We start from the raw sequence: 72,089 nt of genomic DNA, 5'->3' as shown, positions 1-72,089 counted from the left end.
GATAGTAGTCCGTTTCATTCTTTTGCATGTGGTTGTTCAATTTTTTCGATCATCATTTATTTAAGAGATTGTCCTTTCCACATTATATATGCTTGGCTACTTTGTTGTAAATTAATTGGCCATCTATGCATGGATTTACTTCTGGGTTCTCTGTTCTGTTCTGTTAATCTATGTGTCTTTTTTATGCAATATCACGTTGTTTTAATTACTATAGCTTAGTAATACAATTTGAAATCAGGAATCATGATGCCTCCAGCTTTGTTCTTCTTTCTTAAGATTGCTTTGGCTATTGGGGTTTTTTAATGGTTCCATACAAATTTTAGGACTATTTGTTCCATTTCTGTGAAAAATGTAATTGGAATTTTGATAGGTTTTGCATTGAATCTGTTTACTGCTTTGTGAAGTATGGAAATTTTAACAGTATTAATTCTCCCTTTCCCATGAACATGGATTATCTTTCCATTTGTTTGTGTCTTCATCAGTTTCCTTCAAATTAATGTCTTATAGTTTTCAACATACAAGTCTTCACTTCTTGGTTAAATTTATTCTTAGGTATTTTATTCTTTTCAATGCAATTGTAAATGGGATTATTTTTTAAATTTCTCTTTCTCGTAGTTCATTAATAGCATATAGAAATGCAACAGATTTTGTGTGTTGATTTTATATCATGCAAATTTATTGAATGTATTAGCTCTAACAGTTTTCTGATGAAGTCTTTAGGGTTTTCTGTATATAATATCATGTCATGTGCAAATAGTGACCATTTTACTTCTTCCTTTCCAATTTCAATGTGTCTTATCTTTTTCTTGCCTAATTGCTCTGGCTAGGACTACCAATACTATGTCATACAACAATTTAAATCTTCAGTGTGGCCTTTATAATGCATGAGAAATTGCTTCTCTAGAGATTTTTTAGAGACACTTCCATTTGTACCTCAGATTTATGTCTGTAAAGGGTTTGGAAAGATATTAACATTAGGTTAAGTGTTCCACCTACTTGCCAAATCAAGTCTAGCATGTCTTCTCAGGATTCTTGGAAATAACTAAAAGATTAAAGGAGGTTGGCAGAAGCTACCACCATTTCTCTAAAAAAAAGAAGTGTATATAGCGAGTAAGCCAACCTAAGGTAGTTATTCATTCAGACAGACTTTTTATTCCAATGCTGAGGTCACTACTGATCTTGAATGTTCATTTATACTTACTTTGGGGAAAAGGGGCTTTAGATTGATTTCTGTAATTCCTCACATGTGCACATTTGCTTTTAAAGGTGTACATAAAGCTTCAAATGTTAATAAATATTTATTTTGATACATTCCGCTTGTCATATTTTTTCCCATCCTATAAAGATGATTTTCATAAACAAGAACTAATTATTTTACAACTAGAATATTTAGTCAATGATGCTTATATAGTAAGAGTAAATTTCAGCTAACTTAGTATACTAATACACAGTATACTTTTTATGTTATTTGTAATACTTTACTTTCACATGCCTACTAAAAGTACTACAAAGCCTATTTGAAATGCTAATTTAGAAAAAAATTTTACCGTGCAACAAAACCTTTATTAACATTTTGAGCAGGTTCTGCTATTACTGAAATTAGTAATTTTTAAATTGGAGCAAATGGATAGAGTGCCGAGTAATGCCATCACTGGGCACTATGACAGCAAGACTGATGGATCAACAGCCACCCCCTCAGATGGAGGACCAGGTGCAGGGTTGACTTTCTGGATGTCGTAATTAGAAAGTATGAGGCCATCTTCTAGCTGTTTGACTGCAAAGATGAGCCTCTGCTGGCTGGTGGGGGATGCCGTCCTTATCCTGGATCTTTGCCTTCACATTCTCGATGATGTCAGTGGGCTCCACCTTTGAATCCAGGCTCTGCTATTTACTAGCTGCATGACCTTAGTCAAGTTAAGTAACACTTGGAAACCAAGACGCTTGAGTTCTGGACCCAACTCTGATACTGGAACTATATATAATCCCACGGAAGTTCTGCCAGGCTGTACCAGGCAATGAAAGTTTCTACAGATGGTGTCTAGGCTACTGTCTAAATCAATCTATGACCCTAGGTCTAAAATTGGTAATTTGGGATATGACCATGAAAGTGTTAGCTTTATGAGTGTGAGAGGTGGGGAGAGCTGAGAGGGTGGAACAGCTGAGTACATCTAACTGAAACCAGTGACAATTACGGCAGAAACCACATCGTCTCATTAAAATGGAAGACTTCCATTTCCTCTTTGGAGAGTTTCATGTGGGAGCAGCAAACACGAAAAGGCGGTCAAGATGCAGCCATTTGGACCCCGTAGATGAAGTGCTGCCTTTTTCCTGACCGAAAGATGACGACCTGGCTTCTCAGGGGAATGCAGCTTGCCAAGAAGACTTCTTCCCTTTCCCGCCAGAGGGCTGGGTTAACTACTGCAGACCAGGGGACATGGGCGAGCATGCCCTCCAGATAGGGCATTTCTTCCCTCCCCTTTAAGCCTTAGTACCGTGGGAAGCATCAAATAAACGTAAGCCTCTGTGTTTAACCTAAATAACATGCACATATTTTATGTACCTTCACAGACTCAAAGGCACAGTGCCTGAAATGAATCTGTAACCAAATCTGCGAGCTGAGTCACTTCCATCACCCACTATCATTTAGTGGCAAAGCCCCACACGCTTTAGGCTCTGTGGGAAACTGAGAGGCATTGTAGTCAAAGAATGCTGGTCACAGCAAAATACACACATTTGACTGCAAACCTTCCTGTATTATCTATTTTAAAAACAGAGGGTACTAGGCGATCCCTCAGTTCCTTCCAACTCTCAACTTCTCCTTGCATGGGGGTGTGTTGGAGCTGGCCCCACTACCTCTCAAATGCCAATTATTAAATATTTAGAAATTTTACAAGCCAGTGGTAAAACCATGGATAACATGAAATTGCTGTGTTTGGAATATTTACAGCCCAGTAACTGGCAAAGGACACAAAGGATTTTTTTTTTGAGGGCTAGCTTACCAGCATGCCACTGACTATGAGCCATTTAACCAAATACCGTCCATGAACAGGGCACAGTTTTAGATGCTGTAGGACAGTATTTCTCACCCTGACAAATGGCCACCTTCCCAGGTGGCGCTTGAAATGCAAGGATACATTTTTGTTTATCAAAATAACAGATGGGCACGACAGGCATTTAATGAGCACATGCTTGTTGTGATACTGTCATATGAGTTTCTCCAAAATGAAGAAGCATGGTGTCTAGAATGTCGAGAGCAACCCCATTGAGAAGCAGTACAAGCAGCACAAATCTAGTGGTTGCCTTCTTTGAGTCTCTACAGGAAATAACATTTACATGGAAATTATCATCCACAGAACTAGCAAACAGAAGCAGATGAGGCATTACCCCAGGTAGAAACCTGCTGATAATTTGTTCCTCAATTTCCTAAACTTGGTCTCCAGGTGTCATTCACCTTTTCTCCTTGAATCTTTCTTTGTCTTATTGCTGTCTCAGCTCTAAATCACTTATGAAAAATTTCTTTTAGTCTGGGTCTCCTGAGACACTGTATAAGGAAAGGGTTGTGTTAAGCTGCAAGTAATGGAAAACCCAACTAATAGTTAAAATTTAAGCATGTGATGATTTTTTTTCTCTTATACTGATGTCATGAGGTAGACAGTTGCTGGCTTTTTTTTTTTCAGCAGCTCAAATAGTGGCCTCTTCCTAGTCGTTTCAAGTTGCATAGGAAGCTTCACTGATCAAGACCATTTCCCCAGGAGGACGACGAGGAGCCGAATCAGAAAAGGGAATCATCTGTATCCAAAAGCAAAAGGCTTTTCAGAAGTCCCTAGTAGACTTCTGCGTATCCCTCAGGAACCAGGCTGTATCACGCAGCCACCCTAGTTGCAAGAGAGTGCAAAGTTGGATTTTCGCTTCCTGTACTCTATAATAAGAGGAAAGCAAGGGAAAGTGGGTTGGAATGAGTGATAAGGAAGCCAAGCACAGTATGGGTCACATGCAGAAACTTCCCTGCCAAACTTCAGAGAAGACAGATAAAATGCAGGAGTATTAAAAATGTGGAAATAGGCTTGCTTAGAATGGATTCTTATTGTAAAACAAATACAACATAGTCACAGGTTAGTTGGCACACTTCTGGGCACTCATCCAGAACTGCTTTCTTCCACTCTGACCCATTATGATGATCTCTGTCAATAATCACCCTTTGGACTCCATAAACAGTATATAAGTATATCAAATCATCACGCTGTACACTTTAAATATTTCGGGGTTTTTTGTCAATTATAAATCAATTTTTGAAAGCCATGGCACCATTAATAAAAGAAGAGATATAGAAGCAAATATTGACAATGTGCCCCCAAGTACTCACCAGGAACATTCTTTCCAACGGGTTCTACACAATGTTTCCTCTGGCATTCTGTTTCTACTGTGCAAAGATGAACCAAGCCATGTCAACCATTAATCATGTTTTAAGTCCCCCTGAGTCACACCAAACATCCTGGGGAAATGATTTCATTTCTCTAGAAGGTCTGCCTTTAAATGTTAGAGCCTTAGGCCTTAGAGCAGTGATTCTCGAACTGTGGCATTCAGCAGAGGGGCCTGGTAAATCTGAGTTTATTGGGCCCTACCCGGAAAATCTGAGTCAGTAGGTCTGTGGCGAGGCCCCAGAATTTACATTTTTAACAGCTCCCAGGTGATTCTGGTCTGGTGATGCGCTTTTGTTAGAAGGATGTAGAAATCAATTTAAAGGTGGTAGGATGCTGAGAAAAATTACACCTGATATTTGACCTGTGAAGAAAAAGGCAGGTGATCAGAATAAAAAGGGGATGGAAGTGGAGAGAGGAAGCCATGAGGGGAGCGTAAAACATGTGAAACAGCCACCACAGGGAATTACGAGCATGTTACCGAATCCACACTCCTCCTGCTGGCCGCACGACAGAGAGATGGGTCGTTGGGGCAAATACTGACTTTATTTGGAAAGCAGCAGATGGAGAAGATGGTAGATGAATATCCCAAAGAACCATCTTGCCTGAGTTAGGATTCATGCTTCTTTTACATCAAAGGGGCTGGAGTAAAGTCAAACATTTCCTGGTTCTGGTCAGCCTCCAGAGGAGGGGATGTGTTAATATCGTCCTTCCTGCAGTCACTCACAGGTGGGCCTGGTCAGGATGCTTCCTGTGAGCTAAACAAAGGTATTTTAGCCTAACACTCGTTGCCTGGGAGGGAGGGTTCACAGTGATGGACCATTATGTATAATTCAAGCTTACAGGCAACCTCCCTTTAGTGATTAAAAAGCAACTGAATACAAAAGTTAAAGAAAAAGAAACAGATCTAATATAAAGCCAGATTTGTTCTTCCCTATTACAAACACTTGCTCAGGGTTAACACCCTAACCGAAGTAACTCTGGTGACAGTTTTCATTGAGCAGTGACTATGTGCTAGGGATTGTGCTAAGAATTTTATGTACGTTCATCCCTCCTAAAACCCTGTGTATTAGGAATTTTATAAACCTCCCATTTTACAGAGAGTCAACAAGCTCACAGGTCTAGTAAGTGGAAAATCTAGGATTTAAAACCACAAAGTTTAACTGCAGAGTTCACAGTATCAGCAACTATTCTATTCTGAGTTTAAAGCATTAAACTTCTTTATGTTGAAATGAGTCTCATCCGAAAGAAGCCACCTGACTTCTCTCTATGATCAATACTGAGAATTTCTCGTGAAAGATCCTTTAGATTTTCTTGGTCTCTGCAGATAGAAACGAAGTAAAAGAGAGAGACATGAGAGCAGGACAGGAGAGGGTGAGCTGCTTTCTCTGGAAGGGCCTCACAGCTTGGAGAGTTTGCTATAATACAGCTGACCTTCAGCCTTGCAGATCAGCTACTAACCTCTCATGTCACCGATGGATTGAATGCCAATTCACTCGTTTACAGTGAAGGGGGAATACATCCTTTCATTGGTAACCAGAATACTTATACTTAACCCTCAGAGCAAGTTCTTCCAACAGTCAAAGTATCTGTGGTCCAAATTAGTAATCAGAACGCCACTTGGTGAGCAGTCAGACTAGAGGAAGTAGACTGAGACGCAGATATTCAGCCAGTAGACCATGGTATGGTTAGACAGGTCCTTTCAGCCAGCATGCATTCTGATATCCAGATCCATGCTGTACTGGTTGTTAAATATTTTTTGTGTGTGTGTTTAGATTACCAAGATGATGAAACACACAAAACCATGAATCACAGCTCCTCTATAGGAATATTCATTTAGAAACAAGCAGCAACAAGAAGATGACTAACGCTATAAAGTAGGGCATCTCATCAAAGAATGATATTATTAAATATTTAGTAGACTCTGAAAGTAGGAGGATATCCAAGATATTTTCAAGTGATACAGGCTTTTTTAATGTTTATGTTTTGGGCTAAGAAATAAATTTCAGTTTGCTGGAAACTTCAGCTATACTGAAGTGAATTTCCATGTGATTTAGATGAGAATATATACTAAGAAACAAACAACTAACTGTAAACCCCCTGGTGATGGCTCACCTGCCTCCATCTTCCTTTGGCAAACTAAATAAACAGGGTAATAACATGGTACTTATCTAAAAATAAGTAAAGAATAACTACTTATAAATATTCTAATAGATGTTAAAAGGGTCAAAAGTCAGCCAATTGGCCACATATAAAGGCAGAATAGGTTTTTATTTTGGTTATTTTGTCTTTCCCCCAAATGTGAATATATCCTTAGTGTGTATAATTAACAATTACACTCACAATATAAAGTCACACATTTTTAAAGATGCTCAAAATATCACTTTCCAAAGACATTCATACCAAACCCAAACACTGTTTTAAAAAACTGGAAACCAGCAGGAAGACAGCATCATCCACACTGACATACTGAACTGTTAACTTGGTGCAGTTGCTAGATCGGTTCCATTCAATTGCCAAAGCATGGCGTTCACTTAGGAACTCCCTGTTCAGAGTTACTGCTACAAAAAGGAACTGTCACCTATGAAGTAAGCTATTATCTCGTTGTTCCATCTGCACAAGACGCATAAGCATTGCCACAGAGATCACTGAACTCAGAGTTCATGGGAATAGTATTAAAAGATGAAAACTGTTTTTTATTGAAGTACAGTTGGTTTACAATGTTGTGTTAATTTCTAGTGCACAGCAAAATGTTTCAGTTATACAGATATATATTCCTTTTCACGTTCTTTTTCATTATAGGCTATTGCTCTACAGCAGGATTTTGTTGCTTATCTGTTTTATATAAGTAGTTAGTATTTGCAAATCCTGAACTCCCAATTTATCCCTCCACACATCACCCACCCCCCTTACCTCCTTGGTTGAAAACTTTTTAAATGCTAAAAATATCAACCTCATCCGCTAAAAAAAAAAAAAAAAAAATCACAATTTTTTTTACTGCTATAATTCAGAAAGGATTTCAAAACTCTAAAAAATGCATACATTTTTCCTTTAACACATAAGTACCTCTAAGAGTACTTTTACTTACAGATTTTCTACAAGTATCAAGAACCTTTAAAAAAAACTTCCCTCAAAAATGAATATCACTTTTCAGCGTGTGGAATTTTAAAAAGTGAAGTTTGGACTATATGCAAGTTGAGCAAAAATAAACAAGTAAATAAGTAAACTGAGGCAATTTGCTACTCCTCAAAGAAATAAGTAAGATGCTGCCAAACTTATGAAATCCGTTCACCAATTTTAAAAATAGACCTTAGAGGGGGCTGATTGGTAAGCTGGGAGCTGGTGCCATCTACTGGACAGCCACGGTTACTTGTCCCTACGTGTTTCTTCACCTAAATATTGTATAAATTATTATTTAATTCACATAAGAAATACATACACCTGTGAAAATGCCTGAGCGGTAATCTGAGAGTGTAAAACTAATGACTGTGTTTAGAGTGGAGCTTTGTTCTTTTTGAACAGCCATATATATTTTTTAAGAAAATAGATTGTTGCAAATACTTACAAAACACAAGAAATATAGAAACTTGAAAGACTTGGGCAAAATGGAAAAATGGATAGCACTAGCATGGGGAACGGAACTCTGGAGGTCACTTACCACAAGGAGGCGGGCATTGGTGATTGTCAGGGATCTGGCGGAGATTGTCACGGATCTGGTGCTGGCGACCAAAAGTCATCTGACCAGTCAAAATTAAAGACCTGCTTTTTCTGTTACTGTTTCCAATGACAGCTGGTTATCTAGCATAACATAAATCAAGATCTCCTATGAATTAGCACTAGGAGAAATTTACTCTCGTGGATTTACCACTTGGTGGCAATGCAAAGAAACTGGACCACAACGGAATTGACGGAGTCCAGCTCTTCCAGTATTAACAATGGGCTTTGTTTTCACGTAAAATCTCTCTTGGGCTGAAGGGGAGGATTTATGTATTCTGTCTACTGAGGAATTGTTCGCTGAAAACTGAAAAACTGAGCAGGTCAAAGAGTCCTAGAAAATGTAAAAACCGCACCAAGAACGAGAGCTATCGTTCAGCACAAAACAATTACGTGCAAAGGGGCTTTGATGGGCCACTCATCATGGCCAAGTAGAAAGACAGTATATGCTGGCGTTTTCATCCTAATATCAGTTCACCACTGAGCCAGGAGCCCGCTTGTTTGAGTTACAACAAGGGGCAACCCTCAGCCGGCATATTTAAGGTCACGGCTACCTCTTCCATCTTTCTATTTTTTATTACACTGCACGAAAATTTTTCACCAAAGGAGGAAGAAGCTGACAGTGAGAAAAAGAGAAGGTAAGAGAATAAAAGGTCGGAACCCACAGAAAATTAGATACTTTCCTCCGACTCTGGCCGGTTAGAATGACTTTTATCAGAGACCAAAAGAAAAGCCAGTGCATTTGTATTTCACACATATAAATACGGAAGGAACGTCTGCTCTCAAAAGCTTCTTCAGTGTTCTGGATCCAAAAGGGCATAAAACTTTCACTTCTTCTTTACTCAGACATTCATTAAGACCGCCCCAGAATCGAGGACAAAATGAGTCATCACAACTAACCTAAAGAGGAAACCCAGAACATGATTTTCACAAAATGTGGATTTTCGACTTCTGAGTGCAAAATATTCATCATCTTAAAGTGTGTCACAGTCATCTGCTATGTCCAGCTTGGTACAAATGTGATTTCATTCTGGGAAAAAAAAAGAGACTTTTTCATCTTCCTTAAAAAAAAAAAAAAAACTTATTTAAAATCATCACAACAGAAAATGACATACTGTACTTTAAAAGCATGATTTGAAATAGCTTGAAGCGATGTGCTGGCATTCATAAGCAAGCTGTAAATGGATCTCAAATGGTTAAAGCTAAAGGAAGAGCGTCCAAATAGTTTGTGATTTTTTAAGTTAAAAGATTAAAAAGTGTTCCAAAAAGTTGAAATGAATCCTCATAAAGATGAGGAAGTGTTTTCATAAATTTTATTTTTATTTTATTTCAAAATGCCTTTTGCCCATGATGGCAGGAAGGAAGAGGCAATGCTTTCAAAATATTAAAACGTCATAGGACATCTTTCCTGCGGTGTCATTTAAAACGGGAACAATGTTATCTCCTTACGCTCTACTGTTCTTTCAGGAACATCCAAAACCAGGCAAACTCTGAGTGCGGTGGCCATTTTAACTTGTATGTTGTGTATATGATGGAGGTGGGGATCTTTATGAACGTTGATAACGTAATTAAATAAATATTTGTTGAGCATAGATATGAGGTATTGTTCTAAGCACAACTTTTTTTTTCTTTTTTCTTTTTTTTTTTTTTGCTTCTTTCTCTGGGGGAAAAATAAATGCCATTAATCTTCAAAAAAAATAATAATAAGGTAGAGAGAAAACTGTTCTCTCAAGGGTACTGGCTTTCACTAGCTCACGAACCAAGCTGAACACCTTATGTTTTGTTCACAGCATTTTTACATCACGCTTTGGCCTTCCCGTTCAGAGTGTTGTATCCTGAGTTTCTGCCGTTAAGATTGCCCTTGAGTTTTTTGCTTCATCTGAGAATCCCCTTCGGAGCCTCACCTCCACTCTGTCACACCCCACACAAGCCCTCTGAATCCCACATTTCTTGTTCGGGGACATTCAGTATGAGCTGTGTCAACAGAGGCTTCTCCCTCATCTTACATCTGAATGGAGGTCCACTCGGTGTGGATCCCTGAGCAGATGGGAAATGAGTAAAGGGATATGCAATGACTTCTTCAGGCTTTTATACTCCAGCAGCTGCATTAGAAGTGAAGGACATAAAAATTTAAAATTAAAAATAGTCTACTCAGCTCAAAATATTTCCCAGGAATAAACCACCAATCAGAGACTGATTTATGTTGACAGCTCCATTTAATAATTGCAAACACACATTAGAAGGATTAATCCTAGTAGTCACTCACACTTAAGGTCACTGTCCAGTTAAGCTTAAAACAAAGCTTTGTTTGGAAAGAGAAAACAAGATCCATCAGGAGGGCTAGGCAGGTCTGCGTGAACTTCCACACAGTGGGATTCAGGGCGGCTGACGAGACTGGCACACAGGAGACACTTGATAAATATTTCTGAGCGAATGAATGAACAAATGCTTCAGAAAGGAAAACAGAAAGAACTAAGAGGTAAATAGCCTTATTTGACAATTCATCTCCAGTTGGAAGCAGGGACAAAAATTAAGGAAGCTGCCAGTCAGACAGGCCATGTTCACGGCTGGGAATACTCACTGTAATAAAGATGTCAGTTCTCTCCAAATACATCTAGGAACTCAATAAAATGCATTTCAAATTTTATTAAGGTTTTGTGTGGAACTTGACAAGCTAATGTTAAATTTCCCTTGGAAAGGCAGAGGGCCAAGAAATCGAACATCTTTTATTAAAAAGATAGGGGATGTCCTTGCTCTAAGAAATATCATTATAAAGTCTCATGATTAAGACACTGAGATTTTGACACAGTAAAGACAAAAGGGTAGTTAAAACATTTTAGAAAGTAAATACAGAAACCAATATATCCTTGAACTAACACTGCAGATCAGTGGGAGAGAATGAACTAGCCAATAAATGCTTTGGGGTCAACTGATTATCCACATAAAAAGAGATAATTTAGATGCCTAAGTTCACACCATACGTAAAAGTCTATTTTAGGGACATTTAAAACCTAAATGTGGAAAAAAAATGTTTTACATTCCAGAAGAAAATGGAGGGGAATAACTTTTTTGAATTGTGTTAAGGAAAGAAATCTTGCATCAAGATACAAAAAAGCAGAAAAAATCAAGGGGAGGGCGGGGTGGGAGGGATCAATGAGTCTAACTACATCAAACCCTGACAACTCTGTACAGAAAAAAGACACAATTAAAAAGCAAAAATAACTAAAACCACTAAATTTGTACACTTTTTAAAGAGTTAGTTGTATGGTATGTGAGTTACGTCTCAATAAAACCAATAATAAGACAGTGAAAAGACTTAAAACAACAATGACCTCTGGCTTTGCATGCATAAAATTGACAGAAGTGTTCAAGACTGACAGTACCAGGAGTGTGCAAAGACGTAGAGCACACAGGGTCAGAAGAGACCGCTGGTGAGAGCGTAAACTGTTACACCCACTTCGAAAGGAAATTTGTCAACATCCATTAAACTTCAAGACGTCAAAACCCATCACTCAGAAAGTTCACTTCCACGTTTACACGCTATTGAAACTGCACCAGGTGACCTAAAAGACGTATGTACACGTTCACCGTAGCATCATTTTAGTATCAAGATTTTTCCAAAATCATCTAGATAAGCACCAATAGGGAAATGTTTAAATTTGGAATATTCGGAAAGGAAACGTAATACAGCCGTCAAGATGAGTAACCAGCAACTGAATCATCATGGTGATAACAGCCCATGACCCCTGGAGGGGAAGTGAATCTGGAGGAGGCTCGAAGGGACGGGAACAGAGCTTCGACTCCACCTGTGAAACGTTTTATTTTCTGTTTCCCAAATCTGAGACAGATAGAACAGAAATCGTATTTGTAAGATCTGAGTAGCAGCACTTGTGTGTTTAGATCTGATTTTCATGTTTTGTGTATTTGGAACAATTTCATAGGAAATAAAATGCCTTTGGTGTTTAATAAACATGCCTGGTTCTGGAATTATAGTAAATCATTCTTTTGGTATGAAAGCATCACTTCCATCCATACCCTTCATTATCAAAAATGTTTAAATCAAAGGGGCAGTGCTCCTTGCCTCCTAAAGACGACGTTTGGGAGGAGACCTTGGTTCTTACCTGGCCCACCATGCTCCCTGGAGACTCCAAGAGAGAACAATTGCCCAGTGGCAATTAAATTTATTGCCTCACTGTCTGGAGGCCAGAGGTCTAAAAACAAGCCGTCAGCAGGGCTTTACTTCCTCTGAAGACTGCAGGGAGGCTCCTTGCTTGCCTCCTACCCCCTTTTCCTCCACTCTGACCCTCCCGTGGTCCATCTCCCCGCAGTAGTCATCTTTCTTTTAAAAAGGTATGCTATCACATCTCTCTGCTTCTTAAAACTCACCAGGAGCTGTATTCCTTACCTTACCTTGCAAATCCCAGAGTGATCTGCCTACCTCTCTGTCGCCTTCTTGTGCCATTTCTTGTCCACTGTAGTGGGTTCATTCGTGTCCCCAGAGAAGATATGCTGAATTCCTAACCGCCCTTCCCATACCTATAAATGTGAAACTTCTTTGAAAATAGGATCTTTGCGGATGTGATCAAGTTTAGATGATATTAACACAGTAAGCCCTAATCCAGGGACTCATGTCCTTACAGGAAAAGGCACAAGCCACGTGAAGATGGGGACAGGGAGGGCACCACGTGGAGATGGAGGCAGAGACTGGAATGCTGCGTTCGCAAGCCAAGGGACACCAAGGATTTCCGGCCACCACCAGAAGCTAGAAAGAGGCTAGGAAGGAGCTTCCTCTGGGGTATTCAGAGGAAGTATGGCCCTGCTGACAGCTTGATGTTAGACCTCTGGCCTCCAGACTGTGAGGCAATAAATTCCTGTAATTTTAAGTTACATAATTGGTGATAATTTGTCAGGAAGCCATAGTAAGCTAACACAGCCACTAAATTCCAGCCACACTGGCACCTTTGGGCTCCTTAAACACACCAAGCTTATTCCTCACTCTATTCCAACTTTTCTCTTTGCCTGGAATGTTCTTCCTTTTATCTTCATGCGATCACCTCCTGCGTGTCATGCAGTGCTAAATTCAAATACTACCTCCTCCGTCACCAAGCACTCAACCTAAAAGAGCCACCAAGTGACTTTCAGTTACCCTATCTTGACTACCTGCATAACTTATAGCTACCTGATATGTCACGTTGCACATCGTCTGTGTCTGTTCCCCTCACCCAACAGTAGCACACGCTCCGTAAACAGTGACTTTGCCCGTCCCATTCATTGCTACATCCAGAGTGCCCAATGCTTTACACTTAGTAGGTGGGGGAGCAACTGGCCCCAGTTTATCCGGGACTGTCCTGGTTCTGAACCTTAAAAGTCTGTGTTCCCTGGAGGCTCCTCATTTTGGGGAAAGCAGGGCTGGCTTATCGCCCTATTGGTAGACACTGTCAATCCAATTACCAATAACACCAGGAACGGAATGAATGACTAAACCTTTTAAGAAGAAAGAAAGTTCTTACCCACTGCAGTCCAACATGGTGTAGTTGAGTATTTCAGTCACAAGGTGGCGCTAGCCTACTAGATTTATTAACACCAACTTGCATTCGTCAACTTGATTGAGGCAACATTATATTCCAAAGTGTTACAGTATTCAGCTATTTTTCACAGTACTATTAGTCTTCTTTAAGATTGACGTATAGAACTTATACCTTTGAGGAACTTTTAATTCCAGAGCCTATTTCTGACAAGCGTTAAATTTTTCCATATAGAAAAAAGGTGAATTTATAAACACTATGACTAATTTGCATTTTAAATCTTATTTCCCAAACTTGTGTCACACTAACATGAAACATCTACAGTTAGACACGTAAAACTATGACTACAAAAGATCTTGTATCCAGGGATTTAAAACATAGCAAGTATTTATGTATTCACCGTGTGACCACCTAAAGATTTTGATAGCTGTAGGAAAAAAAATTACTTTGCCAGAGAAATCTAAAGTCAGAAATGTTCCAAAGGATGCTTTCCTCAGATTTACAGATCTTAGGTAATAGATAATCCCAGCCTGGTTTTATTTTCTAGCAGAACCTTGTAAAGTCACCAAGGCCAAAGGGTTCACCTCCAGATTCTTGTCTGTAGCATAGATCTACTACTTTGATTTTTCCAGAAATTAAGATTTGCTTCAAGAAACAATTTCTAAAACAGAGGTTATAATTTAAGGACAGTTTATCCTCTTTTACCCCTAGAGATTAAGGTAGTTTAATCTGATCTTGGCAAGACATGATACTATACTGTGTCATGCAAGCAATATTATATGTTACTAATAAAGAACATAGATTTGTAGCTAAAGTAAAAGCATGGAGTGACAGATCCCACACCCAAATCCTCACGGTGGTGGCTTTCAGGGAGAAATTAAGGGAGATTGGACCAAGGAGGAGGTTGAGGGGACTTCAACTTAATCAGTGGTATTTATTTTACAAAAGAAATGACAAAAGTTTGATATTTTCTTGTGTGTGCTAATTTTTGTTGTATTGTGTTCAGTTGTTTCCTTTCCTTTTTTAACTTTTTCCAATTAAAAGAAGAATAAAGGAAGAGGTATTGTCCCCGAGGGACATTTGACTTTTCCTGCAACAACTCTGGCAAGTTGAGGAAAGGAACAGAGTGTGTTCAAGACACAGCAGCCTTCGGCTTCCTCGTCTGAAATTTTCATGAAGACATAAGAACCCAGGACGGGTTATTCTGATTGGAAATGGTTGTTTTGTTTCGTTTGATGTTTAATTTTTTTCTTCCAGTTTTATTGTGATATAATTGACATAAAGCACTATGTAAGTTTAAGGTGTACAGCACAATGATTTAACTTACACGTATCATGAAATGATTATCGCAAAGTTTAGTTGAACATCCGTCATTTCATAGAGATACAAAATAAAAGAAAAAGGAAAAAAATTTTTCTTGTGATGAGAACTCTAAAAGGACTTACTCCCTTAACAACTGTCATATATAACATTCAGTCATATTAACTATATTAATTATGTTGCACATCACATCCCTAGTACTCATTTATCTTATAGCTGGATGTTTGTACCTTTTGACCATCTTCATCCAGTTCCCCACCCCCAGCCCCCCACCCAACCCCTGCCTCTGGTAACCATAAATCTGATCTGTATTTTCAGTAAGTTTGTTTTTGACATATAATTGACCTACAACACTATGTTAGTTCCTGGTGCACAGCATAGTGATTCGATATTTCTGTATATTACAGAATGGTCACCATGACAAGCCTAGCTACCATCTGTTACCACACAAAGATATTACATCATTATTAACTGTATTGCCCACACTGTACATTTCATATCCATGACTCATTTATTTTGTAACTGGAAATTTGCACTTTCTAATCTCCCTTACCTATTTCTCTCACCCGCCTGCCTCTTGTTAGACGTTTTAATGGGTCAGTGGATGGGTGATTTTCTTTCTTTTTAAACTTGCTATTAATAAAGAGTGCTTTACAAAATGCAGTTCTGATGAGAGCATTCAATAGGTAATGGCCTCACACACTAGAGAGATGCAGTGAGGGTGAAAGGGGGAAGAGATGGGACGGTTGGACAATGAGTTAGTGCAATTGGAAACCATTTCCCGTGAAACAGTTGAAGATGACAGACTCACAGGGAACTCTCTGGCATGTTTAAAATGTTCTTCTTGTGGCGACCGGTTTGTTTTACACAAATGCAGCAGATTGCAGGACAGGAACCCAAGGTTATGGGTGGGAAAAGGGTGTGAAGAACTCTAGGCGTCTTTTCTGCTTCCAACATTTCTCAAGAGATTTCTTTTAAAAGTTTTTATTTTTTGGAGGGGGAGGTAATTCGGTTTATTTATTTCTATTTATTTATGTTTTTATTTTTTCAACAGGGGTGCTGGGAATTGAACCCACGACCTCTTGCATGCTAAGCACATGCTCTACCACTGAGCTGTACACTCCCCCAAGATTTCTAACAGCTTTGAAATAGCTTCTTTTTAGGGAAGAAATGTTTTAAATGTATCTTTATATAGTGAGGTTTTCTTCTCTAATATTCTTTAATATATTTATACCATTTGGTTTGGAATGAAAAATTGCTATCTTGTCATCAGTGAGGCTCAAATTCACAGTCCTAATTCCCTTTCAGGAAACTAAAGCACATACAGAGGTAAGTAAACAAAAGGACAGAAACAATGTGTTTATCCAACATCTTGTGAAAGATAAACAGGGATGAATCGATGACATTTCAACATGATTAGAGTTTATTACAGATAGACCATCACTTCGTATTTATTTTGCACACATTGAATAAAATGCTTTCTGAAAGTTATTTTATACTTTACTCTTTTTTAGAGTACAAACTTCAGTTTAACCTTTTCTTCACATTCAAAAATGCTGGTTGTCTTCCTGACCAGTGAGTAGAGAGGTTTTCTCAGGAGCGACACTAAATGCTGCTTGTTTGTTTGCTTACGATCTAACCGGTTTTGCTTGGAGGCTGTTTTGTTATTTGAACAGAGGCGGGAATAGTAATACTTGTTGATTTGTTGTGCGTACAGGGACTCACTTTTGTGTATCTGTTTGTTTCTCAGATGTGTTTTTGAAAAGTGGTGACTGAATAAAAGGCCTGAAGAAAGTGTATAACATTTAGGGCAGGAACCTACATAGATAGATTGGGTTGCAGGAATCTAAGAGACCCGTGGAGTTCTCTACAGTTACCTGCAATTAACTAAACCCCTCTCTCTTTTAGGAACAATGAAAAAATAAGATACCCTTCAAAACTGCCATTTTCCAAAATATGTTTGGTGTAGAGTCATGTAGTAAAGTAAATAGGTCCTGTTTTAATTAAATAGTGGTGATGTGCAGAACTCTGTGACTATACTAAAAACCACTGACTTGTACAACTTAAAATTATACAAATTAAAGTAAAAAAGAAAGAATGTATTGCCATTGTCTGATAGAGAAGTAAAGAACTGAACAGAATTAGAACCAGAGAAGATAAAGAACTAGGATGGGTTCAAAAATATTTAGAAGATGCATTTGCAAGAAGATACATTACAATATAAGGCAGTTTTAAAAAAAAAAAAAAAATAGAGCTTTCCTCAAGCCTCCTAACCAAAGGCTGGATGGGGCTGAGACAGAATAGACAAGGAGGAGATATTCTTGCACATACGGAGCTGGGCTTCAGATGTGGCAGGTCAGGCAGTAGCAGGGAGACACAGGTTACGTGAAGCTTCCGCAGCTTGCAGAGATGGAGATTAGCAGTCAGAAATGAGCACACCATTTTTTGTGGACCTTTTAAAAAGGCTGCATTTAGCAGAAAGATGTAGCTTTAATTATTACCCTTTTGTTTTGTTTTGTTTCAAAAGGACTTGTGAAGCCATTTATAAAAATGCATAATACACAAATAGAGCGATTAAGGCAAAGGGACATTAATAATAAAAATGGTCAAATGTAGCCCATGGGGACAAGTATCATACAGCAATGTATATCAAAAGATCTCTTGTACTTTCTGAAAGTGGGTGCAAATTCAGCTCTGAGGTTTTGTGTGGTTTTGTTTGGTTTTTTTTTGAACAGCAGGAACATTCAGTACAATTATTTGAGAAGCCAATCAGTTGGTTACAAGAGTCATTGGTTAATGAGGGGTTCGGATTCTTGGCTTCCTGTTAATTGAGGTTTTGCTATATAAGGCTTTCCTGTTTTGCAGAGGGAACCGCCACTGCTGTCACGTCCAGGTGTGTGTGTTTTGTAAAGAGCTGGGCCTCTCAGCCGCTGGCTTTGCCGAAGCCCTGCTGACGGGCCTCTGAGCTGCAAGATCTCGTCTGGTTCCAGCCACGCTTTCCCTGGAAGGAAAGAGCCAGGCTTGGCAGACCTGTTCTTCTAAAGAAATCCTCCTAAAAATAAATAAGCTACAAGGATATATTGTACAACACAGGGAATATAGCCAGTATTTTATAAAAAACCCCATAAATGGAATATAACCTTTAAAAATTGTGAATGACGATGGTGCACACCTGAAACTTAGATAGTAGTGTACATCAACTATACCGCAACAAAAAAGAATACATTTTTTAAAAAATAAATAAATAAATGGATTTTAAATTTAAATAAATAAATAAATTTTTTAAAATTTTCTGGAAGAAGTTCTTCTAATTCAGGGTGGTTGCAAGATTAACAAATACCTTGAAATGTCAAGCCATTAAGCCATTTATCACTTTCTAGAAAAGTCATGATACCTCCTCTCCCAGCTTGTACTTCCTTCAACTTACTGGTTTAGGTTTTAGTATTTACAAGGGTTTGTTTGTTTGTTTGTTTAAGCCATTGGATAGACAGCAGTTTAACAAGAAAATACAAACAGTCTTGTAGGAAAGCACGTGGGTCACTCCAGTTCCAGCGCTGGTCCTGTGATTAAGCAGCCCGGTGGGCATGGGACAGGGCCTCAGTCTCCTGATTTGTAAAGCGAGCTGTTTGCCCAGGCTGTTCCAGTCACCCTTCCATCCTGAACTTCCTCTGATAGCCTGGTGCAGTGTGGCGACTAAGGATAAGGTAACTGGCATTGGACAATGCCTGCCAGGAATCATGGTTACGCTGTTTGTTTTGTAACCGTGCTAAACCTCCGTTTCCTCGTTTATAAGACAAGTATATTGATAATTAATACGTCACCTACTTCATAGAATAGTTAATGACCATTAAGTCAGGACATGTATAACATGCCTTCCCAGGCACTGGCATAAACTAAACCTTAAAAAAATAGTTGTTCACTGTTACTGGTATTAGGAATCGCCTAGGAAGAAATAGGCTCTAATACAGAAAGAACAAGTCAGTTTATATTTAACAAGGATGGAAACGAGTCTTTTAATTAACGTTTTTTTCTCATTTCAAAAATAAGGTCTCATTTTAAGAATTTTAGAAAATAGGTTTTTTAAGCATTAGTTCTGAGGATCGACACCTGGAAAGTGAAGCAGAATTTCTTCGAAACCACAATTTTTGAGATAAAACGACCAAGTGAGTTTCAACTGTAGTATCGCTGAATCCAAGGCTTTCAAATTTCAAAAGCCATGCAAGAAGCCACAGAATGCACAGTTCTAAAAGATGACAATCACTGTAATTCACGTTCTCTCTTTTGGGGGCTCTGTCATTTTAAAGATTTTCCTTTCAGGGAGGAACATGATGGAAACCATTACCAAAATGTTTCTTCTCGACCCCCTGCTTGTGATGACCCTGTTTCCGGTCAGCAGGCAGCAGCTGCTTTTGGTATCCAGTTGCCATCTTCCTCTGCACCTGCCCATTCAACCCAGCAGCGAGAATTTGCGGCAAACATGACCTCAGAGTTGGGATCCTGGCAGCCTTCCAGGGTCTTGAGTCACAGCTAGGAACAAGATCCTGCCTTACCACACACACTCAGCATGGCTTATAGGTGATGCTACTGAAGCAGCTCAGGAAGCATTTTTATGAAGATTGATTTGCGCTCGGGACTATAGGAGATAGACGTGGGACTGTGAAGAGGACGACAGATGTCATCACCACTGTTTTGGGTCCTTTTGACCCTGTACCCACACTATGGCTGTTGCAGTAAGTTTTTATGATGCTAAAAGCCTACCAAAAATACTGTGCAGCCACAAAAAGGATAAAAAAGAAATTTGGATACATGCTACACTATGGATGGGTCTTGAAGCCACTGTGCTAAATGAAATAAGCCAGACACAGAAGGACAAATATAGTACAATTCCACGTATACGTGGTACCCAGAATTGGCAAATTCATGGAGACAGAAAGTGGAACTGGGTTACCAAAGGTAGAGGAGAGGGGAAGAGGGGGAGGTATTGTCCAATGGGTATGGAGTTTATGTTGAGAATGACATAAAAGTTATGAAACGAGATAGTGGTGATGGTTACACAGCTTTGTGTGTGGATATAATGTCACTGAATCGTACACTTATGTAGGTTAAAATGATACTGTTTTGTATATTTTACCACAATTGAAAAAAGCAAAGCAATCAAAGCAGTGGGAGAGGGGAAAACCTGTGAAACTCAGTTTCTCAGAGGGACAAGCATCTTAAGATCCAACTTAAACACTAATAACCTGAACAACTTGCAGCTTCAAGGGAGTGGTTGTCTTTGGGAGGACGGCAAGGCTAAACCATCAGTGGAGAGTTCCTTTGACTATCTCTGTAATTCTTCACTTAAAAAAAAAAAATCTGAACAAAGTACAGAAAAATGTTATCTGTTTGATCTCAGTGGTTGTTAATAAATACCTGTTACATCATATTCTGAACTAAATAGATAAACTTTTCACACCTCCAGCTTCTGTCCTCAAATCTCCATCACCCCCTCCCCCATCCTCACTTTCTGCTGACCTTGCTTCCTGCTTCTCAGAGCACAGTGACCAATCAGAACTTCCTGCGCCTCCCCCCTCCCCGACTACATCCACCCACCCCCACCAACATCTAGACCCACAGTCTGCTTTCCTGCCCACTACCACACAGGGACTATCTAAACCCTGTCCCCTGTTGGTCACAGGGACCCATTGCCTATCGTCTGTTCAAGGCTATCTCTGCAGTAATTCTTTATTGCCTGTGTCCTCTGCCAGAACGTATTCTCCATAAAGGAAGGGATCCCGTCTACAGAGTTGTCTGATGTATCCTAAGCGTAGTGGTCAGTTGCTGGCATGTAGTAGACTTGCAGAAGATAGCTGTTAAATGAATGAATATATCCTTTTTTTATATGTTTGAACTATTTCAGTATTTTTAAATGACATATTTTGACATATTTGAATAGATAAAATAGATAAGCATAACTTGATTGCATGAAATATTTGGAATAAATGATTCTCCCCTGTTAGTCTCATAACCATTTAAATGTCCCACAGGGTTCCTTTAAAAACTAAAAATAGAACTACCATATATTGTAGCAATCCCACTCCTAGGCGTATATCTGGAAAAGAAGAAAACTCTAATTCCAAAAGATACACTCACCCCAGTGTTCATAGCAGCTCTGTTTACAATAGCCAAGACATGGAAGCAGCCTAAATGTCCATCAACAGCTGAATGGATAAAAAAGATTGTATACACACACAATGGAATATTACCCAGCAAAAAAGAATGATATAATGCCATTTGCAGCAATGTGGTTGGACCTAGAGATTATCATACTAAGTGAAGTCAGACAGAGAAAGACAAATATATGATATCACTTACATGTGGAATCTAAAAAAGTTATACAAATGAACTTATTTACAAAACAGAAGCAGACTCACAGACATAGAAAATAAACTTATGGTTACCAAAGGGAGAAGAGGGGGAGGGATAAAGTAGGAATTTGGGATTAACAGATACACATTATTATATATAAAATAGATAAACAACAAGGACCTACTGTACAGCACAGGGAACTATATTCAATATCTTGGAATAACCTATAATGGAAAAGATTCTGAAAAAAGAATAGATACATATACTATACTTCAATAAAAAAAAGTTTTATTAATTTAAAAAAAAGAAAAGGAAAAGAAAAAAATGTGCCAGAGGTACCAATACATCAATGTCTAAGCTGCATCTCCCAGAAGTCACACACAAAATACTTTGTGATCCTTATGTTCCCAATATTCTTTTAAAAATAGGGCTGGCCCCCCATCCACGGCACAGTGTCTCTGGACCTCTGGACACCAAGGAATTTTTGTAGATCACATTCCAACGCTCAAGATATGTGTAAATCACTTCGGCGCAGATAAAATTGGAGCCATCAGAATACAAGGGGTTAAAAGGTGAATGTACGTTTTAGGCAGCAGGAAGTACCAGGGCAGCCTCTCTGCGACTAGTTCTAATCCCACGCACCTTCAGCCTGAATCACGGCATATGCTGGCTTTCTCAGGACACTAAACGAAGCGTGAGCTTCTGGTACGGAGGTGCTTCTTTGCTTGGCCTCTGGGCTGCCTGTCATCAAAGCAGGGCACGAAGACCATCACTAAAGGATTTTGTTTCTCCTGACCGACCTGAGAACACTCTGAAATGATCAGCTGTAAAACGTTTTGTTCTACTTGGCAGTGGTGGCCTTAACGGTGACAAAAAAGATGGACAAGTGTGTGTCTTGAGGGAGGTCTCTTTCAGGAGAATTGCATAAATACTATTTTATTTTAAAAATTGTCACTCCAATAAGTGACCTGATTAAAGCTTGAGGCTTTGGCACAGTCTTTTATGATACATTTTCTAAATTACTATTAAGAGCATTTTTAGCTTGAGTGTAAGCTAACAAAAATTTAAATTGACCTTTAAATACTGCGTGTTTTAGCACTACAGTTAGATATTCCATTGCACCTTAAATCCAATAAACTTTTTATTAAAAAAAAAAAAGATTTTGAAGATGCTTCCCCTTTGGTACATGGTACTTGTGTACATTTTGGGAATGGGAGTTAAGCTTTAAAGGTAAAGAATAGGATTTCTCTTCTAGAAAAAATTATGTTCCATGACTTAGTTGAGGGGAAAACCAGGCTCAAGAAAGAAAATAGCCTGTTAAGACTCACAAATTCTAATCGTTTCTCTGGGCTTGTTCTTAACCTAACGCGTTAACGAATACTTTCACTTCTCTGTGGCTCAGTTTCTATATCCGACCTTGCCAAGAAAATGCCACCCAGAGTTGTCAGGTCAGGGATTCAGGGCTGCTCCGCAGCCTCTCCGGCAGCTTAGCCCGACATGAACATTCAGCATTTGATGTGGTCAGATGCTGACGTCTGTCATTGTCAGCGCCACCAAATGAATTGTGTTCCTGAACTTCCTTGTTCTAAGCACAGGAATGAGTAACTTTTTTCTATTTCTCTTTTATTAGAACAAGTAAATAGAAAGGAGACCCAAGTATGGGATTCATTACAGCCTCAAGTAGAGATACAGAGTGGAAACCAATATGGTAAAGGATGTTAAGTCTCTCAGGAAATTTCTTTTCAAACTGCCTTAAAATTTAATCAAGTGCTCTTTGGTGTATATCCAGCTCAAATCAAGGAGTCATGATAAGCCTCTTAAATGTTAGTTGTTGTTGTCAAGTACTATTAAAATAGAAAAAAAAATCATGTCTTCACTGATAAAAATTAGCTCATTTTAATATGCAGTTAATATCAGAGTACCATAGATTAGCAAATGAGTATTAACGGTTATATTGGAGATACATATGTATTTATACATCATATATATATATATATATATATATATATATATATATATATGATTTGTCTTAATGTTTCATTATGAGGGTACTAAAAGCCTTAGCACTAATTCATATATAGACTGTGTGTTTATTCTACAATGACATTTCCAAAAGAATTCTTTTTCTTTTTTAAACCACTCAAATTACCCTTTTGAGATTGTTAAGACCTTTGTTAATATGTGTCCCATCTTGGCCGAGATCATGTCTATGCATTTCTGCACTTCTAATAATTAAAGGATCCCGGGGATGTATTTGACAATAATAAATATTTGCTGATTGAAAATGCAGGCACATGTTGATGTCAGCAAGTCATATTTAGAAATCTGTCTCCCTCTTTAGCACACAAGTTTTTGACATGCACAGCTGAGCACCAATTTCACTTGGAAAAATTGGCCCTTAACTTATTTAAGATTGATTCATAATTTATTTCTTTGCTTCTACTGAAGGTCATTGGTGGATCTGGGTTTTCTTACCTTTTCCTGCTTCTGCACAGGTCTTTCTCAGGGGCCAGCCCTGAGATGTCCTCCTGTCTACATTGGCTTATTGAGTCTACAGAGATGTCCTGAAAGTCTTCTACCAGCAGCAACTACACAAAGATTATCATCAGTTAAGGGAAAGACAGACCCAGCCTTCTGCTAAACAAAAACTATCTTCCACCTACGAGGGGAAGGACTGATGCCCTAAGAATAAAGATGGATTTATGGAAACCATCTGAAAACTGGAGAAACAAGAGCAGCTTTTTCTAGTGCAGGAACATGCAACCCCTGCAGTCAGAGAAAATGAGCATAAGTTCCCATGTTCGTGGCCACTGCTTACAAGAAACACTGTTCAGAGCGACCATGAATAATCCCACCCACTCCTGTTGCACTAGTTGGGATTAAAACTTGATTGCTGAACACTTCTCCAAATCTCTTGAGAAATAGGTGCCTTCACAATTTACCACATCTCACTTAATCAGTGAATAAACTAGCGATGACTCTTCTGGAAACTTTTTGATAAAAAGAAGCAATGATGCAGAAACTTAGGCTGGGAAAAGTCTCAGATTTTTATTCATTCTTGTTTTAAAAGAACAGGAATAAAGGGTAGAGAGTTTCTGGTTAAAAACATAAGGCTGAGCCTGGGTCAGTTTCGCCAACCTCATCGCTCGCTAGGAGCTCCGGAGGCAGAAACTGTAGTTACCTTCGATGCGCAAAAGGCTATATTGCTGCTTTCGTACCACTTCCGTTTCTGAGGTTCCACCTAAATTTGTTTTTAATGAGCATAATCTCACATACCTCTTAAGGTTGCACTTCAAATAATTCTAGAGTCCCCCTCTCCCACCGTTGTCTAAGGAGCAAGATAGATTCTATGGGTTCAGAAGGAAAGACATTCTGTTCCTCCCTTGAGACGCCCATCGAATGCAGAACCTGCAACTGGACCCTCCTCTTGTCTTTTATAATGTAGCCGTGGCCTTGGGATCTGGAGACCCTCTTAGCCCCAGCTGTTTTCAGTGGCTTTCCTGAAAGCATTATGTGCGTTAAGACATTGAGCTCCATGGCCAGGTTAGACTTCAGTTTCAATGAAGGAAAAGCAAGTTCATTAAGTTAGATCTGTTTGTAAAAAGAGTCTTTAAAACTAACATCCTGGGGAAGCCAACAGAACTTTCTGTTATCTGATTTCTTTCCACATATGGTTCGATGCACTGCTAATAGTTTCCATTTGAAAAAGCGAATTCATGATTCATTTAGAAAGAGGATTTCACATTCTTAAGAATACATCTGCTTTTTAGAATTTGAGTGATTCAGTCTAAGAAGTGCCAGTCATAAATTCTAAACATGATTTACCAGTACTTTATTATACTTGAAGTTGCAGGCTGCATTGGTTCACAACAGTGGTTCACATACACACTGCTAGGGTGAACTTTTTACAAAAGTTAAAGGGATAAGGGAGCACTGATAATTTTGTGGAAATAAATATCATTCCCCAAAATAGCTGCCTAAAAACCATCCTGTATATCCCCACATATTGTCTATATTCACATCCCATCACAATAAATGTTCCATTTTGCAAAGTGGCCTACCTTCTATTCTAGTGCATTGCTCCAAGGTCTAAAACTCTCTATTAAAATGATGGCTGTTGAAGAAGCTTTATTTAATGATAAGCCAATTTGCTATAAACCTACCTCACTACATATATCTCAGTTAAGACCCAAGTGTGACTTTAGCACCAGAGTATTTTGGCTGAAGTCAGGATAATCTGAATTCAGATAAATGGTAGAGTAGAATGGTGGGGAGTGACTTTTCCTTTCTCCTCCTCTATTTCCAAATAAAACAGATGTCTTTGAGGGGAGAACCTTGTGAACAAAAGCAAAGGGAGGGAGGGTATAGCCCAATGATAGGGCGTCTGCTCAGGAGGCATGAGGTCAATCCCCGACACCTCCATTAAAAAAAGTAAAATAAATAATTGAACCTAATTACCTCCCCCCTTTCAAAAAAATAATGAAAAATTTTAAAGGAAGCTTCAAACTGAAAGTAGCTCTCTCAGTGTATGGAAATGCAATCTAATAAAAGATATACTTAGAATTATAATGAAATATGACTTCTGTTCATGAACTTGAAAACCTGACCTTGTAATAGTCAGTATACACCCTAATCTCTCTTTGTGCTTTTGAGTCAATTTCTTTAGGTGGTTGGGCACATGAATAATTAGATGGTAAACCAATTTAAACTTTGAGGGTCTAGCAAGGTAATTATGCTTCAAAGTAACCGGGTAAACTGTTAATAGTTCAGAAAAGTCTATTTTAATTCTGTCTAATCAGGGAACCCATTTTATTCCTCTTCAAAGAGTAATACCACTTTACATTTATATTGCAATTTATGATTTTTAATGATTTTTGACCTATGTAATCTCATCTGATGCTTATACCAACCCCATGTGGTAAACACGGTCTTATTTTGTTTAGGGGTCTGGGGCTCAGGGAGGAAAGCACAGAACCCACAGTAAACCCCGATCTCCCAGCTCCTGGTTCAGTGCTGTCTCTATTCTGTCAAACCGACTCTCAACAGTTAGATGAAACCCTCCATTGCTTGGGGCTGTGCCTTCATCCTTGTGCAAAAAACCATGGCCAAAAAATAAATAAATAAACAAACAGAATGCTAAGTAGAAAATGTATTAACACCAATTGATTATGGAAGATTTTAAGCCAATAAGCAATTGCTTTTGTTTTGTTTCGTTTTTATCAAGGCTTCTTTTTTATAGAGCAGTTTTAGGTTCATGGCAAAATTGAAGGGAAAGTGCAGAAATTTCCCATCTATTTCCTGACTTCACACGGGCACAAAAGCAACAGTTTTAACCGTTTATTAAAATATAAATTTGAGTAAGTAATTTCAGAATGCAACAGTTAGGCTGCCATTCAATATTCCCATTACATCATTGTGATCTTTAAGACTTAGAACAATACCATGTGGTTCTAAAATTGGGTTGTGGTGATGGTCACAGGGCTATACACACTTACTAAGACTCATTGAACTTAAAATGGGTAAAATTTATAGCACATAAATTATGCCTCAGTAAAGCTGTTAAAGCTACATATCCACTGTATTCACTGAAATGTGCCCTCCCCAAAATTCGTATGTTGAAGTACTAATTCCAGTGCTTCAGAATGTAATAGCACTTGGAGAGAGGGTCTCTGAAGAGGTGATTAAGTTAAAATGAGGTCATTAAAGTGGGCCTTAATCCAACATGACTGGTATCCTTATAGAAAGAGAAGATTTGGACACAGACGCACACAAAGACCAGGGGAGGACACAGAGAGAAGGCAGCCGTTCATAAGCCACAGAGAGAGGCCTCAGACGAAGTCGGCACTGCCGACGCCTTGATCTCAGACTTCTGCCTGCAGAATTGTGATACAAATTAATTTCTGTTGTTTAAATCACCTAGTCCGTGGTATTTTGTTACGGCAGTCCTAGCAAACACTCCCCAGATAATACACCCTTGAAAGGTACACTCGTGTGCAAACGCTGCCTAACGCAAACTATGTGAAAACGGCCTTCATGATGAGTAGCTTTGGATTTTCACTTCTCCCTTGGGACACTATTTCGCTCATCAAATTTTGGGTGCTTATATTTCAATTATTTCTATTTTGATGTTACTTATTATATACCTCAACAACAAATTACCAAAATTCAACATAAAAAAAAAAGAGCTTTTTTAGCTACATAGCTCAACTCTATAAAAATGGAAACCAACCAAGCTCAATGATGAGGAACGACTTTCCCAAAGTTCCACAGTCTCTGGTGGACACCTTGAACACTGGCAGCCAATATGTGGGCCTATGTCTCCTTATTAAACACTGAAAGTCTCCTGACAGTCGGGTGGAGGCCACCCCAAAAACCTGGCCAAAGAAAGAGAAGATGAAATTCTTGTTACACAAACTGTGAAGAGTTCGTGTAATTAGAAAGCACAGCAATCACCTAAAGCAGGCATTGCTTCTTACAGTTCTTAACAGTAAAAATTTCCCTTGTTTCAATTCCCTTCTTAATTCTGTACCACAGTGACATGTTGTGGTACAGTGAGATCCTGAAATGACAGAAAAACATTGAAGTTAAGTACTGTTTTTACTCAGATGAGTTGTGAGTTAGGGCAAAACTCAAGTTAGTCGCTGGCAGATAACGGGCTGTGTCGTTCACGGGCCCATCCTCACACTTCGTTGGCAAAAATGTGCGTTGCTGGGTTCAGCTTGAAATATTTTGCAGGATTTTTTTAAAAATCACAATTGAAAACTAAAGTTTAACTTGGTATAAAGAGAGATTTTTTTTTAAGTCTAAGAACCATCTTAAAAACATAAATAACCACCCATAGTTCTAAGAAAATTATTTGTTCTCTATAGACGTTAAGGAAGAAAAGTTTCCCCAACAGATGGGACTTGATACTTTACAGAAAAAGATGTTGGGTGGTATTCTATAACCCAGAGGCCTGTACCCTTGGTATTTGTTTTACTTTTTCTTTATGCCTTTATTTTGACCACTCAGTTCTATTCCTTTCCATAGAGTCTGCAGAATTGGCGAGCTGTGAGTCCATCTGCCCCTCAAGACCGTCACCAGTGATCTCCCCTATATTTAAAGCTACCATCCCACTGCAGTAATTCCCAGAACTCGACTCTCTTTCTTCTCATTTTCTCTAGATTGACAATATTTAACAGTCACCAGTTGAACTGCCATTAAAGAAAGAATACATGAGGCCCCAAACCTCTCAGATTCTAAAATCCTGACTGTGTACATCTAACACATTTCCCGAGTTAACTGGCTGGTAGGCTTGAAATGTTATGTTTAATTTATCTCCATGAAAGCCATCTGTATTTCCCAGAACATGACAACCTTAGGCATTCACTTCACAGGCAAAGTTTCAGCAGATCATCGAACCATGTTTATAGTTTATGTTATTCCCTCACCTCTCAAGAGCCTTCTCAAACTTTGTGATCATCTGGGTAAACAGGTACCAGCTCCACGCTTACAACAGGATCAGACCACACGAAAGAAAAATCAAAACATTAAACCAGGTCTTAGATTAAATTTCACTGTGCTTCAGGGTAAATATCACCAAAAAGCAAACACCTAAGCTTTCATAATTATGTAAGTTAATGGCCAGACTGAGCCAAAAGTCTTCAGCTTCCGTCTCGGCTGATGTCCATGTAAAGAGCTCTGCCTTATTTCCCTGTGTTAACATCAAAGGTATCCATTTGTAAGAGAATGTTGGTTGGTCATTTCAGGGCATGTACTTATGAGCCTGGAGTTCATTCCTGATAGAAAAGGAAACAGAGTGCCAAAGGATGAGATTTGGGCTGAGAATAGGAGGAAGAGCTGGCACTAATCCAGCTAGAAGACCTACACACTGATAGGAAAAATACAGTATTGAGCAGGTCCTTCATCCCATTAGCTCTCTGTGTGAAGGGGGCCAGAATAACTCTCTTCTCATATTAACACTCAGAAGAAAGTTTATAAAACAATAAAGTGTGTCAGGGCAAAAGAGGAAATAGAGTCTGATGACTGTACCAGGGAAGAATAATTAACAAAATAATGAATTAAACTTCTGCTTACATTTCTATTGTGATGAGCCATGACTTGTTAGTTTACATAACCTCTATGCTTTGGTTATATCTATCAGCATATAAAAATATTGCATAAGCCTCAAAAAACAAATCACAAAAAAGGTTCGTAGCCTCATAAACTTTGGTGAATAAGCAACAGAATGGTCTGGAGAGCATTCATAGGACAAAGAAACATAGCATTTGGAACTGTTAGCTGAAAGTAAGATTAAATATGATGTATCTATGAGATTGACCTTGGAGATGAAGGAAAATGCAAAATCAAATTATGAGAAGTAATATTTTCAGGGATTGCAGTACATGATGTTTCCAGGCAGAGTTCAATTTACTGAAGATAAAGAGACCCACGAAGCATAGCAAACCTGGCTATATTTAAAATAAAAAATCATTTCTTTATCTGAATGGAACTCTATTAGCTACGTTTGAGTAAACCCTGAGCCAAAGAACCTGTGTGCTTCACTCCTCCTGCAGGAAGCATCTTGGGTTGGTCCAGGCTGTGCTACAAGCTGGTCATTATAACACATAGAAAAAATGTCATTGTCACCCCCATATTTTACTCAACCTAATTATGTTGGTTTCCTAGGGCCCTAACAAAGTACCACAGACTAGGTGACTTAAACAGATTTATTCTCTCACAGTTCTGGATGCTGGAAGGCTGAAATTAAAGTGTCAACAGGGCCGTGCTTTTTCCCTTGGGAAGGCTCCTTCCTTACCTCTTCCAAGCTTCTGGCAGTGGCCAGCAGGGCTTGGCTTGTAGACTCATCACACTAGCATCTGCCTCCGTCCTCACATGGAGTCCTCCCTGTATGTCTCTGTGTCTTGATATGGCCTTTTCATACGGACACCAGTCATTGGACTTAGGGCCCAGTCCATGGGTATGACCCCATCTTAACCTAATTAACTGCATCTGCAAAGACCCTATTTCCAAATGAGGTCACATTCTAAGGTTCCAGGTGGACATGAACTTGCAAGGGACATTATCCAACCCAGCACACTGACAATCAGTGAGAAAATTACTTTTCAGTCATCAAATATTTTCCAAGAGTCCACAATTTCCAAACGTGCACTCTGTGTTTAGGAGCTAAGTAGAAGTACTCCAAATGATACTTTTAAAAACAATGCTTTTTGCTTGATCCTCAGATGACGGAAATTATATCTAAGCATTGAACAACTTCTCTGGGGACAGTGATGCAAACTACTGGTCTTCTCTACTTCATTTTTTTTTAATCTTTTTTTTAACCAAAGACAATTCCTCGTTAAAAAAAAAAAAAAAGCCTCAGGCTGTTGGGGAAATCCATCACATCTGTCCATGCTTTTGAATTTATTTTTTATTCTTCTCTTTGAGGGGGGCAGGTAATTAGGTTTTTATTTACTTATTTTAGTGGAGGTACTGGGGATTGAACCCAGGACCTTCTGCATGCTAGGCATGCACTCTGACCCTGAGCTATACCTTTGGAACATGACTTTCTTTAGGAACATACTCTCATTTTATGCCCCCTTTGTTGTTATAAAATGGATTTCTCTTCTTCTTATGCACTCTATTATCCTGACGTAGATAAACTCAGTGCTCCTTGGCTTCAGTTAACAGATGAATAATACTACAGAAAACAGATGATAGTCACCATTATTCTAAGATTAAAGAGCAAAGCCATGTGGCTAAAATACAAATCTGAAGAAGTCGACACTTCACCGTTTTCATGTAGGGAGAGTGGAAATCTCAGACATTTTGTATTCCAGAAATTGAATTTACAGTGGTGCTTATACACGGAGAAGACAACATTGTACATTTGAGATCTTTTTAATTGTTTTAATTTCCCAAGAAATGGAAATTTTGCGAATTTTTAATATTGATTTATGGAATTTTTAACCTTCCAGCTTCTTGGGCCCAAAATACGTTTCTTAAAGATGTTTTAGTCCCTAAAATAGGAGTGAATATTCTAAGTTACACCCAAACCTCTGATTTCTCATCCTACTCGGGTTCACACAAGATGAGAGCATCCCTGCAGAATTGGGGAGGAGGTTTGATTAGATCAGCTCCAGCTTCTTACTGAGGACCAGCAAGGACATGGAGAGAAAGAAGAAGGAGGTCAAACCACCTGCCCCATGGTGTTTGTGTTAAACATCCAATAGTCAACTTCTTGGATTCTATTTGTGGCCTACATGATGAAAGATTATTTGAAGTCAACACAGAGAAATACTTTTTTGCAACTGATTTTAAGGTTGTGCTTGAATGCAGTGAGTATGGACAGAGTCTTCTAGAGCAAGCTCTTTCTGGAATTCCCCAACACTCATGCCTGAGCAATACAGACATTATCTAAAAACAGGTTGCTTTTTGACTATGTAAACCAAGATGATTACCTCAGTTTTTTCCACCTGGACAGCCTCCCTAGCTAACAGCTGGTGAGGGTTTATAGGAAAAAGGAAATTTGACTAGCTTGGGCTAAAATATAAAAGTATTTCTTAGAGGAGAGAGGGTATAGCTCAAGTGGCAGAGTGCATGCTTAGCATGCATAAGGTCCTGGGTTCAATCCCCGGTACCTCCTCTAAAAATAAATAAATAAACCTAATTACTCCTCCCAATAAAAAAGAAAAAAAAAGTATTTCTTAATCTTCAGAGTTTAAATTGTTACTGGTATTTCTAATTAGGCCCCATAAAACCCTCATTTCTGTGTCAGGATACTGATAATATTATCTAATAATATAACAGAAGGTATTGTGCATTAAAAGTGCTGTTCTTATTTGTCCTTGGCCAGTCATTCACTTCAGACCATGTGGGTTATAAAAGATACAAGGTAACCTCACGAGGTTGAAGTAAGCTAGGTTCCATTTCCATCCACCCCCGAGACAGAGTTCAATTTACACTGTACTAAACTGACATCACACCTCCTGTGTGATAGAAGCCTTTACTTATATAGAATACAGAAATACAGAAAAAAGTTGGTAAACATAAGTACCCAAAAGGGGCTGTGTATTTTAACGTCTTTTTCTCTGTTAAACAAATACACATCGCTGAAATTTTTTTAATATTTTACAAGCAAAATCCACTTAGCAATCATTTTCAACTGCTTCTGACTTAAATCATTTAACCTTCTAATGGTCAAGACAACAGGTGTGCATGGAAATCCAGCACCCAAATGAGTGACATCTGAGGAAATAAAAAGGAGAAAGTATCACCTTCGCTGCATCGCATCTGTACCTTGACCCCCCGCCCTTTCTCCCTTGGCCTCTCATTATATTTTTGCTCTCCCCAAAATCCAAAATTGTTCAAAATCCAAAATCATAAATTGAAACACACTGACTTAGTTCTTTCTGACGGCTGTTATGGAACATCACAGACCGGGTGGCTTATAAACAACAGAAATTTATTTCTTACAGTTCTGGAGGCTGGACGTCAGAGCTCAGGGTGCCAGCATGGTGGGTTCTGCTGAAGATCCTCTTTAGGGCAGCAGATGGCTGTTTTCTCATTGTATCCTCACATGAGAGAGAGAGAGAGAAGAAGAGGGAGAGAGACAGAGAGAAGGAGAGGGAGAGAGAGGGGGAAGCAAGCTCTCTCGGGACTCTCCTAAGGGCACGCATCCCATGCCTGAGGGCTCCACACTCATGACCTAATCACCTCCCCAAGGCCCCAGCTGTTACTACCATCACATGGAAGGGAAGGGTTTCAACATATGAATTTGGTGGGGGGACACATTCGGTCCATAACACACACCCTTCTTGGATGGCGATCTCCACCTCCCAGCTCTCACTCTCTTCCATCTGCTACATCTCTCTCCAATTTCATCAAGACCTCTAGGCACCTGAGCCCTTTCCTGCTGCTCAGCCATGCCCACTCCTGTCCTTACCCACAAAATATGCGATGGTTCCTCACCTCTTTGCTACCAAGGTCCTCACTCCCCAGTCCCCTTGTCCTTTAGCCATGCTTAGCCCCTAAAACCCCAACCCAGTTCTAGCCAGCTCTCCACCCTGTTGTCGTGAACGGCTGGAGGAAACCGGTCCTTCCACCCCACAGAGGGAACTTGACAGTGATGCTGCCAGTAGGCTCATGTTTTCCTGCTCAGCTGTTCCTCACTCAGGCTATTTTCAACCTTCTCAGCTTTCTTCAAACCCTCTACCCCAGGACGGCAGATCTAGCCAGCTGAGGAGCCGACCCATGTCCTCTTCTTCCAGGACACGCAGGAAAATGACACTTCACAGCCCTCATGCTGCTGAGATCTGGTCCCGGGATGCGAGCAGAGTGATGTTGCACTTCTCCTAGGTCTGGCCCATCCACACCTCCCACAGATGATCCTCCATCTCGTCCCTCTTCGGCACAGCAGATGCTAATGACTGGGGCAGACTTGGATGTCACCAGTTAAAGAATTAGAGTCTCTGTTCAATTTGACCTTGAATGAATGACTTTGGGAAGCAGATCACACACACACACACACACACACACACACACACACTGCTACCTGCTCTCTCCACTGTGTCAAAAAGGTTTCACATGAAGGAGAAATAAACTTAGGTTAAACCCCTGGGGCAGGGGGTGGGGAGAACCCCCTCCTGAGTAACAGCCCTCCTCACCTTCACACTTAGCATGTAGCCTTGCCTTCTATCCTCCTGAAGAAGGAAAATCAAAATGTTTTTTCTTCTCTTCTAAGTGATGGCGGCCAACTTCCGGTAGCCTGAGTAACGGGCTTAGCCTTTCCTATTCCATCCGGGAGACGCTCTCCCAGAACTCACATGGCCTCAGCTTCTCAAAGGCAGCGTGGAGGGGGCCATCTGAGGGCAGGAGGAGTTCACAGACCCTGGCCCAGTGCTCTGCCTTTCCCCACAGAATTATGTCCTCATCTAACAGTTTTATGTCTGAAAGCCTTTCATTGATCTTCCTTATGCTTCCATAACAAAAATAGGTTTATAAATTGAAATTGAAAAAATGATTTCTTCTGACCATAAAGCTCTGTGTTGAAAAAAATATTTTTTTCTGGATTGAATTATATTTACAATTGTTGTCAGTCAACAACTGGTCACAGCATCTAAATATTACATCTTCTAAGTCATTAAATGTAAAGTAAATATAAAGCATAATATAATAAAGGTATTTTGCATGAAGCGCTTCAGAAAGGAGTGGGAATGTTTTGTTTAATGATTTGGGGATTTTTTTTCAATTATTAAATGGATCTGTGGATGATAGACTAAAACTAGTTTCACATCAGTTTTATTCCTACTTTCACTTTTTTGAAATAGTTGTAAAAACTTTCCTTACCTAAATAGAAACAGAAGGAATCTGGGTAGAAAAATGTCATTCAATTATCTGAACAACTTCTCAGTTTGACTGGTAAAATAAAACTCTTTCGAAGACATAGCACAAAAATAAATTACCTTATTCGTTGTCTGTCACTCAAAACAAATCACTTGAATAGGTGTCTGACTGAAAACTAACAGCAAGTTTATAACTTCCTCTGATTGAAAACTCCCTAATTTGCAAAAAAGAACCCACCAGCCCTCATCAGTCACTGGCTTTCTGAACACCTCACACACATTTCCAGCTGTCCTTCCCTGTCACACTCAGGGGCATTCACACCCGGGATGGTAGCCTCAGTAAGATTTGTAATGAATGGGCAAGGGGTGGTTATGAAAGACGACCTGAAGGTAAACTCCCAGGCAGATCAATTTTCTGAAAATACACATACTGAAGTTGAACATCCAGGGCTTCATTCCCTAAAACGCCCCAAGTTTGGGTGCCCCTTGGAAAGCCTTTGCATCTGCCTCCAAATATATGGAGACCACAGACTGAACACCATTAACCTAACGAACTGGCAGGTTCCCCAGAGGAACCCCCTTTGGGCCCTGGACCCCAAAGGGCAAATGCCACTTCGTCTCTTCCTTTCAGAGCAGAGACAGTTCTCTTAAATTCATTAACACCTTTGAGTATAAACCAGGCCGATGCCATTTGAACAGAAAGCAGCAGTTGGGATTTTAGGTGTGGGAATTACGTTTGATTGACTCTGGGCTGGTTATTTTTAAAAGACAAGTGTGTTAATCATGTCGAGCTTGTGGGCTAGCCCGGTCACAAGAAGCTCTCTGTGGGCGTCTGTCCTGGTGCAGTTTGGAGAAACAGGACATCCACACACCCCAGGGGGCTGTTGGCCGTGCTGACACAGCCTGGCAAACTTGCTGCTTCTCCTTAACTAGATGAGGCAAGACCCAGGGTTTGCTAGAACCAGAACCTCAGGGAAAACAGTGGCCCCCTTCCCCTTCTCTGCAGTGAGTGACCACTGGCCCCAACCATGGTGGTAAGAAATTCCAACCCTTGACTCACTTTTGGATGGGGACACAACTCTTCTTTACTCCCTCTGGGTCTAGGGAGGAAGAAAGGCAGCATTCAAACTTGCTTTGTTATTCATACCGTGAGCCTATGTTTTGTATGTAAAGAGAATCCGGAACTAGAAAGTGACTGTCAAGTAGATCAACATCCTGGAGATCCGTGTTTGAACAAAGCTCTTCATAGCACATCAATTCACAGGCTGACGTTCACTTCTGAAGTAGCGCCTTGCTCAGAGTCTTCCTGATTCCGTTACACGTGGTTGGGATGCACACAGAACACGGCTGCCTAAGGTCGTCACAGCATCCCAAACCAAGGGAAGGTGACTTCCCCTGGACGGGCTGTGAGCCTGCCGCTGGGTCCTTCCCCTCTGCCTCCTCACAGCGTCAGCGGTGCCCTTCCTCCTGGTCAAGATTAACTTCTCATACTGGCTCAGAAAACCATTTCCCTGCCTCTTCTGGACTCTTCCATCTAAATACCACCCTTCTCCTGTAACACCAGTAACCTCTCTGCTCACACCATCCCGTTCCCACTTGAAAATACTGAAGATTCTCTCTAGAAACTTGCTCTTCCAGATATCAAAACATAAAATGCAGATGCAATCATGAAAATACCTTTTCCTTTAACTGCAAAAGAAATAAACAGTAGTACAGATTCCAGAACCAGACCAGACTGCATTCCAGAATGTACTTGGTAGTCAGGTTGGTATTTCAAATCAATGACAGAAAGAGCCTTGTTTAATACGTGGTGTCAGGACAACCATTTTGAAGATAAATAACTGGATCCCAATGTTACTGCTTAAGCCGAAAGAGATTCCAGATAAACCAAAAGTTTAAATACAAAATATATAAAACCGTCTTGATTGGGGAAGCATTTCTAAGCAGTGACACAAAATCCTCAATTTTAAAGGAAAAGAGTATTAAATCTGTTGACACGAAAACATGAAACTTGTATTTACATTAATAAATAACTATAATTCAATAAATAACTAAAGATCAAGGGCAAACAATAAAGAAGTCGAGCCCCTGCTGAGACTCCTCCCCAGAAATGCTGTTCCTCTAACAACTGGATGAACAGAGCGAGTGGGATACGATAAAAAGTAGGCATTTGGTCTCAGTCCTGACCCAGGGCTCCTAAAACTCTTGAAATCCCCTAAGTGATAAGAGTCTTTTTGTGTGCTAATGAGATAGCCGGAGGCTGGGGGGGGGCCTAGACCACTTCAGCCTGGGGGCTGGTCTCCAGAAAGGTCAACAGGATTAATGAGACAGAACGTCAAGCTCCACCCTTTGAGGGAGAAGAGAAGGGCTGGAAGTTGTGTTCAGTCACCAACGGCCAAGTGCACAAATAACAAAAACTCCATTAAATTCCCTAAGCAACCGGGTTTGGGAGCTTCTGGGTCGGTGAACAACTGAGATGCTAGGAAAATTTTGTGCCCGGAGAGGGCGCCGTAAACCCATTCCCCTCCCCCACCCCTTGCCGGACGCATTGCTTGCATTTGGCTGTCCCTGAGTAGAATTCTGTATAATAAGCTGGTAAAGATAAGTAGAATATTTTCCTGAGTTCCGAGCCATTCTAGCAATTATGGAACCTGAGAAGGGGGGTCCAGGGAACCCCTTATTTATAGCAAGTCAGCCAGAAATACAGGTCTGCACTAACTCCAAGTAGGTAGTGTCAGAACTGAACTGAATCCGGAGAACTGGAGAGTTGTACGGTGCAGGAAAGAACACCCACACATTCAGTGTCAGAAGCATCAGGAGTCAATGCAGTTCAGAAGCCAGCTATCTCAGATCGCAGTAATCCGGGGAGACGGTGCCCCCTCCACTTCCCCAGGCGCTTGTGCAACACCAGGTCTCAAGTGGAGGCTACGAGCCTCTCCCCCACTCTTTCTTCCCTACTGCCCTAGGAAAGGCTGGGGGCAGCAACCTTCAAGTTTGGTTTTTGCTTTACTCACACCCCAGGCAGCTGGCTTCCATTTACTGGGAAGAAAAAGAACTTGCTTCTATGTCCACCTCTGGAACTAGAAAGTTTGCCTTGAATCCTTGAAAGTATGGTAGATTTTACAATACCTGTTTTTCAAATGAGAACACTGAGATTTTGAAATTTCAGACTTATGTGCCCAAGTTTACCCAGCATTGTGGTGTCAGGGCCTAACACTTCTGCTCTCTGCTCAGTTCAGGTCAAGGCTGTTTGCTTTAAGAAGGGGTTTCCGCTTTAAGGGGCCACTGCTCTGTCACCCCGCGTGTAAGGTCTTCGATTTTTCTCCCCACACAAATCCCCATTCCTAAATCCGCCCAATTTTGGAAAGCTGCTCTGGTTCCTGGGGGAGGCTGATGTTCTGAAGGGATGTTAGAGTCAGGGAGAAGGAAGAGAACTTTTCTCTGAGCCTGAAGGAAGAACTAGAAAGGTTGGCAAGGACAGGGTGTGCTTGGTCTTCTGGATGTATCCTGCCAGACCGGACAAGAATTGTTCGTGAAAAGTCAAAGAAGAGGAGCTCCCACGGTAAACAGTGTGTCTCCAACCATCCCCCCTGCCAGTCTCATTCACCTACCCCAGAAATGTTTTATTCTGACTCAGCCGCAGAATCTGAGTCATGGACACACCCACACATACTTGGCAAGTCCTGGCCAAGACGCTCTGTCCGCGCAGCCCTCTGGGCTTTTCTAACGGCTCAGAGATTAAGCTTGGACTTTCTCACCAGTCAGACGGTTCTCTTCTCTGGTTAAAACAACACCACTCCCGCTTAGAATGAAATTACGACACCTTTCCCAGGGGGCCCCTTGGGGCAGGTCTGGAAGATTGAGCAAGACAATCCAGAGTTGTGATGGGAACAATGGGTTTGAAGTGTGGGTCTTTCCTAAGGCAGGCAGATTCTGAGGCACCTGCTAGGAAGCTAGGAAGCGTGCATGGACTTGTGAGTTTCCAAGACAGGCGCTTATTTCCCGTTTCAGCCTCTTGTGCAATGGTCCTCATTTTTTTCATTGACACATTCGCCTTCTTCACATTGATAGTTCCCACTCTTCCTGGAAAATGTGATGCTAACGCAGAAAAACACTGGCAGTTCTACATCCATAGATGACGATAATAGTTTGCTGGGAATGTATAAAAATAGCAGTAATAGCAAATCCTTACAAAACCCTTACTGTATACCCGACACTGTCTTAAGTTCTCACCATATTTTAACTCATTTCATCCACACAGCAACCTAAGAGGTTGGTTGTGCTATTCTTCCGGTTTACAGATTGGAAAACTGAGCCACAGAGAGGTTAAGTAACTTGCCTCGTGCCTCACAGCTAATAAGCGACGGGTTCAAAACCAGACTCTATACCCTGCACCACCACACAGTTCTGCTTCTCAGATGGTTTATCCGTGAACAGGACTGCATAAAAGCAACAGTCTCAGACAACAATGGAAACTGTCATTCAGACCTCGGGAGCCGCCCACCCTCCAACAGATGTGGCAGACCCCAACACAAACATGAAAATATGAGAATGGCCTTTGGTCAACTACTCACTTCTGAGCTTCTTTACTGCTGTCTTTTTCATGTGGAAAAAGAATGGAGGAAGTGAGTGTGCAGATTAATTTTGAAAAATTCACAAGGCAAATGGGACTCTGTTAAAGGAATGCAGTTGCTTATTTTCCAAGCAGTTTTACAGAGGCTCAAAACAGCCTAAGTCTCCCCTGTGAAAGAGGTAATGTCTTTTCATAGCAGAAAATAATAATTGTGCATTATTTATTTTTAGGCAAACAGTTCTCTAAATCATTGTTTAATTATAAATGCAAACATAGACCAACAACCAAAAATCTACACAAATTTCAAACCATGAGATTTATCTAAAAAAAGGAAGATTGCTTTTCCCTCCCTGACTCTCTGATCTAGGATTCCTAACATCCAGAAAAAAACCTTAACCTTCTTTAAACAGGCATTAATATTTAATATGATTTTTCTTTTTTCTTTTTAATTTTTCCACAAACAAACAAGCAAACAAAGAACAAGAGTTTTTTTCCTTGTTTTTCTGGTTCTGCTAAGACAGTTCTCCCTGGAGGCAACAGAGCTTGGTGTCTGCTGCCCAGAAGAAGGAAGTGCATGGAGCATCCCACCAAAAACTCAGTCGATGTATCAAAGCATCTTCCCGCCGTGCTATCAAAATAAAGGGCTGGAAAAATGTCACCCTCGTTTCCATTCAGTTGGAAGAGAAGACATCAAAGAAAGCTGCAACTTATCTAAAGAAACATTTACAGCCATAGGCAATCAGTCCTCCCATGGGAATTCTCAGTAAGGAATCCGATAGGAAGATGTGGTCACACTGTACTTGACAGAGGAATTGCCTGCTGTCGGCAAAATGAAACACTCCTCAGAGACAAGGCATTTACGGGTTACCGGACACTGGCATCCTCTGGCAAGAGAAGCGTGGCCCTGTTTGATGGCATTCCAAATGTATGTGTCATCTGGGGTGTTCAAGTCACAGGGCTCCAACCATGGAGAAGGAGCCTCCTGTTTAGTTTACGAGGCAATATTGAGCAAGGTTTAGAAATACTACATTTGACATAGAACTAAACATTAGCCAGTCTGGGATGGCTTTTTCCCTCCTGTTTTCACAGCAGGTTGAACAAGATAAAAGTCAACCTTATAGAACGTTTAAAGCATGAAAAAGTTGAAATGATGCACAAGTGGTCAGGCTTCAAGACCAGAATATTTGACAAGGTCCTTATCATTGTGAGGCATTTTGCCTTTGAGAGTATCAGGAAGTGACAGGTGACTATCAGTATTTTGGCCACAGCTTGGAGTATTCCTTAGGGTGGGTCGAATCCTCAATTTTTTTCACCCTTTCTTTGAAGATGGGAGGCTCTGAAAAAGACCAGAGAATCTTCCTCAGATTCAGAAACAGCCAAAGATCAGCATAAACAAACACAAAGCAGCATGAAGAGCTGTTTTCTGCTGCTGGGCCTACTGCAGGGACTCTGAGCAGGAGAGATGGTGTTGCCGAAATGGATTTTTGGTAGTTTGGTTGGTTGGGTAGGAGGGCGTCTGGTTTGGTTTCTTGCTGTGTACAACTTATAGAAGAGGTGGCAAATCCCAAGGAAATTAGCCAAGATCATGAGTCTTTAATGGGAGGTAAGGAATTACCCATCCTCCTTCCCTCCCCTGCGATCCTGACATTTTCTCCACGTGGGAATTGGCATCAGGAGAAGGAGTGACTTTCCCAGTTCTCTCTTAGCAAGTTTGTTTGCAACATTTGCCTGGTTCTCCTGTCTCTAAGCCCAAGGTTCTCCCTACTTCAAAATACCGCCTCTTTGGTGGTCATGGGCTTTATCATAAAGGCCACCAACCAGCCACAAGCCAAGCCATCTTCTTTCACAACTATCACAACCATGGCTTCTGCATGATGGTCCTATTATACTGGCACAACACAAACTCACGTGAAGGACGACCCCACGGCAGTGCAAGGTTCTGAGACAGGAAGCCAGAAGCACCGCACATAGTAGGTGCTGAATAAATAGTTTATTAATAAATTCATTAATATGTGAGTAAAGTATGGCATGTTGTCTGGGCATTATACACAAAAGGGGCAGCCCACACTGTTTTGTGTACTTCTTCCCTCTAACATTCTTGAAATATTCAGCTGACAACACTAAACTTACTAACGATGCTAAGCATAGAACTAAAATTTGGCTCATTCTGATCTTCCAACGCTTTAAGTAAAGCATCAAAATTCAATATTGTAAATCAACTCTACTTCAATTTTTAAAAAGCGTCAAAATTCAGAACATATGGAATGAAATGAGAGCTGTAATGAAAATACTTTGTAATTAAAATACTCTTAAAATTATATTAAAACATTAAAATTGCTTTAAATGTATTGACAGTGATTATTTCTGGCACTGCTATAGTGGGTAAATTTCTCCCTCTTTTTTCAAGCTTTCTGTATATTTTGAATTTTTTAAGATTAAGAATGTAACTTAAGAAGAGCAGACTGATATAACAAACTAGTGAACAGAATAAAAAAGCAGCAGATTCACAGATACAGAGAACAAACTGGTGGTTACCAGTGGCAGAGGGGGAGGGAGGGTAATATAGGGGAAGGGGATTAAGAGGTACAAACCACTGGGAACTATATTCAGTTTTTTGTAATGAGCTGTAATGGAAAAGAATCTGAAAAAATATATGTATGTGTATACTTGTAACTGAACTGCTTTGCTGTATGCATGAAATTAACACTGTAAATCAACACTTCAATCAAAAGTACGAATTAAAACAAAAAAATACACATAATAAAAAAATTTCAGAAAAGAGGTATAAAATAAGCTACAAAGTTATGTTGTGCAAACACAAGGGAATATAGCCAATATTTCATAATAACTGTAAGTGGAATATCACATTTAAAAATTTTGAGTCACTCTATTGTATACCTGTAACTTATATAATGTTGTTCATCAACTGTACTTCAATTTGAAAAAAAAAAAAAGAGTAGACGGTGTTGAGAATGAATGGAAAGGGGTGAAGTGTGGTTCTGACCACCGCTGGCCAGGTCCTAGGTCCTGGCCCCTCCCCTCAGAAGCCCTGCATTCTAGAGGGGGCATCAGACTGGTAACAGATCAACAAATCTATTTCAAGTGGTGAAGAAGGATAAAGCAGGTTTGAGGTCTAGCAAATGATGGTGCAATTTCTTTAAAGGATACTCAAAGAAAACTTCTCGGGTTAGGCGATACTTGAGCAGAGTCTGAAGAGACAAGTGAGGGCAGGAGCAGGGGACCAGTTAGGAGACCATTGCAAGGACCCAGGGGAGTGATGACTGTGGTCCTGTAGAACCGAGAAGGGTTATACTCACAAGGTAGAGCTGACATAATTGCCAGTGGAGTGACAGGATGTGAGATATAACAGAGAGAGAGGTGCCCTGGGTACGTCAGGACCCGTGAGTGTGGCCTGAGTGTACTTTGCTTCAGAACCAGCCCAGCGAAAACCCAGGTATCTTGTGAAAGATGAATGAAGCTTCACTTTTCTGAGCACCTGATACTTTTCAGCACACTTTCCCCCATCCCTTTCCTCGTCTAGATTCATAGCAGTCCTGTTATCTCCATTTTTGGGCTGAACAAAAAGGAATCCTGGACTAAATAAATTAGCCAGGGTCACGCCACTGGTGAGGAATAGAACTGAGACTAAAATCAACATTGTCCGATGCACCCGAGTAGTTCTTCCAGAGGCAGGTGACTCCTAGGAAACAAGGACCACGTGTTTCCGCCTTTATATTCTCCACAGCACCCAGCAAAGTGTCTGGTTTCTCAGCAATGAACTCATTCCCATGGGGAGAGGCCATGGGCAGCACCATCCCAAAGACTGAGGACGGGGGCTTCGGAATCAGACGGATCTAAGTTCTGTCTCTCCCTCTGCATTCAGCCTTCTGCCTAGGCGGGCTTCTAAACCTTCCAAGCTTCAATTTCCCTCTTGTTAAAACAATGTGGGGATCATCAGACTTAGCCCTGAGAGTTGTGGGAAGGATTAAATGAAATTATACTTACAAGGCACTTAATGCAGGAGCTGACACACATCAAGCAATTGGAGAGGGTAAACTATTATTAAAACAGGGACCTAGAGACAGTGTGTAAGCCCTCCTCGCTTCCCAGCCAACAGTGCATTTCCTCCCAAACCTGTTATAAGACCCTGTAGCTTAAAATAAAGCAACTGGGGAGGTCTCTGGTGCTCAGCCACACTCGGCCCCACCTGCCAGGCCCCGCAGTGTTGGCTGAAGAACGCGGTCTGAGTCATCCCAGCTGCCAGCAGAGCAATTTTAAGTCCCATGGGGGCCATGTGCCCGACCAGATCCACAACACCCCACACCCAGCTCTCCTGTCTGCAGAGAGATGAATGACAAAGGGGAAAACCGTATGTGTTTCTGGGTGTCTGGATAATCCACTAGGGAACAGGGTCTTATCTGAGCCTCTATCCAGCTTTGGTTTCCTTAGCAACGGCAGAGCGACCCCTGGCTTCTACAATACCAGTCTGCAGAGAAGAGCAGAGACGTGGCGGTCATTAGGTTATTTTTGTAGATAGCGAATTAAACAACGAAATCTAGTTCCATATCTGACATGAGAAAGTGAAATCTTTCTCAATTGTTAGCTTACCTGTTTGCTCCCCTTCATTAGCTTGTTAAAAACAAACAAACAAACAAACAAACAAACAAACAAAAAACCACTTCCTGGTAATTAACTGGCTGAGTCACCCAACAAGTGTGGCCCATCTTCAGGATCAATAGGTCTTCCAGCTGGCTCACTTTTCAGGTTTAGGTTAGATGCCCCGTCCTCATCACCCCTCATCCCGCCTAGTTGTGGGGGTGGTTGCTTGGATCCCCCCACCCAAACCCCATACCCCCTTAGGAGCTATGCTGTGTTCTCTTCTGTGCTCATTCTTCTTGTGTGCGTAACAGTATAGAGAGGGGAGGAGAGAAGCCTCAGGAGCCAGTACCCCCTCCCCTACACACACCCTGTACAGCAGCAGAATCCAGCAGAGACCTGGAGGAAGTTCTTGAAATGCACACCAGAAGCATCTCAAATCACAATACTCATGACCCTCAACAAGCTCTGGTTCATCTTGAGTTAATTCTTATTGTTTCCTCTGAGACATGTGAACTAGTTACCTTTTCATTCTTTAAGATTCATTGTGGTGATGGACAGGCTTTAAAAATGGATTTTAAAAATCCCCAATTCCTGGTATTTATGCCCTAGTAACTAATCCCTTCTCCTTGAGTGTGGCTTGAACCTAGTGATTTGTTTCTAACAAGTGGAATACAGTAAAAGTGATAGGATGTCACTTCTGTGATTAGGTTATAAAGCCCGTGACTGCCGTCTTGTTCTCTCTCTCATTCTTCTCCAGTATTTCCTCTGTAAAGTAAGCTGGAGAGATTAATATGGCAAGAAATTGAGGGTGGCCTCTAGTCAACTACCAGTTAGAAAACAAGGTCCTCAATCCAACCACCGTCAAAGAACTGAGCCCTTCCAACAACTGAGAGAGATTGGAAGTAAATCCTTCCCCATTTAAACTGTCAGGTGAGATTACAGCCCTAGTCAATACCTTGACTGCAGCCTTGTAAGAGACCCTGAAACAGAAGATTCAGCTAATCCATGCTTAGATTCCTGACCACAGAAACTCTGAGATAATAAACATGTATTGTTCAAAGCTGCTAAATCTGGGGGTAATTTGTTTCATAGAAATATGCAACCAGCACACCCATCTCAGGCAACATCTATTCCATGAAGACTTTAATAATACTTCTTGTCAGACACACACACCCCTTGTGAGTCTCAGCGCTCCCTCAGCACTTTGTGCTCACCCCTTAGTACAATACTTAAAGGATTAATTATAATTTTCTGGTTCTGTCTGTCTCCCCACTAGACTTTGAGACATTTGAGGCTGTGACATGTGTTCTTAGTTATTTTGTCTCTAGTGTCAAATGCAGTTCTTGGTACACATGGTCAAAATTATTTTATGGATGAGTTAATGAATGAATGAATGCCATTTTGCTAAGTGATGCTAGTGATCAAAAAATTAATTAGATCTGTGTCTGTCTATAGGAGCTTATAATCAAGTTGGAGAAACAGACACAAAATCAATTAACAAATTTGAATGATATCAGTATAGTATCATGATTTTTAAAAATATGTCCAATGGGAACACAAAAGATAGACTGTCTTTTCCGATTGTGGAATCTGAAAATACTTCTCAAGGAAATGACTTTTGACATTGGCCTTGGAGGATAACAGAGCTTTGAGTAGCAAAGATAAGAAGGAAAGGAATCCAAAATGAAAACTATAAATAAATCCTAAAAAGTAAAGAAATCTAGCAAGGAGACAGTCAGGCCTGTGCCAGCGGGGACGACAACTGGAGGTTAATTAGCTTAAAGGGGGCACATGAGGTCATTACTCTTAGAGAACATACTGAAAGCAGAACCTTGGGAAACTGACATTTAAAAGCCAAGAGGAAAGAGGAACCAGCTAAGAAGTGTTTAGAGGATTTTACAGAAGTTTGAAGGAGGTGAGGCTCAGAGGGTGAACATGATGCAATAGTAAAAGAGCTTTGGGATGTGGCAATTAGGTTGCTAGTGACCTTTAAGAAGACAGTTTCTATGAAAAAATGGAGATGGAAGACAGATTACAAAACGATAAAAACACAGTACGTTTGAGGAAATCAACCAAAGAAGAGTAGCCTTTGGAGAAGCGCCCCACTAGACCTGCCTGGTCAGACTTCTGAGTCCCTGGCAATGTTGATAGTGAAATAGCTTATCTGATAAACAGCATCTTTCATTACTTGCAATAAAAAATATCCAACCCTATCAATTTGTCTATACCTCTACTAGTAATATGTTGACATAATTACTATCAATTTATAATGTCTTGCTTTTTGATAGTTCAAGTACTTACTTTTTATTCCAAATAGTAATTCATTGGGCTATTCATTTGCCTACTTTGGGGGTTTTGCTCTCACGTACATTATGCTTAAAATGACATTGTGTCTATAAAGCCTTTGCAAAAGAATTAAAATTAAATCCATCAATTAATTAGATTTTCTTGAATAGTTTTCAAAAGTTTTTAAACTCCATCACAATCTTACATTCTTTCTGGATTTTTTTTTTTTTTTGCTTTACTATTGTTTGCCTTATAAATTGGCCCTGTTTTGTAATTGTATTTAAAAATATATTTTGGGTATATTACATAGACTTACACACTTTGATGCTATATCCAGCCAGTTGCTTTAGTCTCCTTAATTTTAATAGTTTACATTTAGATTATCTTGTATTTCCTATGGTGGCAATCATATCATCTGCAAATAAATGTCAATTTTCTTCCTTTTTAATTCTTTATTATTTTTTTCTCTAATTTTACTATAGTGACTGGAACTCAAATAAAACCTTGAATACAAGCTCTGGGGGAAAAAAACCCACCTGACCCTACCAGACATTTTTCTTTTCTCTAGTGAACAATTTCACAGTTTATAACTGTTCATTCTGGGCCATTTGTAGAGGTTTCATCTGGTTTTGCTCATCTGTGTCCTCACCTAAACTGTAAAGTCCCTCAGTCGGGGAGGGTGCTTCCTCCAGCTCTTCACTCAGTATGTACTTAATAATGCCAATAAAACCATGATAACATTCAGCTTTCATAAACTCTTTGTAATCCCCCAGAGTATTTTTTTCACCAACCATTTATTGGGGGCTTATTAACTGCCAGGCCCTGGGCTGTAAATTTACAGTAAATCTGTCGATTTACATCCATGATCTCTTTTAATCCCCTTACGAACCTTGTAATTCCACAGGGCTGGGGAGTTATAATCATGCCCTTCTCACAAATGAGCCAAAAGTGGGAAAAAGTACATTATAGTTTATTTAGATGAACATCCTCGGAGTTAAGTCAGCTAAAGGTACACTTACAAGCACTTTACAACCACACAAGGGTGACCAGCTCTCCTGGGTTTGCCTGGGACTGAGCCATATCCAGGACATGAGACTTTTTTTTTTTTTTTTAAACCAGGAGAGTCCCAGGTAAACCAGGGCCAGAGAACTTTCCATAATCTTCAGCGATGAAACAATAACATATTGTAACTTTTCAAAAAAGGGCCAGTACCTGTGACCCTTCTGCAATATTTATTATGAAGAGAATTCCAATGTAATTGTAATATGATTTCATTTAAAATTAGAGTATATTTCTAAAAGTTTAGAAAAACATACACTTTTTCATTTCACCAGCTTATTCTTGGAAAAATATGGTTTACAAGCAAGCCACACCTTGACCATATTACCACCCTTCTTTGTCCTTTCTGTTAATTAAAATCTTGAAGAAAAGCCCAGATTTATCATCCAGGCTGGTACTTTCCCAGGGCCCCAGGGAGTCATCTGTGAACCATTAGCCTGACTTCCTCATATTCTTCTATAACCACATTTTGAAAGTTCAATAAAAGTTTTAATCCTGATTTGCTAATTCTCAGAAATCTGTCCTTTTTGATGTGACACCAGTAAAAACTTCAAAAGGAGAAAAGGAGGCATTTTCTGACTTCAGTTGCAGGTGCTGTATTGTGTTGTATGTCTCTCTCTCTCTCTCTGTTTTTTTTTTTAAGGGATGTTTTTCCTCCTCTGCTTTCTGATGAACCGATAATTATGTTTCCTGAAGACAGAGGATCTGAGAATCTCTTCTTAAAAAAGTAACCCTTCACAAACCCAGAGGATTTCATAACCCACACAGCCGGCCGCGGCTCCCTGCCCTTCCTCCAACACCAGCTCCTATGAATCATCAAGGAACGCAGACTGGTTAATTTCGATGCTCTCTATTGTTCGGTTTTTTTAAAATGGTGGCAGCAATTTTTTCGTCCTTCCTAATTCCTGCTCAGCTTTGGTGAAACAAAGGGACAGGCGACAGAACACACAAATCGCTGTTTTGACTGGATTCTTTGAGTCCCTTTCTTTCCCGTTACAAATAGCTCCCGCAGGTCTGTCTCAGGAGGTGCCGTTTTGGCGTTTGCTGGTAAAAAGCGAGCCGGGGCGGGGGGGGGGGGGGGGAGCGTTATCTTTCAGAATTCATTCCACACTCGCCCCACACAAAATCCCGCCCGGGGATGCGAGGCGGCACCGCCTTCCCTGCTGGCTCGCTCGGGTTTTCTTGGAGTAACGTGAGACGGTTTCCTGAGCTTGCCTGTCCCCCTCGCTGGAGGTGGGGAAGCAATTAGCGACAGGGCTGTGCTGGAGGCACTGGAACCGGGGCGGCACTTACGGGTATTTCTCATTTAGCGGCTGGTTTAATAATCAACCTTCAACCCTCAGAAAACTCAGGGGTCTGAGACCTGGCTGTATTTAATGAGGCACTGGGCTGGAAAACAACCAGCTTTGCTCTGGAATGAGCACCCTCCACCGACCCCAGGGTGAAGAAGTCATATCCTGGTGACAAAAGAAGGCAGCTTTGAGGTCAGAAGGCACAAGTTCAAATCCTTTGTCTTCCACTCATTTGCCAATTGACTTTGGGGAAATTGCTGATTCTCTGAGGCTGTTTCCTTCAGTATTAAAAAAAAAAAAAAAAGATAATCATATTTTCCAAATGGAAGTATTGTAAGCACTAGATGAAAGAAATGCAACTCCCCTTCCCTAAAGCCAGGATTTGACTTCTGTCCTCCAAATCAAGAAATTTTCACAGTTTCATCTCAGAGGAGAGCCGGCACTTCAGAACCCCTTGCTGAAAACAGCCTTAACCAAATCTAGTCGAGTTCAAACCAACTGGCCGGGTTCTACTCTCTGTCTTGAGGTGATAGTGTGTAAGTCAGGACTTGGTTTTTTATACAAATACATGCAAGGGGCTTTGGAAAATTTAGTAATATTCAGGAAACCTAAGATGTACAAGGTGACAATAAATGTTCTACCATCTCTGAGAAGTTACAAATTAAAAGCAGATGGCCTCATCAAGGGAAAAACTGCCACTTCCTCTCCAGCTCAATCATTGCCCTGCCACCTTCCTTCAAAAGGTTTCGTTTTAGTCTAATAATCTTAATTGGACAAGATCTTCCACAGCTTGGCAAAGAAGCTAAGCTCTAACCCTCCATTTTGAAGGAGAAGTTAAGGACAGTCACAGAGCGTGACTGAGCCAGATGTCAGGCACTTTCTCATCTCATTTGATTATCAGAATGGTTTGAAATAGGTGCATTTTACATCATTTTATAAGAAAAAAGAAATCAAGTCATGTCTCCAGATTCCCCCCCCCCCCCAAGAGTAAATGGCAAAAAGACTGACTGATTCCAAAGTCAGAAGCCAATGACAATTGTGGGGAGAGGAGTTTCTGTGGTTTTGAAAAGAGCTGGGTGAAGACGTGAAGTTGGAAATGAACAAGTCTCATAAGCTCTGTCAGAGACCGTTAGTGAGGGCGCATGGCACAAAGGAGAGAAGCCTTCCAAAGCACGAGAAATATCAAGGGGTTATTTCCACGTTCTGTTTTCACCCCAAGCCCAAGCCCAGGCTCCCTGAATTGTGCAGTTTCTAATCACAGAGAGTACACACACTGTGAGAGGCAGGCTGGGACCCAGACTTCTAAGTAAAGGACTCCTAAATCCCCACCTTTAACTCATTCAATTTTCTGATTTTTCTGGTGTTCTAAAAAGTAGTCAATTTGGAAGAAGACGGTAGGTGGGTGTGACAGTTTGACTCCGAATTAGCTAAACCGATTTCTGAAAGTCCTCAAAAGAGTAGCTCTGAGTTAGTGCCTGGATCATATTGACAAAAGTTTTGCTCTTGGACCATGACCTGTTACATGAGAATCCCCAGGTGATTACCAGGCAAGGTATGTCCCGTCAGGTGACCCCACCTATTTTTAGCCTCTCCTAAGAGGCAGCCCTGACAGAGTGACACCACCAACAGGGAAGCCAGAATGCCCAGGGAACCCTCACTTCCCAGAAAATACAAGTCCAAGAAGTTCTTGCACAACTTCCTCCAGGACTTAGAAGCAATGTTAGGGAGAAGGATCTGGATGATAGAGTTTTTTGTTTTGAGTTTTGTGGGGGTTTTGTTATTGTCTTTTTTTTTTTTTTTTTTTTTTTTGCCTTTTTACATCCACTCTTTAGCGTCTTTTTGCAAACCTTTCAGTTCTCTCCTAATACTGTCTGAAGTGAGGGGGGCTAGTAGGACTGAAAGGGTGGTGGGAGACCTTCTTTAGACTCCTTTGTCACCCCATTTTCTGTTTCAGATCACAAGGGACCTTAAAGATGCTCTGGGTCTCTTGATTTCAACTAACTCTGGCTCAGACAGGCTGCCTTGCTCAGAGGCACACAGCTCAGTAATGACTGCCTTGCAAGTCCAGCTTCAGCCTTCCAAAGTCGGGGGAGCCCTTTGCACCTCATCACTCCTGGCCACCATCCTCTTTTCAACGTGTTGAAAATCTCCTGCTGCATCTTTCCCTCTGACACAGGTTTGAGGAGTTAGACAGGATTCTCACCCTTGATATTGTTCCTGCCGTGTCCTGTGTGTATCAGCAGTTATTGGAAGGGATTAAAAACCCCAAATTGCAGTGCACAGCACCTTTCAACTGAAAATCAAATTGTTCGTAGACATATGATAGATAGATAGATGGCTAGATGGATGCTTTTCAAATATACAGACCCTGGTGCAAATCAGGAAGTATTTAATTCATAGTAGCTTTTTTTCAGACAATAAATACAATTACGTGGACGTCGTGGGGAGTTTTGGGACGTAATAGAAAATGTGTAGTTCTCCTACCTGAAGACTGTGAACTGTGCCTAAGCCCTCCTGTGTATTCCTTATATAAAAGAGCAACAAGGGTACTTAACCAACAAAGGTAATGACACCAGTGGTTAAATTCTGGTTGTACAGAGGCTTAGGGACAGGGACAAGGACAGGAGTTCCTCTTCCACTGACCCTTACAGCAAATCATGCATTCACCCCACTTTTTGTGAAGCCAAACTCCCCCTCCTCCTCCAATTTTGTCATCTTCCATTGTCACCTTCCTCCCCTTGTCACCTTCCTATAGCTCTTCCTCTCTCTCCCCATCTAAGGGAGGCAAATTACATTCCAGGACTTCAGCAGACTCAGAGGCACGGGTGGGTTGAAGATGTGGCCTTAGATCGAAGCCACAAACTAGGGGTATCTTGAGTTCTCACACTCAAACAGGAAGGCCACTGGAGTCACACCTACTTGTGCACATGACTTGCTTCAGATGAAGCAACACTTGCTGCTCGGGGCTGGGGCAGAGGGAGACGCGTGAGGTCACCCGCACAGAAACGGCGTAGAAGCTCCCCTTGCCTCGCGGTTCAGCAGCCAAGGATACGGGCTCACCACACCTCTAATTAGATCATGGATCTCTGTAGGCTACTTTAAGTAAATCACTTTCTGGGCATCAAAGTAGGGCACTCAGCGGCACTCAAGACCTATGCCTAGGGGTGGGGGCCATAGCTCAGTGGTAGAGTGCAAGTTTAGCATGCATGAGGTCCTGGGTTGAATCCCCAGTACCTCTGTTAAACAAAAATAAACCTAATTACTTCCTCCCCTCCCCCCCAAAAAGACCTATGCCCGGCATGAAGTTCCTATTTTTTACTATTTCCTTTCCCAATTTAAGTATACATCCCTTGACAGCAGAAACCATGCCCAACACCCCTGTGCTCCCCACTCCGACCACAGGGCTGGAACACAGGAGACGGTCCAGCCCAAAGGTAACTGCTGATGGAAATCAGTTAAAATATTTTGGTTTCATAATGAATACTCAGGAGCTTACAAGATGAAAAAAGTAAACACACAGCAATGAATGGTGGTAATTTTTAATAGTTTAGAGCTACAGCATCAACTTTTATATGTAATATATATATGTATAAATACAGTTACAGACCATAAATATCTACATAGCAAAATCTCTGCCTCTAGGCAGACTAAAGAAAAGAAATCTTTGCAACTAAATAAACTAATAGCTTTAAGTAATACTGAAGAAAGAGATGCTGAGGTAATTTTTCATCTAAAGTGACTATAGGCTATGTTAAAACATTCTTACTGTAAGAGTTCAAGTAGTTAAAAACCCCAAAATGGAACTAATACACATTTTCAAACTAACGAAAAAATATCTTAATTATAAATAGGTAAAATAAATAAGATTAGCCCTGCTGAAATTCAATCCTGACATTATTATTTCTTTTCTGTATATTTGGGGGCTTTATTGACAACTTGGCCTTTTGATAATAATAATAATAATAATAATAATAAATCAAATTCATGAAACCCTTCTCAGAATCTACATATTACTCTAAAGACATATATGTATGTAAATGGGATTTTCATTATGAGCGAGCAATCTGTTCCTTTAAATATACATATATATATACAACCCCAATTATGAAAAACATGCTTAATTTCTCTTGAAAGATTACTCTTATACAATGCATTCTGACTAGTATGAGAAAGGGCATTTTACAGATTTTAAAAACTTTAGAAACATTCATTTTCTTACCAACAGTTACTTTAGAATAGTTGTTTTACTAAGTTTTAATTACAGCAGTAAAAAAAAAAAAACCTCACTTTTTTTTGTCATTATTCCTGGTTATGCAAAACCCTCATGCTATCTTTTCATATTCAACCTGTGAGAATTTTACTGCCACCAAGTAACACTTCTATCAAATTTTTTTCAAAGTATATAGCTTCCCAGTTAAGGTCTATAGGAACACATTTAGTGAAAGTTCATCTGAATAGAAACAATACATTTTGAGTAAAGAAACTACAGAATTATTTTCTATCTTATAGCAAATTATTTTCTATTTTGTAGTGACCTAGGAAATCAACATTCACTATGACATTCAGTGTTCTCAGAAAACAAATGTTTACTTTTAACAAGATAACATATATAAACCAAATATTATACATTGTTATGGAGTGGTCATTCCAGAAGCAGAAAGAAACATTGAACGTATTCTATTCTTGGCCCTGTCTACAGTCTAAGCCTTTGTCAACTCCTTTTACATTCGGCTGGGCAGTAACCTTCCGCAAAAATAGCGGAACAAGTCTCTAAGCAAAAAACCGAAATTTGTAAATAATGAATTCCTTATTTTCAAAGCAAGTCCATTCTTGCTTTGAAATAAACAAAGTGATTTGATAATGTTCTCACATCCCAAAGAATGACTTCCGGGAAACCAACAGAAATCCATCTTTATCCGAGAGCAAGTGAGAGCTCCTTCACACTCTTCTCCACTACAAGGCAGTCTCTCCTCTAATCGATGAAATCTGCACCTACTACTGGGAAATCTTCGGCTTTAAAGGAGTCTCCTCATTCGAAGGCTTCTAAAATCATGTTCCTGAGCGGAAGAGTTTGGATATCAGATTCAGAAGTTTCTGCCGGAAATTCAGTTTGTCTCCAATTCTCCTAAGCTGAATGGCGCACTCAGCTTCAGGATCTGGAAAAAGAAGCAAAACACCAAAGTTATGTTGACATCACTGCAAACTGCAATCAGCCAGTTAATATGCCCATCCTAGGGACGAGTTGAGGATTTATCCTGTGACGCGTATATCTTAACTTTAACTTTATGTACACTTGCTCCCTGAATGTGAGAAAGGCTAAACACACACACACACGACATCCATGAACACACGGTAATTCATAAACAACAATTCATTAAGGTTAGAATAAAGACATTTCCTTTGCAATCTTTTTTTTTAAAAGCATCCTGGGTGAGGCAAGTGTTACCTTACTTTCAAAAATAGACATTTATGTCGTACACCACAAAGAATGAGTGAGCCTTTGCCTGCCTCAAGTGATGTCATCCTTTTCTTTCTCATATAGGATTGGTTGGGGAAATAAAAGTCAAATTCTAAACTCTTTTATGTTGTTCTTGAGTAGAATTTAGTTTTTACTTTATTTTTTATTGAGTTACAGTTGCTGTATGATATGTTAGTTACAGATGTACAATACAATGACTCAAAATTTTTAAGGGTTATAATTCACTTATAATTATTGTAAAATATTGGCTGCATTCCCTGTGTTGTACAATATATCCCTGTAGCTGATTTTATATGTAATAGTTTGTACCTCTTACTGCCCTACCCCAGGATTTATTTTTTTAAATGGCAATAATTCATAGGTCAGATTATGCCCTCATAAGGGGCAAATCTAAATGTATTCTTAGTCTCATCAGAAAAACTCTCAGATTTTCTCATGAAAGACTCATAAAATCTTCTTCCAAAGTTAAGTCCACATTTTCTCAAACAATTTAGAAATTTACATTTTACTTTAAACCCAATTCTTCCTACAAACCCCAAAAAATAGCACCTAGTTGTTTCCTTAATCTTTTGGTTACAGCTACACATCTATAAATGTATTAATAAAAAAAGGTAAGTACATGTGGTGATGGATATTAACTAAACTTACTGTGGTGATCATTTCACAATATATACACATCAAATCATTATGATGTACTCTTAAAACTAATACAATGTTATATTTCACTTATATCTCAATTCTTAAAAAATGTATTACTATCTAATTAAGTTTAAGAGGGACCTCTCTGCTGTCCTTTATTAATGGGGACTGAGTCAGATCGTGAAGATTACGTACAGATTAACCTTTCCGCAACATGGCCAGAACGCTCGGACATCACAAAAGGTAGACAAACCTCCCAAGTAAGAGCCAGAGAGAACAGCATGATGCCAACGTAGGCACCGTCACATTGGCAATGAACCACTTCCTTCGCAAGCCCCACGGACTCTATAAAATTAAACCAAGTTTAAAAGGGGTCTACCACCGTCTGATGCAACAGCAGCGGGACCCACACGGATTTCCAGCCCAGGGCCTTCTTGCCTTCTTGCCTACTGCTCCTTACTGCCTCGTTTGGTAAGATTTATAGGGGGGTGGGGGGCAGGGAGGAATAACCTGAAAAGTTATTTGATGGGGCTACCTGGATGGGGAAAAGCGGAGGAATGGATGAATTTTAAAAATGGACGATTTAAAAATCTTCCTGTTCTTCTTCTCGCCCATCTCCTCAGCTAACATCGATTATTAAAATGTTACACTTTTAACTTAAGTAGCAAGGCTTTCTAGGCTCCTGACCTCAGTGGTCCTTGCAGGGCCTCCATAACCCTCCATCAGTCCTTTGTGATTGTATCAAGCATTGAACTACTTTTGTTGGTGTTAGGGGTGGAGCGAGTGGTCACACACACAGAGCAGGGTCCTCAAAATATCCACGACTCCGGAGGAAGAGGGCCTGTCTCAGGAAACGCTGGGAGGCCAGGCAGCTCTCCGAGGCTCTCTCGGCCCCACCTGCCATGACAATGACTTTCTCCGCGTGGCTGTCGCCCGTACTTGCACTTTTCCTCCCCGCGGCCCCGGGGCAGGGCAAATGAGGATGGAAGGCAGGCGAAGGAGAAGCGGCTTCCAGCATCAGCTAAAATGCAGTTGCATCCCAATCCCGAACTGAGCTTCCCTCTCTCGCCCTCTCCACGGTCTGGAGAACGTCCTGGAGGCGCCCCTAAAGCACGTGCAAGGGCGCAGACCCGGCCCGATCTTGAGGCCCCGCGCAGATGGGTTGACTCCGCCCGAACCGAGACCACGACCCCGGCCCCCGCCCCAGCCAGGATCTCCGCGGGCCCCAGCTTCTCCCTACCTGCCGGGACCCGCGTAGGGCTCGGCTGCGCGCTCTTACGAGCCCTCTTTCCAGGCATCTCCGCAAGCAGCCGCCGGGAAATCCGCTGCAGAACCCGGGGAACGCAGTCCCCCCAACTCGAGCACCTAGGGTCTGCAGGACGCGGGCTGCGACGCGGGGCGGACTGACCGGAGCAGGCGATCAGACGGAGCTGGACACCCAACACAGCGCGCGTCCGAGAACCTGGCAGATATGGGCTCCCGCCGCGGCCCGCGCTGGGACCTAATGGGGACTTCCCGGTGACGTAGCGAAACTTCACGCAGGGCCCGCCCCTGTCCCCGCCCCCTCGGGCCACAGCGCGAAGGCGGGGAGCGCGCGTCCCCGGTGGCGGGGAATCCCGCGCGCCGGGCTGTGCGACCGGCCGGGACCCGATGGTGGCTCGCGGCGGCGCCGATCCCCGGCATGGGACGCGGGGCGCTGGGCGGGCGAGACCCAGCCCCGAAATTACTTCCTTGACAAACGAGTCCGCTGCAGGCGTGGCGGTGTCTACGAGTCGCGAGCAGGGAAAGGACCTCCCAGCGGGAAAGTCGGGCTCCCAGCGGGAAAGTTGGGCTCCCATCGGGAAAGTCAGGCTCCCATCGGGAAAGTTGGGCTTCCAGCAGGAAAGTTGGGCATGGGGAGCCCTGGAGCTTCGTCCTTATCATAAATGGGCAATTAGAGACTGCTCTAAACAAGCCCAGGAAAGAGTTTGGAAAAGAACAATTTGCAAACTCGGAGACTGTGGGAAGTTCCAGGGAAGTGAAATGAGGAGAACTAATAACAATGGAGATGGTGCCACGTGAGAAAAGTACCAGACTGAAACTGAACCTCTTGGGAAGTTACCGCAAACTGCTGCAAGCGAGCAAACACTGTTTTCATTTGGAAAGGGGGAGGTGTGGATGGAAGGGAGGGGGCTAGTTCTCGTCCCCGGTGAGGACCGTGATTTAAAAAGTAGAGCACTTTCTCGGTCGGTCTATATTGCCTGCTCCAGATGCTTACTAACACAAAAAAATCGGCCATCGTATAGGAAACTCAAATGCTTTCGTGCAAGGAGAAATGAGATACCTGGAAATAAGAAGTTATTTGCACGATGTTTGACTGAACCTTGAATAATTCTGTTATTATAACTAGAAGGAGTCAACAAATATTGAGGGCCGCCTCGGGCTGAGGGTTTCCGCAGACTTTTTCTCATTCCATCCTCAGAACAACCCACGAAGCTGGTTCTTCACAAATGTGAAAAGTGAGGTTTATAGAGATTAAGTGAATCGCCCAAACTCACAAAGGCAGAGAGCAGTGGCAGGATCTGAACCCAGGCAGGCCCAGCTGGCGCAAGACCTCTTACCCACTTCCCCGGAATCAGTGTCTTAGAAAATGAGTGTTCTTTTTATTATCTGCGCTCTGTAATGCAGAGGTTGCAAATTGGTTGCTTAGAGCTGGCTGACTTCCTAGAAATGTTTGGTTTGGTTCACAGTATTGGTCTACAAGATGTCTTATGAAAATCTGACTCCATTACCAGCACTGAAAAATTGAGAGATTCTATTTGCAGCAGCATGGATGGACCTAGAGATTATCATACTAAGTGAAGTGAGTGAGGAGAAAGACAAATACCGTATGATGCGACTTATATGTGGAATTTTTTTTTAAATGACACAAATGAATTTATGTACAAAACAAGCAGACTCACCGATGTAGAAAACAAACTTATGGTTACCCAAGGGGAAAGTGGGGGGAAGTGATAAATTAGTTTGGGATTTGCAGATACAAACTATATGTAAAATGTATATAAAATAAATAAGATCCTACTGTATAGCATAAGGAACTATATTCAATATCTTGTAATATCCAATAATGAAAAGGAATATATATATAAATGTATAACTGAATCACTATGCTGTACACCAGAAACAAACGCAACATTGTTAATCAACAATACCTCAATTTTGAAAAAAGAGAGACGTTGCATTAAAAGCCCAGATTTCTGGTGTCCTTTGGAAAATCATTAGCTCCTGACAACCCAAGATCCCTTTTTCTAACGTGCAGAGCCAGCTACTAGTGTAGACAGGTTGGGCGGGAGCTCGGCTGGGCCAGGCTCCCTGCTGTTTGTTCTTCTCATTTACATTATCTGGCCCCACTAGGCATTTGAACTTGTTTATTTACCTCAAATCACTCAATCAACATAAACCTGCAGGTATTTATTTGTGGCTTGGTTCTGCAGAAATGGAGGCAATGCTATAAGTGTAGAACAAAACTGATTCAGAATTTTTAAAAATTAGTTTTGAGTGTGGTTAACACATAGGAATAAGAGTGGACAGAACTAAAGAGTTATCACCACATGACGCAGGAAGCCCAGCCGAGATGCTGCCTCAAAATCTGTTATCTTGAGCCTGCCATCCCAAAACCACTGGGGCCTCTCGAGGCTCATTTTGACTGACTTAATACTTAAGGAACACCATTAGCTTCCTGACTGGATAAATTAGTAAGCTTCTCATCAAATCATGCACCTTGAAACGCGATGTAGACATTCAACCAAAGAAAAACAAATGATATCCTGTTTACCTACGGAGGGTGTGTCAATCTTGACCTCTAACATTATCATTATAAAATGTTGTTGGCCAGGTGACACACACTAGATAAAAACTTTAGGCAAGTTGTGCCTTTTAGGGAATTGCAAATGCAACTTAGTAGAAGGAAAGGGGAGGAGCAAAGTGGGCTTCAGAGATGGGTCACATCTATCCTTTATGGAAGACTTGTTAAGATTTTGGATTTGAGATGGTCCATTAACTCTTTTTCAGATCTAACATTCTGTTAAGAGAATTAGAAGCTGTGTGTGAAAAGGCTTTCTTAACCATATGCTAGTCTGGAAGAGTCATGTATCAGTTAATGAGACAGCCTGCAAGAAATAAAAACACAGGGAAATTCGGACCCGGGACTGACAAAATAATGATCTGTCATGCAGCACTAGAAACCCCTATTATCAGTCTTAAACTAAAGGACTGGTGAAGACAGTTCTTAAGACTATGACCAGGTTTTCTGTTTTCACAGACAAGTTAAAAAAATGACAGTGCAAATCTAGCCATGTCTGTGTTGTCACATATAGTGCTAAAAATCTACTAAAAATAAAACAAAAACAAAATAGCAAACATGATTACTAATAGAATAGTCACTCTTCTATCACATGCAGTAAATAAGATTTGACAGGAAAGCAAGAGGATATGAAAGATAAAGGAGGGGACATTTAAAGGAAACCCATGACAAAATGTCTGGGCTATAGACCCGAGTCTGTCTATTCTGTTTTAAAAGGGGACTTTTTTTTCTTCTGTCTAGCGTGTTTGTTAACACGAAATCCACCTGATGCCTGGATCACTTAGATCTCTCTATATTTTAAGACAGACACTGTGCTGGGTTCTGGAGGAAACAATGCTTCCTGGTTCCATGGAACTTACCTCACAGATACCAGTACCATACAAATTCAGTGTGCATAGGAATCACTTGATGATCTTGTTAAAATGCACTTCTGATTGCAGAGCTCTAATGGGCTTGAGATTCTGTATCTTAATCTCTGGTGATGCTGATGCTTCTTGTCTATGGACATCACTTTGTCCTTAGCAAGGCTAGAGGATGATACAGGTAAGTGCTCAGGCAGGTGCAGTCAGATGTGCCTCAGGGCTGTGTCAAGGAAATTATGGCAGACTGTGGGGCCGCCGGGAAGGGCAATTAAGCAGGAAGGCATCTCCGTAGAGACCCAAGGCATAAATAGGAGTTGACCCAGCAATGAGGCCAAAGAGAAGTATGTTCCATGCAGAGACTGAAGGGGCGCGGGGTGGGGGGGAGCGAGTGAGGAGAGAAGCCACCTGAGGAGTTTGTGCATTATTGCCAGGACACGGGGGCATCACTGAAGGTTTTAAGCACTTGAGTGATATGATCAAATTCTAGAAAGTTCACTCTGGCTGCATTATGACTAGATTAGTCAAGCTAAGACCCGAGGCAGTGTGCCTTGTCAAGATACATATTATGGTCAAGATATATGTTATACAAGATGGTATCGTCAGCAAAGACAGTCCCTGTTTCAGCCTTGTCTTATTAAAATTCCCATATTTCCTGACTAGGAGAGTACCATGTTCTATTAGAGCAAGACTGGATTTTTTTTTTTAGCATAAATGTAATTGACATTTTCTCCTATATTAGTGGTTTAAAACATAATACCACGAACTGAGTGGTTTAAAACAATAGAAACGTATTCCCCACACAGTTCTGGAGGCTAGACTTCTGAGATCAAAATTTGGTATTGGCAAGAACATGTTCTGTCTGAAGTTTCTAGGGGAGGAATCCTTCCTTGTGTCTTCTGACTTCTGGTGCTCACCAGCAATCTGGGGTGTCCCTTGACTTATAGCTGTATCACTCCAGTCTCTGGCTCTGTCTTCACATGACTTTCTCCCTGAGTGTCTCTGTCCAGATTTCCCTTTTCTTACACAAACATCAATCATTGGATTGGGGTTTCACCCCAATCTCGTAGGACCTCATTTTAACTCAATGACGTCTGCAAAGACCCTATTTCCAAATAAAGTCATGTTCACAGGTTGGAGGCAGGAGGGGGAAATGGAAGATTAGGACTTCAGCATATCTTTTTGAGGGACACAGTTCAACCTGCAAACAGATGAAAAAAAGCATATGTAAAACTTTTTTTAAAAAGGCAATTGATAAAAAGTTCTATATATGCGTTTTTTCATCTGTTTGCAGTTTGCCCATTTACAAACTGAAAGGCCCTTAGTAAATTTGACATTGGATTTGAAGCAGGCTGAAATAAAGGTCAAAGTAGTATAGACAAGATAAGAAATAAGATGACTTCTGAGGGAACAGGTGCAGAACATATCAGCCACGGAAAGCTTGCATACCCTGAAAATTCTTAGCTGAAGATTGTGGTGTGACCCCCACCCCTATCCCAGGCATCTCGCTCACAAGGCCAAACAAGCTTTTAATAAATGCTTTAATGAAGCCTGAAAGTAAGTATACTTTCTATTAGTGCAACTTATAAGCACATTATACAATGTGGAAAACAGAGGAAAAAATGTTTTAATTTCCCTAAGTTTCTATTCTTTTTTAAAATCTGCCTTGCTTATTAAGTTTTTTGTTTGTTTGTTTTTGTTTTCACTATTTAAACAATCTATGTAGGGGAAGAAAAACAAAAAAGACCTCTTGATTATCCTCAGGAGACAAAAGCTTCCAGGGTACATAAGCTTAGGGGAAAAGGATACAACGAAGAAGAATACATACACAATTGACCCATAGCTGATAAATACTTGGTGAATGGGGCAGAGGCAGAGCTGAAATGCATGCTAATTATGACCCATAAGAGGCAGAAGGGGCAAAACAAAGACACAATTGGTGAGAAGAGGGGAACAGGGAATTAGCAGACGTTTTGAGTGTCCGGAAGCTTCAAGCATCACCTGTGCAAGCAGAATTGTCATCCAGCTGTGTGGATAATCAATAGTTGCTTCCCCTGGTAGGAGACAGTTTCCCGCTGGCACGTACACTTGGACACCGAGGGAGGCTGAAGTCTTGATTACCCTCGTTCGTGCCTAATTGAATCTAACAGCACTCACCGAGGGGACTGAGCATCGCTGACACAGAACTGTTGGCCTGGGATTCCCATGCAGTGGAACCCCAGTACCTCTCGTACCAACCTCCCCTGGCTGTCTTCCTCAAACTCTCCGAGCTTACTTCCTACTTCTGAGCCTTCGCCCTTGCCCTAGACTCTGCCTGAATGCTTTCTCCTGATCTTTCCTGGTCTAGATACTTCTGGCTTTTCAAATCTCAGAACAAATGCTATTTTTTTAGAAAGGCCTTCCCTGACCGTCCTGTCTAAAATTGCCCATCCCTACCCTCCAAGGGACTATCTACCCTGAAATCTATTGCGTTGAGTTGACTGACTTGTTTACTGTCTACTTCCCCTTTTGGAGTCAAACTCCACGTGGGTTTAGACCTTATATGGCTTGTTCTCCACTCTTCCCAGGGCCTAGACCAAAGGGTCTAGGCACAGAACAGATGAGAAAACAAAACCGAGGGAGGCCTAAATTCACAGTGCTAAGGAGTAAACTGGTAGCCATGGTAATCCAAAACTTCTTACTCTCTGCCTAGTTCATCACTGATATCGGTTGATAAGCAAGGTTGACAATAGTCAGCAGAGATCACAGACACTGGGCATTTAAATTTTGCCTCTTTTTTTTTTTTTTTTTCTAGCAAAGTATTTCTCTTTAACAATAAACCTCCATATTTGAAAGTGTAGAAACTGAGAAGGAGAGGCTAGAATTAGTGCCCTTACGAATGAGTGCTGTCCCAGGCATCCTCTTGCTGCTCATCTCGGCCTCCTCAGTCTCCTTTGCTGTCCTGCTCATGGAACAGGCCCCTGCAAACTCACCGACTCCTTCCTCTCCCCCTACACAGGCATTCATTCGAGAGCATTCTCATGGAACATTCACAGAGATTTCACCCCTCTACCACCCACATTCCAAATCTCAGTGTGGAATTGCCTGAACTTCATATTTCTGTGGGTCAAATGTAAACTCCTGGAGCATCCACTCAATCTCCAGATTTGGTCTCCACACACAGCACCACCCCCCAGAAACTCTCTCCAGATGTTCAAGCAGGACACTCGGGCCCCGCCCCCCACCCCTCCCTGTGAGGCACCTTCATGACCAATCTCTACGAAGTCATCCTGAGCTCCCCTGGGTGCTCTTAATTTTTCTCTGCATTCTAGGCCAGGAGCTCCTGGCACCTGGACCACCGCAGGGCCCCTCTTTCCTCTCTTCTTCACACTGCACCCAGGGGGACTTTCTTTAATGCTAATTTTCCCATGCATCTTCTTCAAACCTTTCTATCCATTGTCCACATTGCCGCCAGAATGGTCAGTTGTTGTTGTTTTTTCCCCCTAAAGATACAATCCCTTCTCTGCTCTAAAAGCTTTGGGGGATCTCCAGTTGCCCATAGAGTCAAATCAAAATGAAAAGCCAGAGCTGAATGGGAAAAAAATGAGTGAGAGTTTGTTCTTTTGTTCTTCTTCCCAGACAGGACAGCGGAGGGGGCAGTACCCAGAAAGAGCCCCTCCCTTCCCAAGCTACCCTTGTGGGGAAGACGACAGATGGGGAATGTGTGAAAGAGACACAGAAAGAGGGAGATAGAGAGACAATGAGATCAAGAGAATGAAGCCAGCACCTCCACCACCCTGATATTCATAGCAGGACAAAGAGTGAGAAAGAACCAGTAGAAATCATAAAAGATTATTTCAGGTTAGACACCACATCAGTATTCTAAAATAGCCTTCTGATAGGCCAACAATAACCATTTAGGAAATATAATGTTTTTTTTTAAAAATCACCCGTTTATAAAGCAAAAAAATACACATATATTATAAGTATGCTCCCTAAGGCACATGCAAAATCTAAACGAAGTATCCAGGTTGTGTTCTAAAGGACGTGAAGGAAGAATTATTCCTGGATGAGAAGACTCTGCCCGTGACTCTGAATACAACACAAATCCCACTAGAATCCCAGGCAGATTTCTTGAAGAATGTAACAAATGGAGGTGAGCTAGCCTTTTCATTTATTAAAATATTATAAAGCAGATGTAAAGACAAAAGTCTGAAGACAAATAGTTAAACAGAGCCAAGAGTTAAAGATACAGGCCTCAAGGCATGTGAGAATGGAGGTGGCATTTCAATTCAATGGAAACAAGGTAGATTACTCCATAAATTGTTTTAAGATAATTGACCGTATGTCCAGGAAAAACAACAACAACAAAAAACCCCAAAACCCTATCTCATCAATTGAATCAAAACAATCTCCAAAGAGCTCACAGGTTTAAATATAAATATTGGACAAATTTTAAAGTGCTTGAAGCAATCATAGGTGAGTATTTCCATAATCTTTCCATAATCTTAGAATTGGATTGGCTTGTGAGTACCAAATCCTGAGCACACATTTGACTCCTTAGAAATGTAAAGCTTTGGGTCAGTAAAATAACACTATGAACAAAGTGGGAAGACAATAGAACTCCTGAGGAACAAAGGCTGCTGAGTTCAGACGAGGGTCTGATCCAAGGTTTGTAGCAGGGGTGACCGAAATGCCCTTCGTCAGATTCCTCGTTTTTGAGTGTGTGGAGGGACAGAGCTGATTCCACAGCATGCTCCCTTCCCCCCTTCCCTCCCCCGTCCCAGTCTCCTAGGTACAATGCAAGGCACTGGAAAGGCTGGAGTAAAGCCTTCAAGAAAGTTTTTGGAGCCCCTAGTGGTCAGGTATTGGTCCTTTCAAGCTCACTTTTACAGAAACCTGAGTCATAATCATTCCATCCTCCCAGAGGAGAACACTTGAAACCACAGTCGGGGTGACTTCTCACCTCTTCTTTAACCCCTGCATTCAAGTTGTCATCAATCCTAGCACATCGTTCTTTAAAGTGACCTTTAGGTTTAACCTTCCCCCTCAAATTCCTCTGCCTCCAGAGGGTGTGATTTCACTCTGACATTACTGCAGAAATCTTCTACCTGGACCCCTGTCCTCCTCTGCCAGTGGAGCCCCCTCACCCTTCAGTCTGCTTGTAAAATACCAGTTCCTTGACATTCAGTCCCTTGCTGAAGAATTCATAGATATCTCTCCACTGTACATGCAAACAGGTCTATACCCCACTTTCTCTGGCTCACTGGTACAAGGGGTACAATGGGACACAGATTACCTTGTGGGTCCCCTGACACAGAGCTGCACACCCCCGAGGGCAGGAGCCCCCTATTCTCCCTTATTACTGCCTTTCCTCCAGACTATTTTCTCGCTGCTTCTATTACCCAGAGCCAGTCTGTCTTCATCCTTATCTTCACCAGAGCCCGCAGGGGATTTTTTAAATCTGCCAAACTTGGGTTCATTGTTGAAACACTAGAAATAACCAGCTTTATCTTCTTCGACCCTGGTAAATGACCTGACATAATGATCTAAGTCTCAAAAGAATTAAACTATATAGGCACAAAAGTCAGGTTAATGGGATTCTTTTGTATAAAGTTCTCTTATACCCCTCCCCCCCCCCCATTTTATTTGTCTGCCAGCTTCACTGTTTACTTGATATGGGTACTTAAACAAGTTGCTGAGCTGAAGTTTCCTATTAGGGGAAGGAAGGATAATACTGCCACCTCCTCTACAGGGGCTTTCTTTCTTTTTCTTTTTCTTTTCCTCCTCCTCTTCCCCCTCCCTTCCCTCCCCCTCCCCCTCCTCCTGTGAAAAGGAATCATACAGGCAAATCGGCTCCCTCAGTGGGTGTCACATACAGAAGGCTCAGGACGACTGGCTCCCTCTCTCCTGGCCTCCCCAGAACCACCATTCCCAGAATGAAGAGGGCAGGGCAAGAAAGTGCCACCCTGAAAGTCACCATGCAGAAGGGGCGCGTACTTCACCCCACACACAGAAACCCCTCATGCAAAAACTCTGCCCCAGCAGGAGCAGGGCAGGTCCAATTCCACTCAGAATGAGGCCATCACAAACAGGCTCACTCGGCTGAGTTCTTCAGAGAAAGGAAAGAGGCAACAGGCAGAGAAAGGAAACCAAAAGAAAAAGAGGAAATGAATCACTTTCGGAGCCTTTGACTTCAGCAAGCTCAGAGCAGGCGCGGGTGGTGGGGGCGGAAGGGGGGGGGGGTGGCGGTGGAGTCGCCGGTTCATCCGCAGGTGACTTTTTTTTTTTTTTTTTTTTGAGCTGTCTCTTGGGAAATATGGAAAGAGCAGATTTCCAAATTTATGTGACTAAATAAATTCCGATGGGAAAGGAGCCTGGGATTGGAAACCTTTGTTGGGTAGCGGGGGAGCCCCGCCGTCTCTTTTCCAGGCACCCCCTTCCCGGAACGCTTGGCGGGGGAGCTGAAGAGACCTCCCTCCGCTCAGGCGCGGGCTGGGTCCTCGGGAGGCAGGGAAACCCCGACACAGATTCTGTCTGTTTTCACCTCACTGCTGCTGTCATTTACTAACTTTGATTCCTGAATGCAAGCATAGCAAGTTTTAGGGTCAGAAATTCTCTCCGCCACTTAAAACCAAGCATCTTTTTAGGCAAAGGACTTCCCTGGTGTCCAGTTAACCCATCTGTTAAAAGTTGGTCCTAACCCTGTACCTACTTCATAAATTTTGGAAACGATTAAATAAGTGAGACAGTAGATTTTAAAAATATGGTATATACTATATAGCACAGGAAACTATATTCAATTTATTGTAATGAGCCATAATGGAAAAGAAACTGAATATGTATCTCTGAATCACTTTGCTGTTCATCTGAAACTAACATTGTAAATCAACTTCAATTAAAAAATAAGAAGTTTTTTAAAAATAAAGAAAATGATCTAAAAAATAGGTACAGTATAAACTGTAGAGTAATGGACATACATGATTTATCAGTATTATTAGCACAGCAGCTCATCAGTTAGGATGTGATTATAAAGCCACAACACTGATACAACTTGGCAGTTCCAAACAAGAAAAAAAAAGTGACCACATAAGAAACCAGTAACTGTGTGCTCCTTGGAAGGAGGATGAGCATTTGGTGGACAGGGGTCTTAGGAATATGAATTTATATTAATTGCTCAAAGAGCATGCAGATACAACTGTAGAATGGATAAGTACACTGCAGCCTGTTCCCATAATGGAATACTATGCAGCAACCAGAATAAGTGACCTACAACCATCCAGGTGACGAAACATGGATGAAGATGACAATGTGGAGTGAAGCAAGCCAGGCACAAGAGTACAGAGTGTATGCTCTCATCCGTAAAGAGCTCCAAAAGAGACGTAACTAGTCCGTGCTATCAAAAGTTGTGATAGTGGTTACCCTGGGAGGAGTTAGTGACTAAAAAGGTTGTGGAAGGGTTTCTGGGCTCTGAATAATCTTCCATTTCTTGATCTGGGTGCTCTTTGTGTGGGCGTGTTCAATGTGTGAAAATGTATCACACTCTTTTCTGTCTGTAGGTTATACATCAATTCAACGTATACATAAATAAATATTGAATGGGGCAGAGATAGGAGCCACGCTAATGAGACTCACAAAACAATGATACAACAATAAAAGAAATTTTGATTTAAGCTTTTCCAGTATTCACTAGATGGTATGCTTTTTGTTCAATCTCTAAGTGGCAGTTCAAGATATTCACAGAGGCTAGCATTTGCTAGTGGCAGCAGAAATGAAGATACAGAGCAAAATGGGATATTAAAATCCAGGTGAATTAGAGTCCAGCTGAACCGGTATCTTTTTCAGTCCAACCAAGTAACAGAACAATGAAATAAAGATTTGATGTGCAATTGGGAAACCTGTCAGGATCTTGACAGAAACCCACAGAGGTGGCAATATTAACATGTTAGAGTCAAGAAAGTCAGTGTGAGCATAAAAGACAGCTTTATATTCCTCTGAAATGGAAAATGTTGCTGCCGTATGATGTAGGAAACTTAGAGGTAAGTACCCAAAGTAGGGTCAAGTGAAATGTGAGAGTGGTGAATTCTCATCTTAGTGACCATCAAGAGGAGGACAATAGGTCTAACCATCGTATCTTACAGCCTTAGTCCCAGGGCTAAGGTGTGTAAGCCCAAAGCTGGTAGGGGTCGTGGTTTGAACCCAGGTCTCTGAAGTCCCACATCCAAGAATCTTGGCCCTCTCTCAGTTTCCAGATCATGTACAGCTCTTCCTTTCCTCAAGGCCTTTGCCATTATTTGTACTTGCCCTAGACTCTGTTGAGGGTGACTCTCTCTTATCCTCCGGACCCTACCTGAAATGCCCCTGAGACCTTCTCTGCCACCTAGTCTGAGTTTTCCCTCTTGATCACCATTCCTTGCTTTCTTCCTTTATGACATATCAGAAACTAGCTGCTTAATTTACTGGGTGGCAGTATCGACTTTTTATTTATTTACCAGTCTCCCAAACTGGATTATAAACTCAACAAAGTGAAAGCTACATTCATTGTGTCTCAGGCTCTTCTTCCTGCACCTGGCACAGAGGAGATGCTCAACAGATGACTATTTAATTTAATTTTATTTTTTAAACTTTTTTTGGGGGTGGATTTAGGTTTGTTTGTTTGTTTGTTTGTTTATGGAGGTACTGGGGATTGAACCCAGACGTTGTGCGTGCTAAGCACATTACCACTCCCCCCCGATTTTATTTTATTTTTAATTTAAGTATATTCAGATTCCAATGTTGTGTTAGTTTCTGGTGTACAGCATAGTGATTCAGTTATACAAATATATATTCCTTTTCATATTATTTTTCATTATAGGCTATTGCAAGGTATTGAATACTGTTCCCTGTGCTGTACAGTAGAACCTTGTTGCTTATCTGTTTTATACATAGTAGTTTGTATCTGCTAATCCCAAACTCTGAATTTATCCCTCCACCCTACCCCCACCTTTCCCCCTGGAAACCACAAGTTTGTTTTCTATGTCTGTGAGTCTGTTTCAGTTTTGTAAGTAAGTTCATTTGTCTCATTTTTTTAGATTCCATACATAAGTGATGTCATATAACAGATGACCATTTTAAATAAATCAGCCTTAATTTGTGCTGTGGGGGAACGTGAGCTGTCTGATTACATAGACCAAGAGCAGTAGCTGTGACCTAATTCTGCCTTTGGCCGTCTGTGCTCTTGAACAAGAAACTTCCTCTCTCAGGACCATGGTTTCCTGGTGCGGAAAATAAAGGCTTAGACCGATCTCTGGCTCTCTAAGTTTTCTCCATCCTAATTCTCAGTCCCTAAATTAAACTAATTCACAACAACGTGTATGTGGTAAGTGGCTGATGGCTCATTACCACTCCCAGAGAGGGTTGCATTTTGAATAGATAATGTTCCACGCTCATCTCTGTTTTTAGGCTATCAGGCAGCATGATAAGTGAAAACAGCAGAACTGATTGCAGAGAGATAATTTTGCGCAGAGGGCAGCCGGCTCTGACAGTCGGCCCCTAAGTGTCAGCTGTCCTGATGGTTCCTGGTTTTCTCAGCTTCAGCATCTCCCTTTCGCTTTATTTCAACTCAGACTTCAAAGGGGCTGGGATTTAAAAAATCATCCCTGCCCTTCCCCCCTTCCAGGAAGAAGGCGGTGGCCCCTCTGAAGTCCTGTGGTCCCGGGGGGTCTGGTCTCTAGAAACCCCAGATGGCTTCTTTCCGTTTCCAAGCGTGGGGTTCTATCTGGAGGGCAGGCACCGAGGTTTTGGAGGTTTTGCATGTGGGGTGGTCATCACCCCTGGCCAAGCCTCCAGTTCTTCATCTTGTTATCCTTCGGGAACTCGAAGTGTCCTAACCAGGAAAATTCACGTCTGGGCGGCAGGGGACAAAGGTTGGCTCAGAAGGACAAAGAGAACAAACAAAGAGAGGAAGCTATCGGTAGTAATGACAATATTTGGTTTTGGTGACAGTTTATAGAACTTGCCTAGGGTGGCTCTGTCCACCGCCTTCTTTTGAGTTGTTTTGATGCAGTTGTTACAAAAATCTGGAGTAGCGGGGCCCCCCTTCCCACTGCTATCCTTACACCCACACACTGTCTCTCTCTCTAATCTGAGTCCTCCAGAGCCCTGGCCAAAGGTTTGGTAATCTGCCCCACTGATCCTAGCTCCTGTTGAAAGTGAGGGGACATTTTTGTCTCTTCACAGGGGCCCCACCCTTGTTTTTTCCTTTGGCTATCATTTCCCTCCCGGCAGCTGGGCTTCGAGGTGGCCTTCTTTGATGCCCGGGTCATAACTAACCCCGAGGGATGTTGCTTTCAGCCCGTTCTGGGCACCACGGGCTGCAAAGTGCATCCACACACACCAGCGCTAAAGTGACAATTGAATGACTTTGGGCATTGTTTCTTCAGCCAGTGTTTTCTTTCATCTCAGCCTCAAAACTCAGCCTCCCCGCCCTGAAGGTTTATTACCAGAGGCGTTTGTTTCAAGAAATAGCCGCTAAGCCAAAATGTGCTGGCCCTCACCTCAGGAATAGCACCAGTTTTCTTGTTTTCAGGGGTCCCAAATTTCAAAAGATGTAGGCAAGTTCCAGTGCCATCAGCACCAATGTACCGAATGACAGAGATCCAAGAAAAGGGGAGAAATTCAAATATAAGAGAGACCCATCAGTTACAGTATGACTTGTGAAAAAATGCACCCCTCCCCTAGGGTTTTCTCAGAAAGGAAAACTCCACACACGACACACATGCAGAGCAAACTTATCTTTCTTGGCAGAGTTTGCCTTATACATTTTTTGCCTCCAGCAAAACAAAACTTTCTAGTTCTAGACTGATCTAACTCACGGCTACCATCCTGGTTACTCGATATGAGACCAGGGGACCAAGAACACCTGCGTTTCCTGGGAGCTACAAATGCAGACTCTTGGGGCCCCACTGCAGACATACTGAGTCAGAATCTGCATGTCAAAAACACCCCCAGCGGTTCATAGCACCTTAAAGTTTGAGAAGCACCGTCTAGCCTCACTCCCTGTTAACTTTTTTTAAACTAGCACCATGCGATCTGAGAGAGTCTAAAGGTATTTCTGTGCCCATAACAGGTTGAGGTCAGGGCTTTTGCAGAACAATTGGAAACAAGAAAGTGCATTGATTTCCATGCATTTAGCAGTTAAAAAAAAAAACAAAACAGAATCCCTGACACCTGTTGGGATGTGTAAAAGTTGGTTTTTCTCATCCTTTTCTTGTTTGATTGTTTGGTCTTATGTAAAAGGAAGATTTCAGTTTTGTTTTATTTTTGTCATATTTTTGGAAGACAGAGAGTTAGGGAGCGTGACTTGCTCCCAATCCTGACAACATCCACAAATGGTAGAAATGGAGTTGGACAAATCTGAAATGCTTTAAGAGCATTTGTAAAATAAGTAAGTAAATAAACAAGATGTTTAATGTTCTCTCTGTGAAGGAGCAGTGCTGATTAATTGGGCATTTGGAGGAGGGGGGATGCTCTGAGCTGGCTCCTTGTTACCTGTGGGGCACCAGGGGACACACCTTTAAATAGTCACCATTGTATTGTATTGTTAGTAGGGAGTGAGTGGCGCCCCTTCAACTAGATCTCAAACAAGTTAACGATGCGCTATTTAGATTACTTTTGTACTTGAGGAGGAGGGCGGAGACAGGGCAAAGGCGCTCTGGAGAGTCAGCTGCGCAGGAGTCCGGGGGGAGGAGTTGGCCTAGTAACTCTCATTTAAACTTAGGCTCACTTTTCTTAAACACTAACTAACTTGAATAACATATAGGTCCAAAGTGTTCCCACATTGTAATTCCTTAAACACTGGAATACATAAAATATTAAACATGCATAATCTCCTTCCCAAAATGTTAATCCTGAAGATTTGATTCTCTTAAACATTTCTATACCTAATTCAAATTCTTCTCCAGGTGGAAAGACAATACTTAAAAAAGGAACTATCCTTTCAAAGTACCCAAACTAGGGGGTCATCTTCCCATGTAATTTGGGGGGTGGACGTGTTAGCCGGATTCTCATTACACAGCCAGAAGGAACGTCCTGAGCCTTGTTTATAGTCTAGAACGGCAGTGTCATCACCTGTAGGTCCAATCGCCTATGATGACTTTATTTTCATCTCTTCCATCCATGGGCTCCTGCAGCCCATTCTGTGGCCCCTCCTGTCCGTCTCTTACTTGATGTCATATTTCTTTAGCTCTTAAGATAAATAAATGTGTTTTCCATCTCACCAGGATGCTTTTCATAAACTTCCAATCTCAGGATCACACAATTCTTCCCCTACCTCCTCTCAGCTTTATTGAGATATAGTCGAAATTTAACATTGTGTACGTTTAAGGTGAACGAACGTTTTGATATGAGACAGTTATAAATGTACCAAAGTGATTACCACCATTGTGTCAGCTAATCCTTCCATCACCCCACAGAATCACCTTCTCTTTTTTGTGGGGTAGAACCAAAAAGATCTATTCAGATCTATTCTCTTAGCAATTTTCAAGTGTATAATACAGTATTGTTAACTGTATTCACCATGTACAATAGGTCCCCCAGACTTACTCATCTTATAACTGGAAGGACCATGTAAGTCTCAGTGATAAAAGGTCTCTAATTAGATTTCTGGACAGAACCCATGGCTTTGTGTGACAATTTGATTACAATGACCAAGTTCATTCTACTGACGAACTCCAACACACACACGCACGCATGCACACACACACACAGAGGTACAACAGCCACAGCAAATAGAAATAATTCTGAAAGGCAATGATTTCTAATTTCTGAGTCAAGGAATATCTTGGACGTGAGA

At 41.2% G+C, this 72,089-nt stretch overlaps 1 protein-coding gene across 1 annotated transcript; it reads right to left on the bottom strand.

The window, feature by feature from the left end:
- Nucleotides 1-51,982: 51,982 nt before the first annotated feature.
- On the bottom strand, nt 51,983-56,090 carry PMAIP1 (phorbol-12-myristate-13-acetate-induced protein 1). The gene is made up of 2 exons (XM_010961290.3): nt 55,818-56,090; nt 51,983-53,615 (listed from the first exon to the last, which is right to left on the bottom strand). The coding sequence occupies exons 1-2, from the start codon at nt 55,873-55,875 to the stop codon at nt 53,509-53,511; spliced, it is 165 nt and encodes a 54-aa protein (XP_010959592.2). The 5' UTR covers nt 55,876-56,090; the 3' UTR covers nt 51,983-53,508.
- Between the last annotated feature and the right edge of the window lie 15,999 nt (nt 56,091-72,089).

The sequence above is a fragment of the Camelus bactrianus genome, chromosome 30 (genome assembly GCF_048773025.1).
Source record: "Camelus bactrianus isolate YW-2024 breed Bactrian camel chromosome 30, ASM4877302v1, whole genome shotgun sequence".
NCBI lineage: Eukaryota > Metazoa > Chordata > Mammalia > Artiodactyla > Camelidae > Camelus > Camelus bactrianus.
Note: the sequence above shows the minus strand (reverse complement) of the source record. Positions and strands in the feature narration are given on the sequence as shown.

Excerpts from the sequence above, each read along its gene's own strand:
- PMAIP1 (XM_010961290.3), bottom strand. The coding sequence starts at position 55,875 with ATGCCTGGAAAGAGGGCTCGTAAGAGCGCGCAGCCGAGCCCTACGCGG. Across the intron at positions 53,616-55,817 it reads CCCTACGCGGGTCCCGGCAG|ATCCTGAAGCTGAGTGCGCC; the intron begins GTAGGGAGAAGC and ends TTCTTTTTCCAG.